This window comes from Oncorhynchus masou, chromosome 3, assembly GCF_036934945.1.
Source record: "Oncorhynchus masou masou isolate Uvic2021 chromosome 3, UVic_Omas_1.1, whole genome shotgun sequence".
NCBI lineage: Eukaryota > Metazoa > Chordata > Actinopteri > Salmoniformes > Salmonidae > Oncorhynchus > Oncorhynchus masou.
Genome location: NC_088214.1, coordinates 40,842,761 through 40,906,952, shown reverse-complemented (window position 1 = coordinate 40,906,952; position 64,192 = coordinate 40,842,761). Strand labels below are relative to the sequence as shown.

General features: G+C 45.6%; 3 protein-coding genes across 3 annotated transcripts; 1 reads left to right on the top strand and 2 right to left on the bottom strand.

Moving 5' to 3' along the window:
• Positions 1 to 5,799: 5,799 nt before the first annotated feature.
• LOC135508238 (apolipoprotein D-like) lies at positions 5,800 to 12,925 on the bottom strand. Its single transcript, XM_064928290.1, has 4 exons — positions 12,806 to 12,925; positions 12,166 to 12,292; positions 6,213 to 6,296; positions 5,800 to 6,050 (listed from the first exon to the last, which is right to left on the bottom strand). The coding sequence occupies exons 1-4, from the start codon at positions 12,923 to 12,925 to the stop codon at positions 5,800 to 5,802; spliced, it is 582 nt and encodes a 193-aa protein (XP_064784362.1).
• Positions 12,926 to 27,064: 14,139 nt separating this feature from the next.
• Positions 27,065 to 34,704, bottom strand: LOC135507284 (apolipoprotein D-like). The gene is made up of 4 exons (XM_064926870.1): positions 34,666 to 34,704; positions 33,433 to 33,554; positions 27,478 to 27,566; positions 27,065 to 27,315 (listed from the first exon to the last, which is right to left on the bottom strand). The coding sequence occupies exons 1-4, from the start codon at positions 34,702 to 34,704 to the stop codon at positions 27,065 to 27,067; spliced, it is 501 nt and encodes a 166-aa protein (XP_064782942.1).
• A 16,221-nt stretch (positions 34,705 to 50,925) lies between these two features.
• On the top strand, positions 50,926 to 56,010 carry LOC135508228 (uncharacterized). Its single transcript, XM_064928278.1, has 5 exons — positions 50,926 to 51,048; positions 52,037 to 52,122; positions 53,419 to 53,463; positions 53,755 to 53,879; positions 54,202 to 56,010. The coding sequence occupies exons 2-5, from the start codon at positions 52,056 to 52,058 to the stop codon at positions 55,459 to 55,461; spliced, it is 1,497 nt and encodes a 498-aa protein (XP_064784350.1). The 5' UTR covers positions 50,926 to 51,048; positions 52,037 to 52,055; the 3' UTR covers positions 55,462 to 56,010.
• Positions 56,011 to 64,192: the final 8,182 nt, after the last annotated feature.

Genomic DNA, 64,192 nt, shown 5'->3' with positions numbered 1-64,192 from the left:
ACCGTGCTGCTGGAGTCTCCTGTCTGTTCAGCGCAGCCAGCGCTTTCTCCCTCTCCTGCGCTGTCGGAGTCTCCCGTCTGTTCAGCGGTTCTAGAGCCTTCCTCCTCTACAGCGCTGCCGGAGCCTCCTGTTTGTATAGAGCAGCCTGAGCTGCCAGTCTACATTAAGCAGCCAGAGCTGTCAGTTTGTATAGAGCAGCCTGAGCTGCCAGTCTACATTAAGCAGCCAGAGCTGTCAGTTTGTATAGAGCAGCCTGAGCTGTCAGTCTACATTAAGCAGCCAGAGCTGTCAGTTTGTATAGAGCAGCCTGAGCTGTCAGTCTACATTGAGCAGCCAGAGCTGTCAGTTTGCATTGAGCAGCCTGAGATGCTAGTCTGCATGGAGTTGCCAGTCTGCATGGAGCTGCCAATCTGCAGGAAGCCGCCAGAGCTGTCAATCTGCATGGAGCAGCCTGAGCCGTCAATCAGCATGAAGCAGCCAGATCTGCCAGTCGACCAGACTCTTCCAGATCTGCCAGTCGACCAGACTCTTCCAGATCTGCCAGTCGACCAGACTCTTCCAGATCTGCCAGTCAGCCAGACTCTTCCAGATCTGCCAGTCAGCCAGACTCTTCCAGATCTGCCAGTCAGCCAGACTCTTCCAGATCTGCCAGTCGACCAGACTCTTCCAGATCTGCCAGTCGACCAGACTCTTCCAGATCTGCCAGTCAGCCAGACTCTTCCAGATCTGCCAGTCATCCAGACTCATCCAGATCTGCCAGTCATCCAGACTCTTCCAGATCTGCCAGTCATCCAGACTCTTCCAGATCTGCCAGTCATCCAGACTCTTCCAGATCTGCCAGTCATCCAGACTCTTCCAGATCTGCCAGTCATCCAGACTCTTCCAGATCTGCCAGTCATCCAGACTCTTCCAGAGCTGTCAGTCATCCAGACTCTTCCAGAGCTGCCAGTCATCCAGACTCTTCCAGATCTGCTAGTCAGCCAGGATCCGCCAGTAAACCAGGATCTGCTAGTCAGCCAGGATCCGCCAGTCGGCCAGGATCTGCCAGTCGGCCAGGATCTGCCAGATCTGCCTGTCAGCCAGGATCCGCCAGTCAGCCAGGATCTGCCAGATCTGCTAGTCGGCCAGGATCCGCCAGTCGGCCAGGATCCGCCAGTCGGCCAGGATCCGCCAGTCAGCCAGGATCCGCCAGTCAGCCAGGATCCGCCAGTCAGCCAGGATCCGCCAGTCAGCCTGGATCTGCCGGATTCTACTTCCTGGCTGGGCTTTTTCTCAGTGCTGGGCTGCCTCTCAGTGCTGGGCTGCCTCTCAGTGCTGAGCTGCCCCTCAGTGCTGAGCTGCCCCTCAGTGCTGAGCTGCCCCTCAGTGCTGAGCTGCCCCTCAGTGCTGAGCTGCCTCTCAGTCCTGAGCTGCCCCTCTGTCCCGAGCTGTCCCTCAGTCCCGAGCTGCCTCAGTCCTGAGCTGCCCCTCAGTCACGAGCTGCTCTTCTATTATTAGGGTTCTGGGTGAGGACTATTCGGCCATGGTCGGCGGTTAGGGTGGATTATCTATGGACGCGAAGGGAGGAACATTGACATTTTTGAAGTGGGGTCCACGTCCGGAGCCGGAACCGCCACCATGGATAGATGCCCACCCGGACCCTCCCTATGGTTTTGAGGTGCGTTCGGGAGTCCGCACCTTAGGGGGGGGGGTTCTGTCACGCCTTGGTCTTAGTATTGTGTGTTTTAGTTTATTAGTTAGTCAGACCAGGGTGTGACATGGGGTTATGTATTGTGTTTTCGTTTTGGGGTTTGTAGTGTTTGGGATTCTAGTTGATTAGGGGTGTGTGTGGTGTTAATTAGGTTGGCTGCCTGAGGCGGTTCTCAATCAGAGTCAGGTGCTTCTCGTTGTCTCTGATTGGGAACCGTATTTAGGTAGCCTGTTTTTCGCTTTGCATTTCGTGGGTGATTGTTCCTGTCTCTGTGCTAGTTTCACCAGTCAGGCTGTATTAGGTTTCGTTCTGTTTTGTTGTTTTGTATTTAATAGTTATTCGTGTTAGTTCGTTCGTTTTTGTCTTTCACTTAATAAACATGAGTAACTTACACCCTGCATTTCGGTCCGACTCTCCTTCAACTAAACAAGAACGCCGTTACACTACAGCTCGGCATTGAACACCATAGTACCCTCCAAGCTCGTCATCAAGCTCGAGACCCTGGGTCTCGACCCCGCCCGGTGCAACTGGGTAATGGACTTCCTGACGGGCCGCCCCCAGGTGGTGAGGGTAGGTAACAACATCTCAACCCCTCTGATCATCAACACTGGGGCCCCACAATTGTGCGTTCTGAGCCCTCTCCTGTACTCCCTGTTCACCCACGACTGCGTGGCCACACACGCCTCCAACTCAATCATCAAGTTTGCGGACGACACAACAGTGGTAGGCTTGAGTACCAACAACGACGAGACGGCCTACAGGGAGGAGGTGAGGGCCCTCGGAGTGTGGTGTCAGGACAATAACCTCACACTCAACGTCAACAAAACTGAGGATATGATTGTGAACTTCAGGAAACAGCAGAGGGAACACCCCCCTATCCACATCAATGGAACAGTAGTGGACAGGGTAGTAAGTTTTAAGGTCCTCGGCATACACATCACAGACAAACTGAATTGGTCCACCCACACAGACAGCATCGTGAAGAAGGCGCAGCAGCGCCTCTTCAACCTCAGGAGGCTGAAGAAATTCGTCTTGTCACCAAAAGCACTCACAAACTTCTACAGATGCACAATCGAGAGCATCCTGGCGGGCTGTATCACCGCCTGGTACGGCAACTGCTCCGCCCACAACCGTAAGGCTCTCCAGAGGGTAGTGAGGTCTGCACAACGCATCACCGGGGCAAACTACCTGCCCTCCAGGACACCTACACCACCCGATGTTACAGGAAGGCCATAAAGATCATCAAGGACAACAACCACCCGAGCCACTGCCTGTTCACCCCGCTATCATCCAGAAGGTTGAGGTCAGTACAGGTGCATCAAAGCTGGGGCCGAGAGACTGAAAAACAGCTTCTTTCTCAAGGCCATCAGACTGTTAAACAGCCACCACTAACATTGAGTGGCTGCTGCCAACACACTGACTCAACTCCAGCCACTTTAATAATGGGAATTGATGGGAAATTATGTAAAATGTATCACTAGCCACTTTAAACAATGCTACCTAATATAATATTTACATACCCTACATTATTCATCTCCTATGTATACGTATATACTGTACTCTATATCATCTACCGCATCTTTATGTAATACATGTATCACTAGCCACTTTAACTATGCCACTTTGTTTACATACTCATCTCATATGTATATACAGTACTCAATACCATCTACTGTATCTTGCCTATGCTGCTCTGTACCATCACTCATTCATATATCTTTATGTACATATTCTTTATCCCCTTATACACACAAGTGTAAGACAGTAGTTTTGGAATTGTTAGTTAGATTACTTGTTGGTTATTACTGCATTGTCGGAACTAGAAGCACAAGCATTTCGCTACACTCGCATTAACATCCGCTAACCATGTGTATGTGACAAATAAAATTTGATTTGAAATCAGACCATAATTCCATCCTCCTCATTTCTGCTTACAAGCAAAAATTAAAGCAGGAAGCACCAGTGACTCGGGTCAATAAAAAAGTGGTCAGATGAAGCAGATGCTAAGCTACAGGACTGTTTTTCTAGCACAGATTGGAACATGATCCGGGATTCTTCCGATGGCATTGAGGAGTACACCACATCAGTCACTGGCTTCATCAATAAGTGCGTAGATGACGTCGTCCCTAAAGTGACTGTACGTACAGGCCCAGGCTCAGAGTCTCCATGCAGGCCCCTGCTCCATGTCGCCCATTCAACAGGAATTTGTTGTCCCCAGGGCAATAACAGTCTGTTGAGTCATTGGGATCAGGGCTTGCTATGAAAATAATGTTCTTTCTTGCTCAATCAAAAACTAGGCCTAGGTCCTATTACTGCAACATTTAAATCTGAAATGCAGCCATACACATCAACAATCATTGTTTTTTTATAGCTTAATAACAAAATATAGATATTGAGCTCCACTAGACTACAACATACAAGTGTCTAGTGTATCGTAAGGTTACGAATGAACTGTACAAATTAGTTCAATCGTGGTCTAGCGGTTAGGGCATTCAGCGTGCACATACAGTGCTTTCAGAAAGTAAGCATAACCCTTAACTTATTGCCCATTTTTGTTGTGTTACAGTCTGAATTGAAAATGGATTACATTTTTTTTCTCTCACCCATATACACACAATACCACATAATGATAAAGTGAAAACATCTTTGGAGAAATTTTTGCTAATTTATTGAAAATGAAATGCAGAAATGTCTGATTTACATCATTATTTACACCCCGAGTCAATATATGTTAGAATCATCTTTGGCAGCAATTACAGCTGGGAGTCTTTCTGGGTGAGTTTCTAAGAGCTTTCTACAACATTTGCTCATTCAGATTATTTTTCAATTTTTCAAGCTCTGTCAAGTCAAACAGCCATAGATTTTCAAGCCAATTTAAGTCAAAACTGTGACTTGGGCCACTCTGGAACATTCAATCTGGTTTTGGTAAGCAACAGTGTATATTTGGCCTTGTGTTTCAGGTTATTTTCCTGCTGAAGGGTGTATTTTGTCTCCCAGTGTCTTTTGGAAAGCAGACCAGGTTTTCCGCTAGTATTTTGCCTGTGCTTAGCTCTATTCCATTTCTTTTTTTCTAAAAACAAGCATACCCATAACATGAAGCAGCCATATTTTCAAGGCAATTTATATTTTAGGACATAACGTGAATTTCTTTGACAATTCTTTTGCAGTTTTACTTTCGTGCCTCGTTGGAAACAGGATGCAAGTTTCGGATTATTTATATTCTCTACAGGCTTCATTACTTTCACTCTGTCATTTAGATTTGTATTGTGGAGAAAGTACTATGTTGTTGGTCCATCTTCAGATTTCTCATATCACAGCCATTCAATTCTGTAACTGTTTGAAAGTCACTATTGGCCTCATGGTGAAGTCCCTAAACGGTTTCCTTCCTCTCTATCAACAGAGTTAGGAAGGGCGCCTGTATCGATGTATTGTATTGATACACCATCAACGTGTAATTAATAACTTCACCATGCTCAGAGGTATATTCCGTGTCTGCTTTTTACATGTTTTATATTATTGTACACAGAATGAGACCATGCATCTTATTACATGATTTGTTAAGCACCCATCTACCAATAGGTGCACTTCTTTGCGAGGCATTGTAAAACTCCCTGGTCTTTTGGGTTGAATCTGTGTTTGAAATTCACTGCTCGACTGAGGGACCTTACAGATAATTATATGTGTGGGGTACAGAGATGAGGTGGTCATTCAAAAATAATGTCAAACAATATTATTGTACACAGAATGAGTCCATGCATTTTATTACGTGATTGGTTAAGCACATTTTTACTCCTGAAATGATTTAGGCTTGCCATAACAAAGGGATTGAATACTTATAATCAATTTCAGCTTTTAATTTTGTATTAATTTGTAAACATGTTTGTATGTGAAAACTACTTCCAAGGAGCATACATTCAGTTGTTCCAAACTCACTTCACTCGCACTAAAGAGGGAGGCTCGCTCGGCTGGTGCTAGCACCTGCGTAGATCAAATCCATAGCTGAAACGCAGATGAAGGTGCTTACATGTCCTAACAATTTGGTACTCTATGTGCATGCCATGTGATGAATGTAAAACATATGCATTTTCTAAACTGAATCAGGTAGTCTCTTAGGCCCACAGAAGCATGTCAACGCACAGCTCTTGGCTCTGGTCGGTGATGGTCATCACGTCGATGTTGATGCCGTTGGAGGTGAACACGTTGTAGAGCTCCCCAAGTTTCTCCTTAGAGAGGGTTGGCTCTCTGCTCAGGATCCAGGCAAAGTCCACGTGGAAGGCACCCAGGTATTCAGTGCAGCTGTAGACCACAGAGTGGCCCTCGTAGTCAGTGGATAACACCCAGTAGGGGCCAGGGGAAGAGTCTGCAGGAGAGGAAAACATATATTCAAAAACATACAGTATACATAGACATATACGCCTCAGACCAGACATGGGTCAAAGACAGACAACATAAAATGTCAAATGGACTTATATAGGTCAACCTCACAAGAATGTTGAGACAAATATATTAGAGGTATGTTTACCCTCGAAGAAGGTGACTTCCAGCTTGGCGGGCTCAGAGGGGTCCTTGACCTTAGCATAGCCAGTAATAGCATTGACAGTGTTGTTAGACCTGAGAGAAAAAGGGAGAGAGTGTCAGGATTTGGCCAGGGTTGTTCCGGGTTTTGGTCACTAGATGCCCCCATTGTGCTTTTTGACCTTATGTTTTTTCCCTTGTTCCCCATTATTATTTGCACCTGTGCCTCGTTTCCCCTGATTGTATTTAAACCCTTAGTTTCCCTCAGTTCTGTGCTCTGTGTTTGTATGTTAGCATCCAGCCCTAGTGTTCTGTGTATTCTTGTCGATTCCGGTGGATGCTCTTGTGGAATTCTGTTTTTGTTTTTGAGTATCTCTTGAGGCTTTTTTGTGCTATTCCTACCACCTTTTGGATTTGCCATTTTTGTATTGAAGGACTTCTCCTTTTTACTTTATTAAATACACCGTCTTAAGTATTGCTGTGTCTGCCTCATCTTCTGTGTTCTGCTGACTATTCGTGGCTCAGTTGGTTAAGTGACTGTTTCTCACCCCGGAGACCCAGGTTCGTAACCGGGTCCTGACTGAAACACAGAGCCAAAAATGAACCCAGAGGCAGCCAGTTCCCAGGACCTTTTTGCCATGCTGTCCCACCACCAGGAGACTGTCCAACGCCACGAAGCCGCCCTGGTTCAGCAAGAGGCCTTAAAGGCTAGACATTCTCATCTTCTGTCGGAGATGCTGACTTCCATTAAGCAAATATCTGATCGTCTTACCCCGGCAACAGTTCCCGTCCCAGTACCTCAGATTCACGTACCCATGGCAGTTAACCCCCTGGCTGAACCTCGTCTTCCACCTCCCCAACGGTTCTCAGGTGATCCAAGTGCTTGTAAAGGGTTTCTCACCCAATGTTCTCTCTCCTTTGAGCTACAACCCTCGTCGTTTCCCACCGACCGGTCTAAGATTGCTTATATCATCACCCTGCTGTCGGAAAAAGCCCTGGCCTGGGCTACTGCTGTGTGGGATGCCCATAGTTCCTGCTGTGCCAGCTACTCTGCCTTTGCTGAGGAATTCAAACGAGTGTTTCAAGGCCCAAGCAGTGGTTCTGACTCAGCCAAACAGCTCCTGACTCTCCACCAAGGTTGGCGCAGCGTGACGGACTATGCCATCCAGTTCCGCACGGTGGCAGCAGCAAGTGGCTGGAACAACGAGGCGCTCACGGTGTGCTTTCTGAAAGGCCTTTCCGACACTATCCAAGATGAACTGGCCACTCGGGAACCACCGGACAATCTCGAGTCCCTGATCAAGTTGGCCTCACGCATTGACCAGCGTCTGAGAGAGAGAGAACTCAACCGTAGACCTCTAGCCCCTATCAGTCCCAGCTCCGAGTCCCCACCTTTATCCTCGCTGGCTCCATCGGAACCCATGCAGATTGGACGCATCTCCCAGGCTGAGAGAGACCGCCGGATGAGGGAGCGACGCTGTCTATATTGCGGCAAACCGGGCCATTTCCGTTCCACGTGTCCCGGGCTCCAGGGAAACGCTCTGTCCCGTACAGACCGGGGGAACTGTAACGGGAAACATAACCTCCTCCCATCCGTCCAACTCCCGTCTGCTCATTCCAGTCACCCTCTCCTGGGACAACCACAAGCTTCACCTTCAAGCCTTGGTAGACTCTGGAGCCGCAGGTAACTTCATGGATGGTGTCTGGGCGAAGGAGAATGGTGTTCCCTCTGAACCTCTAAGTGAACCCATGAGGGTCACTACATTGGATGGAAGCCCTTTGGGATCTGGACTTGTCACTCATGTCACTACCTCCTTGCGACTTTCAGTTTCACAACACCAGGAATTGATGAACTTTCATTTGATCTCCTGTTCCGAGTTCCCTCTCGTCCTTGGATACCCCTGGCTTCACAGCCATAACCCTCACATCGACTGGTCTATGGGCACTATCAAGCAGTGGGGTCCTACGTGCCAAGCTACTTGTATTTTCCAGAATTCCCCGAGTTCTACTCCCGAGTCTTTAGAATCCATCGACCTGACCCGAGTTCCCGAGTGTTACCATGACCTCAAACTGGTGTTTAGCAAACAGAGGGCCACCATGCTACCACCCCATAGACCTTACGATTGCCCCATCGACCTGTTTCCGGGCACTTGCCCCACCAGGGGTCGGATCTTTTCCCTATCTCCACCCGAACGAGCTGCTATGGATACCTACATCAAGGACGCTCTGGAAGCAGGCCTCATGCGTCCATCCACCTCCCCGGCGGGAGCAGGGTTTTTCTTTGTGGCCAAGAAAGACGGTGGATTATGTCCTTGCATCGACTACCGGGGACTCAATGCCATAACCGTCCGTAACCGTTACCCGCTACCCCTTATGGCCACAGCCTTTGAGCTGCTCCAGGAAGCAGTTGTTTTCACTAAGCTTGACCATCTTGTGCGGATCAGACCTGGTGACGAGTGGAAGACCGCTTTCAACACGCCTACTGGTCACTATGAATACTTGGTGATGCCCTTCGGCCTGACCAACGCCCCAGCGGTGTTCCAAGCGCTCATAAACGATGTGCTTAGGGATATGCTTAACATATTTGTGTTCGTTTACTTGGATGACATCCTCATCTTTTCGAGCTCCCTTCAAGAACACACTAAGCATGTCAGACAAGTACTCAAACGCCTCCTAGACAGCCATCTGTACATTAAGCCGGAAAAATGTGAATTCCATTCATCCCGAGAACAATTCCTGGGATTTGTAGTGGAACCCGGTCGAGTCCAAATGGACCCCAGGAAGGTAGGGGCGGTAGCGGATTGGCCCACCCCCAAATCCGTTAAGGAAGTTCAGCGTTTCCTGGGCTTCACAAACTTTTACCGCAAGTTCATCAAGAACTTCAGCTTGGTGGCAGCCCCTCTCTCAGCTTTAACCAAGGGTGGCAATGCAAGGTTTTTGTGGGGAAGAGAAGCTGAGACGGCCTTCCAAGGACTCAAGCAGCGCGTTCTCTCTGCTCCCATCCTGATACTACCGACTACGGATGAACCATTTGTGGTGGAGGTAGACGCATCAGAGGTTGGTGTTGGAGATGTCCTGTCTCAGAGGGGTGAAGACAAGAAGCTTCATCCGTGCGCTTTCTTCTCACACCGGCTTACCCCGACTGAGAGGAACTACGATGTGGGGATCGTGAACTCCTAGCGGTTAAGATGGCATTGAAGGAATGGAGACACTGGCTCGAGGGGCTTCTCACCCGTTTCAAGTGCTTACGGACCACAAAAATCTGGAGTATATCCAGCAGGCGAAGCGGTTGAACTCTAGACAAGCTAGATGGTCTCTTTTCTTCAATCGATTCCAGTTTATCCTCACCTATCGGCCCGGGTCGAAGAATCTCAAACCGGATGCCCTGTCCCGAGTCTACGCTCCTGCCATTCGAGATGACACGGACATGCCTGTCCTTCCTGCTGCTAAGATTGTGGCTCCGATCTCGTGGCAAGTTGAGGATACCGTGAGACGTGCTCAAGCTAGCGAACCGGACCCGGAAGGAGGTCCTGCCAATCGGTTGTTTGTCCCCAAGGCAGTGAGGACTCAGGTCCTTCTGTGGGGGCACTCCTCTCGCCTCACCTGTCATCCGGGCGTAGGTCGCACCTTGGAGTTCATCCAGCGTAAGTTCTGGTGGCCTACCATAAGAGAAGACGTTGCCACTTTCATCAATGCCTGTCCCGTGTGCTGCCAGGGCAAATCTTCTCACCTCCGCCCTCAAGGACTCCTTCACCCTTTACCTGTTCCCCACAGACCCTGGTCCCATATCTCATTGGACTTTATTACTGGACTTCCTCCATCCCATGGCAATACTACTATCCTAGTCATAATCGACAGGTTTTCAAAGGCGGCCAGGTTCGTCCCTCTGACTAAGTTACCTTCTGCCAAGGAAACGGCTGAGTTGGTAATTAATCATGTGTTCCGAGTCTTCGGCATTCCTCAAGATATGGTTTCTGACAGAGGTCCCCAGTTCGCCTCAAGGTTTTGGAAGGCCTTCTGCCAACTCATGGGGGCTTCTGCCAGTCTATCTTCAGGGTACCATCCCGAGTCCAACGGCCAAACAGAGAGGATGAATCAAGAGCTGGAAACCACCCTCCGATGTATGACTCGTGACAACCCGTCCACATGGTCATCCTTTATTGTTTGGGCCGAATACGTGCACAACACCTTGCGCTCCTCCTCCACTGGTATGTCCCCGCACGAGTGTCAGTTTGGCTATGCTCCTCCATTGTTCCCGGACCAGGAGGCAGAAGTCAGAGTGCCTTCAGCCTTGAAGTTCGTCAGACGCTGTCGGCTTATGTGGAGGAAGACCCGTCTCAATCTTATGCGTTCCTCACAGAGGTACCAACAACAAGCCAACAGACGTCGCCGTCCCGGGCCTACCCTGCGCCCCGGCCAGAGAGTCTGGCTCTCCACAAGAGACTTACCTCTACGGGTGGAGTCTCGCAAGCTGTCCCAAAAATACATCGGTCCCTTCAAGGTTGCCAGGAGAGTTAACCCAGTTTCTTATCGCCTACACTTACCCAGATCCCTTAAGATTAATTTCACATTTCATTGTTAAAACCTGTTGTTTTTTCTCCCCTTGTCCCGGCAGACAGACCTCCCCCTCCGCCTCGTGTCATTGGAGGCCAGCCGGCTTATACCGTCCATCGGATACTGGATTCCCGCCGGGTGCAGCGGTCCTGGCAGTATCTGGTGGACTGGGAAGGCTACGGTCCCGAGGAGCGCTCCTGGGTTCCTGCCAAAGACATCCTGGACCCTGACCTCATTCGTCAGTTCAGGGCCCTCCACCCTGAGAGAGCTGGTAGGAACGTCAGGAGCCGTTCCTAGGGGGGGGATTCTGTCAGGATTTGGCCAGGGTTGTTCCGGGTTTTGGTCACTAGATGCCCCCATTGTGCTTTTTGACCTTATGTTTTTTCCCTTGTTCCCCATTATTATTTGCACCTGTGCCTCGTTTTCCCCTGATTGTATTTAAACCCTTAGTTTCCCTCAGTTCTGTGCTCTGTGTTTGTATGTTAGCACCCAGCCCTAGTGTTCTGTGTATTCTTGTCGATTCCGGTGGATGCTCTTGTGGAATTCTGTTTTTGTTTTTGAGTATCTCTTGAGGCTTTTTTGTGCTATTCCTACCACCTTTTGGATTTGCCATTTTTGTATTGAAGGACTTCTCCTTTTTACTTTATTAAATACACCGTCTTAAGTACTGCTGTGTCTGCCTCATCTTCTGGGTTCTGCTGACTATTCGTGGCTCAGTTGGTTAAGTGACTGTTTCTCACTCCGGAGACCCAGGTTCGTAACCGGGTCCTGACAGAGAGAGGTTAAACACATGGCGTTTTGTGAGGCCTACTTACTCATGGGCCCCTATTCAATCAATAGTAGATAAAGGAAAGCAGCACTTGCACGTTCACTCTGAATGTTCATGCTGTATCGGAGGTGATAACCTTGTTTACCGAGTCACCCCCACGCAAGCTGTGAACATTTTCATTGGATATTGACATCCCACCTTTTTTAAGTTACCATTCTGAGTAAACCCACAGTGCGGTTTCTCTTTAACTGTAGTTGATTGAAAAGGAGCCTTGGACGTGGGTTATTAAAGGACAGTCTGCTTTCATGTAAAATTAGTTACATTTTGCTAAACTATTCCTTTAAAGTTAGAGTCAGCGATTCATGAAGTAAACAGCAATGTCGGATCGATTTCCACAACAACTAACAGCATTGAAGCGCAATGATAAACTTCTCTTGCTGTTTCAGATTCAGAAACTGTCACATTGTAGCTATTGAAGCTAACCTGTGCACAGGCGCAGATACTCTGAGATTCTCTGGGTGCATCGTCTTACGTTGTGCTCATCTGGATCTATGGTGCTGCTCGTGGCAACGTCATATCTCTGATTCTCAGTTTAATGTACAAACATTTTATTTTGTTGAACAATCTCTTAAATGTACATTCAGCAGCTCCCTGTTGAGCACACCAACTACTCCGGGGCTCTTCAAGGAGTAGGTGGCAGTGCTGCACTCGCCCTTCTGGAAGATGGCAGGGAACTTCTGGATCTCATACCACTTGCCCAGATACTGTACGAAAGACAAAGATAAAAGTTTACATGACAATTTTATGACATGGAATGGCTGAGTGCTCTGGGGTTAGGTCCCCCCCCCCCCCAGGAATAGATCTAAGTTAGGGTTAGTATAAGGGTTAAGGTTAGGGTTGGAGCTAGGGTTATTAAGATAGATAGTTGAAATGTTACTGATAGACTGTCGATAGACTAGAGCATCTACAGATGAACTATCCAAATTACTACACATGCATAGAAGCAACTTCAGGGAAACTTTGTTTGGATAGTCCATCTGTAGATGATCTACAGACATTTAGTAACAGTTCAACTATCTACTAACCCTAGCTCTAACCCTAATCTTAACCCTTATTCTAATACGAATCCTAACTGTAACCTTAGTAAGCAGTTGCTTATCAACAGATTTGTTGATAGTATAACCATCTGTAGAGCATCTACAGATGGAAAATCCAGACTATCCAAGTAAAGTGTGTCCGCAACTTAATATACGGTAATAAGTGTTTGGTATAGTCACCCTGGCGGTGTCAAAGTTTGCCTGGACGGGGGGTTGGGGGCATTTTCCAGGGCGGAAGGTCTGGGCGTTCGCTGCCAGAACGGACAGCAGAGTCAGAGACAAAACCTGTAGAGCCTGCATCTTGGGGTCTGTAGAGCAAAAGAAAGAAGAGTAGAGACAATGTCAGCAACTCCACTGGAGGACAATGAAAATTGACTTCAAATATTCTGTACTTCATTCAAAATCAAAACATTTTGAATCAAATCACATTTTATTGGTCACGTACACATACTTGGCAGATGTAATCACGGGTGTAGCGTAATGCTTATGTTCCAAGCTCCAAAGGTGCAGTAATACCTAACAATACAAAACAATACACACAAAAATTAAAATAAAGGAATTAGGAAATATATGAAAAGGTAGGAAACAGAAACACATACTGTACAAGAAATTCTCATAGACTCTGACCAAGCAATGTAAATTTTATGTCAGAATGGTGTTACAAATAACAACTTGCACATCATCATTCATAAGGCAAAGTGAATTCGCAGAGCTTAGAGCATCATAGAGAGAAAGAGTGGAATGAATGGGTACAAGTCCCACTTACCTTGTTCAGATGCTCAACCTGGTTACAATAATGTTCAGTGGGTTACAGACACCTATTTAAATGTATTGGAGTGGGGGTGGCATGGTGGTGGGGTGCGTGAGAGTTTGGCACCTGTTCAAATGGCTGTTATAGAAACAAACTCCTTGCTGACTCTGCTAATGACTGACATGTTTGTGCTTTTGGTTGTTACACGAGTGGAATAATATGCCATTCAGAAGATGCTTTAATCCAAACCGATTTACAGTAGTGAGTGGATGCATTTTCTTGTGTGTGACCCACAATGGGAATCAAACCCAAAATGCTGCCATTGAAAGTGCAATGCTCTAGCAAAGTATTAAGTAATAACACTAATAATAGTACAATGTTGTTAATAGTGTGATTACGGTGTTTCTACACAAGTATAAGAGTATCTTAACTTCCTACTACTTTCTTAGATATTGTACCATTGCACGACATTGCCAGCATTCCAGCTAAGACTTGAGTAAATGGGCAGTAAAATGTCTAATTTGAGCACCTCATCCATTTGAACACGATTATTGTATTTTTTTTTTTACTGGGGTTACAAATGAACTTAGTATATTGTGGTTCATTTTGTCAACTGTGAGGACCATTTTAGGGGAAATAGAAGCACAAGCTCTCCCACGCCCTCCATTTGGCAAATAAGGGCATAGTCAAGGACCATATCACCTCCACCCTACCTGACACCCTAGACCCACTCTAATTTACTTACCGCCCAAATAGATCCACAGACGATGCAATCTCAACCAAACTGCACACTGCCCAAACCCATCTGGACAAGAGGAATACCTATGTGAGAATGCTGTTCATCGACTACATGTCACGCCTTGGTCTTAGTATTGTGTGTTTTAGTTTATTAGTTAGTCAGACCAGGGTGTGACATGGGGTTATTATGTATTGTGTTTTCGTTTTGGGGTTTGTAGTGTTTGGGATTCTAGTTGATTAGGGGTGTGTGTGGTGTTAATTAGGTTGGCTGCCTGAGGCGGTTCTCAATCAGAGTCAGGTGCTTCTCGTTGTCTCTGATTGGGAACCGTATTTAGGTAGCCTGTTTTTCGCTTTGCATTTCGTGGGTGATTGTTCCTGTCTCTGTGCTAGTTTTCACCGGACAGTTGCGGTCACTTTTGGATTTTCGTTTTTTCTTGTATCGGAAGAGAAAAGAACGAGCGCCATTCTCCTTGCGGAGATGGTGCTAAATACATCATCACGGTCGATCCCTGGGATTGGGCTGGCTAACACGATTCGTTTTGCTTGGAAGGAAAAGGAGTTGGAGCCGTTAGGACGAGAATCTTTTGGAAGAATTATATTGATGGGGATTCTAAAGCTGACGGTGAAGGACGTGTTTTGTTTCCAAGGCAACTCGTTGGAGGAGCATACGACGTCGCGCTATATTCTGAAGAAAAGCATGATGATATCCTTAGAAGGGCAAGAGCAGTGGGAGGAGAGAGGCCGATGTGCCACTACGAAATATCAAGTCTGGCGAAGAATAACTTTAGGGTTGTGACTGTTAACATGTATAACCCTTACGTTAAGGATGAAGAGGTGAGGGCTTTTCTGGGGAGATACATGGATAACGTTTCCTCAGCTAGGCACCTCAAAGACTCCCTTGGGTTTTGGAATGGGAGGAGAGGTTTCCAGGCCCTCCTCAGGGAGGACCCAAAGGGACATGGTGGATACCTTCATCCTCCTGCTATGTTCTCCCTTGGGGCTGACAGGGGGACTTTGTTTTATGCACGTCAGCCCCCATTTTGCAGGCGCTGTATGGCCTATGGACACATTTTTGCCTCGTGCAGCATGAGAAAATGCAGATTTTGTGGATCTGAGGATCACGAGGCGAGGGATTGTGACAAGCCTAAGACATGCCATGGGTGTGGCTCGTCAGCACACCTGTGGCGCGAGTGCCCGGCCCGTCAGAGGTCATATGCGTCTGCGGCTGGGGGGGGCAGGAGCTGGGGATGGGGGAAGAAGAGGAGGGGAAGGAAACATGCCTCATGATAAGACTACAAGTCCAGAGGGGAAGGCTACAAGGAAGGAGGAGGAGCAAGAAGCGGTGGATGGAAGAGAGAAGGAAACGGAAGGCACGGGAGTAGGAGAACCAGGAAAAGCGGTGGAAGAAGGTAACCGAGTGGAGGAGAATGAGAGAGAAGAAAGTGAGGGAGGAATGTTAGAGAAGAAGACGGTGGAAGAGCAAGTGGACTGGGGGAAAGTGACATGGTGGAAGAGATGAGGGGTATGGTGGAGGAGCTGGCGGGGGAGGGGGTGGTATCTCTCCACTGCCGCCATCACCAAAGAAGAGAATGAAGAGGAGGGTGCGATTGGCCGACAGTGAGGGGGTGGGGATGGCCAAGAGAGTAATGGGGGTGGGAGAAACCTCTGGGTTGCTGCTGGTTTCCCAAGACTCTCAACTTCATTTGGGTGGTGACACACCTAACAAGACTCAGGACTGGGTACAGGAGGAGGTGGGGGTTTTTGTTTGGGGACTCAGCCTCCCCAATTTTCTTCCAAACCAGCTGCAACACTGGGGAGGGGGAGGATTGTGGGGGTAGACCCAGGGTGCAGGGCACCCCGAAGCCAAACACTATTCCTGCATCCTGGGATGGTGTGATGGAGGAAGAGGGGGGGATGTCGGGATTACAGATGGTGTTCTCACCGGTAGATATGGAGCAGGGGAGCATCGGGTGAGTCTCCTGTTTTTGTTTTTTTTTTCTGTCTGGGTTTAGTATTTGAGTATATTACATGTTGTATTTTATTTTCTTCATGGAGTCTAATTTTACTTTTGTTAGTTTAAATGTAAGGGGTTTAAGAGATGTTGTTAAGAGGAGGGCGGTTTTTAGTTATTTGGAGGGTGTGGGTTTTGATTTTTGTTTTTTACAGGAGGTTCACCTGAGGGATGGAGGGGATGTTAGTAGATTTAAGAGGGAGTGGGACAAGGGAGAGTCGGTTTGGGGTGTAGGGGGGGTGCACTCATCTGGGGTAGGGATTTTGTGTGGACACAGGGAGGTAAAAGTAGAAGATTCCTTTGTTGTAATGCAGGGGAGAGTTATAGGGGTGGATGTCACGATAAGGGAGTGTAAATTTAGATTAGTGGTGGTGTATGGGCCACAGGGGGTGGCAGACAGGAAGGAGATGGTGGACTGTCTGACGCCCCTGTGTGTTACAAATAGGAAATTAGTGATAGGGGGGATTTTAATACAGATTTAGGAAGAGGGGGGATAACAGTGCAGGCGCCATTGCTAGGCTAATGGCTTGCCATGGTCTGGTAGATGGTGGTATGCACACTACTCCGAAAATGGACGGTCCTACATGGCGTAACTCCAGGGGGGTTGAGCGGAGGCTCGATTATATTTTTGTACCCAGGTCTTTGGGAAAGTTGTCTGGGCGGCTGTTGCCTGTTTTCTTTTCGGATCACGACGGGGTGCTCCTGCAGGTGGGGTCGTCGGTCTGCCTCTTTGGTAAGGGGTACTGGAAGCTAGATCGGGACGTGCTGGAGGAGCAGGCTTTTGTTGACGGGTTTTATGTTTTCTTTAGGAGGCTTGAGGGTCTCCGGTCCATGTGCGAGGGGGTGTTAGAGTGGTGGGAATTAGTTAAGGTGAGGATTAGGGCTTTTATAATAGGGTATTGCAAGAGGAAAAAAAGGGAGGAGAGGAGGGAGGTGGATCGTATCCAAAGGTTAATTGATCTCGAATACGAGGCAGGCAACCTCGGCGGGTCGTTTGACTGGGAGAGATCCTCAACCCTAAAGGCGCAGCTCAGGGAGTTGCAGGAGCGGAAGGCTCGAGTTTTCCTGGAGCGTGCGCATAGCGGTTTTCTAGAACATAATGAGACTTGTTCTGCTATGTTCTTTAAGTCGGTTAGGGCAAGACAGAGTAGGAAGGTAATGCTTGGTGTTAGGGAAGAAAATGGTAGTATAGTTAGAGAACCAGAGGATATGGTCAGGGTGACAACTGATCATTTCCAAGGTTTATTTAAGGAAAGGGAAATAGATGTAGAGCAGGGAAATGTGTTTTTAGAACACTTGTCCAGGCGGTTGCCGGAGGACATTAGAGAAGTGATGGAGGCCCAGATTTCACTAGAAGAGGTTGAGAGCGCTCTTAGGAGGATGGGAAAAGGGAAGGTGCCTGGGATGGATGGGCTGCCGGCTGAGTTTTATCTCAAGTTTTGGGGTATACTTGGACCAGTGGTCCTCAAAGTCTTGAAGGCCATCCTTGAGACGGGGGTCCCGGGGGGATCAATGGCTGTTGGTGTGCTGTCACTTTTATATAAGAAGGGGGAAGTAACTGACCTTGGCAACTGGCGGCCGTTGACCATGCTGTGTGTAGATTACAAGCTACTTGCAAAGGTTTTAGCAGACCGGTTGCGCACAGCCCTTCCCTACGTCGTTCATGAGGATCAGACGTGCGGGGTAGAGGGCCGCTCTATTAGATGGAACCTACAGTTAATCAGGGACTCCATCGCTTGGGTTGAAGATAGAGGACTGCCTTTTATGGTAGCAGCGCTAGATCAGGCGAAAGCCTTTGATCGCGTGAATAGATCCTTTTTATTCAGAGTGTTAGGTCGATTAGGATTTGGGGAGAAGTTTATAGGATGGATTCGTACATTATATGTCGGAGCGGGGTGCCGAGTTAGTGTAAATAGTCACTTGGGTGACGTTTTTGACCTCTCGTCTGGGGTCAGGCAGGGGTGCCCACTCTCGGCTCTCCTCTTCGTTCTGTACATGGAGCCTCTGGGGGCTGCCATTAGGGCAGACACAGGGGTGGAAGGTCTGCTGATCCCTGGAAGTGGTGGACTGCGTGTTAAGATGACGCAGTACGCCGACGACACTTCCTTGTTGTTGTGCAAGGACTCGTGCCTGACAAGGTCCCTTGCCATCTTTGGGGATTTCACTCGAGCGTCGGGAGCAGTTCTGAATCATGCAAAGTCTTCCGTCAAGTTTTTCGGAAGATGGCGCGGTAGAACGGATGTGCCTGGGGGTTATCTCTCTGTAAGGGGGCCCTGAGGATTCTCGGGGTCCATTTTGAGACCTCCGGCTCTGCGACGCTAAACTGGAACATGTGTATTGCAGTGGTACAGAGGAAGCTAGCAATGTGGAAAGCTAGGTTTTTGTCTTTTATGGGCAAGGTCCTGGTCCTAAAGGTGGATGTGTTGCCGTCGCTTTTGTATTTGGCATACATCTACCCATTGCCGGTTTGTCTGAGAAGGCCTCTAGTGAAGCTTGTGTTTCAGTTTATGTGGAGTGGCAGGTATGAGTGGGTCGCCAGGGCACGTATGATCTGTCCCATCGGGGAGGGAGGTAGGGGGTACCACATTTCCCCCTCAAGCTGGACACAATTTTGTTTCTTTCTTGTTAACGGAGCTTGCTCAGCCAGTGATACACCCGTCCGGTTACTTCCTGCGGGTGTTTTTCTCGTATCAGGCGAGAAGCATAATGGTGTGGTCTAACACGGGTCCTCGGGCGGAACAGCTGCCGTGGCACTTTGGTCATGCGGCCAAGTGGCTGCGTGCGCACCCTGAGGTTGAAGTTGCCCGAGTAGGTTTAGATCATAGGCACCTGTACGAGGAGGCCAGAAAGGCAGAGAGTCGGGCGCCTGTAGTAGGTATCTCGGAAGCGGTCTGGGAGGGAGTGCAGGTGCGGGGTCTGGACAACAGGCTCAAGGACCTGAATTGGTTGAGCCTTCATAAGCGTTTGCCGGTACGTTCCATCTTGTACCGGTTTAGTTTAGTGCAATCCCCCACCTGTCCAAGATCCTCTTGTGGCAGGGAGGAGACTGTGCGTCATGTCTTTTGGGACTGTGCCTTTGCCGGAGTAGTATGGGCTAGGGCACGGGTGTTGTTAGGTTTGGTAAAGGGGGATTTTGTATTGACGTGGGCCAGGTTAGAGAGGGGTGTAGGGAGAGTGAGAGGGACGGATAGGGACAGGTTTCTGCTCTGGCTTCTCATGAGTCTCTTTAAACGGGGGCTGTGGGAAGCCAGGCAGAACATGGTGAAGACAGGGAGAGATTGGGGGGTGGAAGGGATAGTGAGGAGAGTGGAAGGAGATTTGAGGGGGAGGATGAAGAGGGAGGAGAGGAAGTGGGGGCAGCATGCTGCTCGGGAGAGGTGGAAGGGGGGTTTAGGGCTGGGTGTCATTTAGATTTGTAAGAGGTTAGATTAGGGACGGGGAGATAGGGAAAGGTGTTTTGTAGGGTGACGGGGAGGGAAGATGCTCCCCTGAGGTTTTGTTTGGGGTTTATGTTTAGTTTCATTTAATTAGTTTAATTAAAAATATCTTTTTGTGTATGTATGTAAATTATGATTTGTAAAGAATGAATGGTACTGATGATAATAAATTATTTTTTATAAAAACCAGTCAGGCTGTATTAGGTTTCGTTCTGTTTTGTTGTTTTTGTATTTAATAGTTATTCGTGTTAGTTCGTTCGTTTTTGTCTTTCACTTAATAAACATGAGTAACTTACACGCTGCATTTCGGTCCGACTCTCCTTCAACTAAACAAGAACGCCGTTACAGAATCACCCACCAAACTCGGACCGAGCAGCGTGTCAACAGGCAGGAGCAGCGCAAAGAAGAGCCGCGCAAAGAGGAGCCTCGTTATAAGGATTTCTGGACATGGGAGGAAATCCTGGACGGAAGAGGACCCTGGGCTAAACCAGAAGAGTGTAGCCGCCCTAAAGCGCAACAGGCGAAGAGTAAACAGGAGCAGCGTGTCAACAGGCAGGAGCAGCGCGTCAACAGGCAGGAGCAGCGCAAACGGGAGCTACACGAGAAACAACAGAAGCAGCTTCAGTGGGAGAGGCTACACCATTTGGAGAATTGGACATGGGAGGAGGAACTGGACGGAAAAGGACCCTGGGCTCAGCCTGGTGATTATCGCCTCCCCAAGGAAGAATTAGAAGCGGCTAAAGCGGAGAGGCGCAAATATGAGGAGGCAGCACGGCGATGTGGATGGAAGCCCGAAAAGCAGCCCCAAATTTCTTTGGGGGGGCTATCAGGGGGAGTGGCTGAGTCAGGATACAGACCTGAGTCAACTCTCCCTGTTTATTGTGAAGAGCCAAGGAGGAGGTCGGAACCAGTGTTGGAGGTGAGCGAAGCAGAGACTGTGAAGGAGTTAATGGGAAAATTGGAGGAGAGTCTAATGAGGGAGTTGCTAGTTTGGTGCTTTAGATATAATATTCGGCCGACGGAGCGTGTCAGGGATTTGATGGCACCTGGGTCAGCACTCCATACTAGTCCTGAGGTGCGTGTTAGTCGGCTGGTGGAAAGTGTGCCAGCCTCACGCACTAAGCCTCCTGAGTACCAGCCTAGCCTTGCACGTCCTGTGCCAGTCCTGCATTCAGGCTCTCCAGTACTCTTTCACGGTCCAGTCCATCCTGTGCCACCTTCACACACCAGTCCTCCGGTAGTAGCTCCTCACACCAGGCTTCCTGTGCCTGTCCTTTATCCAGAACCACCTCCACACCCCAGCCCTCCAGTAGCAGCTCCCCGCACTAGGCTTCCTGTGCGTGTCCTCGGCCCAATACCACCAGTGCCAGCCCCACGCATCAGGCCTTCAGTGCGCCTCGCCTGTTCAGCACAGCCAGCGCTTTCTCTCTCTCCTGCGCTGTCGGAGTCTCCCGTCTGTTCAGCGGTTCTAGAGCCTTCCTCCTCTACAGCGCTGCTGGAGTCTCCTGTCTGTTCAGCGCAGCCAGCGCTTTCTCCCTCTCCTGCGCTGTCGGAGTCTCCCGTCTGTTCAGCGGTTCTAGAGCCCTCCTCCTCTACAGCGCTGCTGGAGTCTCCTGTCTGTTCAGCGCAGCCAGCGCTTTCTCCCTCTCCTGCGCTGTCGGAGTCTCCCGTCTGTTCAGCGGTTCTAGAGCCCTCCTCCTCTACCGTGCTGCTGGAGTCTCCTGTCTGTTCAGCGCAGCCAGCGCTTTCTCCCTCTCCTGCGCTGTCGGAGTCTCCCGTCTGTTCAGCGGTTCTAGAGCCTTCCTCCTCTACAGCGCTGCCGGAGCCTCCTGTTTGTATAGAGCAGCCTGAGCTGCCAGTCTACATTAAGCAGCCAGAGCTGTCAGTTTGTATAGAGCAGCCTGAGCTGCCAGTCTACATTAAGCAGCCAGAGCTGTCAGTTTGTATAGAGCAGCCTGAGCTGTCAGTCTACATTAAGCAGCCAGAGCTGTCAGTTTGTATAGAGCAGCCTGAGCTGTCAGTCTACATTGAGCAGCCAGAGCTGTCAGTTTGCATTGAGCAGCCTGAGATGCTAGTCTGCATGGAGTTGCCAGTCTGCATGGAGCTGCCAATCTGCAGGAAGCCGCCAGAGCTGTCAATCTGCATGGAGCAGCCTGAGCCGTCAATCAGCATGAAGCAGCCAGATCTGCCAGTCGACCAGACTCTTCCAGATCTGCCAGTCGACCAGACTCTTCCAGATCTGCCAGTCGACCAGACTCTTCCAGATCTGCCAGTCAGCCAGACTCTTCCAGATCTGCCAGTCAGCCAGACTCTTCCAGATCTGCCAGTCAGCCAGACTCTTCCAGATCTGCCAGTCGACCAGACTCTTCCAGATCTGCCAGTCGACCAGACTCTTCCAGATCTGCCAGTCAGCCAGACTCTTCCAGATCTGCCAGTCATCCAGACTCATCCAGATCTGCCAGTCATCCAGACTCTTCCAGATCTGCCAGTCATCCAGACTCTTCCAGATCTGCCAGTCATCCAGACTCTTCCAGATCTGCCAGTCATCCAGACTCTTCCAGATCTGCCAGTCATCCAGACTCTTCCAGATCTGCCAGTCATCCAGACTCTTCCAGAGCTGTCAGTCATCCAGACTCTTCCAGAGCTGCCAGTCATCCAGACTCTTCCAGATCTGCTAGTCAGCCAGGATCCGCCAGTAAACCAGGATCTGCTAGTCAGCCAGGATCCGCCAGTCGGCCAGGATCTGCCAGTCGGCCAGGATCTGCCAGATCTGCCTGTCAGCCAGGATCCGCCAGTCAGCCAGGATCTGCCAGATCTGCTAGTCGGCCAGGATCCGCCAGTCGGCCAGGATCCGCCAGTCGGCCAGGATCCGCCAGTCAGCCAGGATCCGCCAGTCAGCCAGGATCCGCCAGTCAGCCAGGATCCGCCAGTCAGCCTGGATCTGCCGGATTCTACTTCCTGGCTGGGCTTTTTCTCAGTGCTGGGCTGCCTCTCAGTGCTGGGCTGCCTCTCAGTGCTGAGCTGCCCCTCAGTGCTGAGCTGCCCCTCAGTGCTGAGCTGCCCCTCAGTGCTGAGCTGCCCCTCAGTGCTGAGCTGCCTCTCAGTCCTGAGCTGCCCCTCTGTCCCGAGCTGTCCCTCAGTCCCGAGCTGCCTCAGTCCTGAGCTGCCCCTCAGTCACGAGCTGCTCTTCTATTATTAGGGTTCTGGGTGAGGACTATTCGGCCATGGTCGGCGGTTAGGGTGGATTATCTATGGACGCGAAGGGGAGGAACATTGACATTTTTGAAGTGGGGTCCACATCCGGAGCCGGAACCGCCACCATGGATAGATGCCCACCCGGACCCTCCCTATGGTTTTGAGGTGCGTTCGGGAGTCCGCACCTTAGGGGGGGGGGGGTTCTGTCACGCCTTGGTCTTAGTATTGTGTGTTTTAGTTTATTAGTTAGTCAGACCAGGGTGTGACATGGGGTTATGTATTGTGTTTTCGTTTTGGGGTTTGTAGTGTTTGGGATTCTAGTTGATTAGGGGTGTGTGTGGTGTTAATTAGGTTGGCTGCCTGAGGCGGTTCTCAATCAGAGTCAGGTGCTTCTCGTTGTCTCTGATTGGGAACCGTATTTAGGTAGCCTGTTTTTCGCTTTGCATTTCGTGGGTGATTGTTCCTGTCTCTGTGCTAGTTTCACCAGTCAGGCTGTATTAGGTTTCGTTCTGTTTTGTTGTTTTGTATTTAATAGTTATTCGTGTTAGTTCGTTCGTTTTTGTCTTTCACTTAATAAACATGAGTAACTTACACCCTGCATTTCGGTCCGACTCTCCTTCAACTAAACAAGAACGCCGTTACACTACAGCTCGGCATTGAACACCATAGTACCCTCCAAGCTCGTCATCAAGCTCGAGACCCTGGGTCTCGACCCCGCCCGGTGCAACTGGGTAATGGACTTCCTGACGGGCCGCCCCCAGGTGGTGAGGGTAGGTAACAACATCTCAACCCCTCTGATCATCAACACTGGGGCCCCACAATTGTGCGTTCTGAGCCCTCTCCTGTACTCCCTGTTCACCCACGACTGCGTGGCCACACACGCCTCCAACTCAATCATCAAGTTTGCGGACGACACAACAGTGGTAGGCTTGAGTACCAACAACGACGAGACGGCCTACAGGGAGGAGGTGAGGGCCCTCGGAGTGTGGTGTCAGGACAATAACCTCACACTCAACGTCAACAAAACTGAGGATATGATTGTGAACTTCAGGAAACAGCAGAGGGAACACCCCCCTATCCACATCAATGGAACAGTAGTGGACAGGGTAGTAAGTTTTAAGGTCCTCGGCATACACATCACAGACAAACTGAATTGGTCCACCCACACAGACAGCATCGTGAAGAAGGCGCAGCAGCGCCTCTTCAACCTCAGGAGGCTGAAGAAATTCGTCTTGTCACCAAAAGCACTCACAAACTTCTACAGATGCACAATCGAGAGCATCCTGGCGGGCTGTATCACCGCCTGGTACGGCAACTGCTCCGCCCACAACCGTAAGGCTCTCCAGAGGGTAGTGAGGTCTGCACAACGCATCACCGGGGGCAAACTACCTGCCCTCCAGGACACCTACACCACCCGATGTTACAGGAAGGCCATAAAGATCATCAAGGACAACAACCACCCGAGCCACTGCCTGTTCACCCCGCTATCATCCAGAAGGTTGAGGTCAGTACAGGTGCATCAAAGCTGGGGCCGAGAGACTGAAAAACAGCTTCTTTCTCAAGGCCATCAGACTGTTAAACAGCCACCACTAACATTGAGTGGCTGCTGCCAACACACTGACTCAACTCCAGCCACTTTAATAATGGGAATTGATGGGAAATTATGTAAAATGTATCACTAGCCACTTTAAACAATGCTACCTAATATAATATTTACATACCCTACATTATTCATCTCCTATGTATACGTATATACTGTACTCTATATCATCTACCGCATCTTTATGTAATACATGTATCACTAGCCACTTTAACTATGCCACTTTGTTTACATACTCATCTCATATGTATATACAGTACTCAATACCATCTACTGTATCTTGCCTATGCTGCTCTGTACCATCACTCATTCATATATCTTTATGTACATATTCTTTATCCCCTTATACACACAAGTGTAAGACAGTAGTTTTGGAATTGTTAGTTAGATTACTTGTTGGTTATTACTGCATTGTCGGAACTAGAAGCACAAGCATTTCGCTACACTCGCATTAACATCCGCTAACCATGTGTATGTGACAAATAAAATTTGATTTGAAATCAGACCATAATTCCATCCTCCTCATTTCTGCTTACAAGCAAAAATTAAAGCAGGAAGCACCAGTGACTCGGGTCAATAAAAAAGTGGTCAGATGAAGCAGATGCTAAGCTACAGGACTGTTTTTCTAGCACAGATTGGAACATGATCCGGGATTCTTCCGATGGCATTGAGGAGTACACCACATCAGTCACTGGCTTCATCAATAAGTGCGTAGATGACGTCGTCCCTAAAGTGACTGTACGTACAGGCCCAGGCTCAGAGTCTCCATGCAGGCCCCTGCTCCATGTCGCCCATTCAACAGGAATTTGTTGTCCCCAGGGCAATAACAGTCTGTTGAGTCATTGGGATCAGGGCTTGCTATGAAAATAATGTTCTTTCTTGCTCAATCAAAAACTAGGCCTAGGTCCTATTACTGCAACATTTAAATCTGAAATGCAGCCATACACATCAACAATCATTGTTTTTTTATAGCTTAATAACAAAATATAGATATTGAGCTCCACTAGACTACAACAAGTGTCTAGTGTATCGTAAGGTTACGAATGAACTGTACAAATTAGTTCAATCGTGGTCTAGCGGTTAGGGCATTCAGCGTGCACATACAGTGCTTTCAGAAAGTAAGCATAACCCTTAACTTATTGCCCATTTTTGTTGTGTTACAGTCTGAATTGAAAATGGATTACATTTTTTTTCTCTCACCCATATACACACAATACCACATAATGATAAAGTGAAAACATCTTTGGAGAAATTTTTGCTAATTTATTGAAAATGAAATGCAGAAATGTCTGATTTACATCATTATTTACACCCCCGAGTCAATATATGTTAGAATCATCTTTGGCAGCAATTACAGCTGGGAGTCTTTCTGGGTGAGTTTCTAAGAGCTTTCTACAACATTTGCTCATTCAGATTATTTTTCAATTTTTCAAGCTCTGTCAAGTCAAACAGCCATAGATTTTCAAGCCAATTTAAGTCAAAACTGTGACTTGGGCCACTCTGGAACATTCAATCTGGTTTTGGTAAGCAACAGTGTATATTTGGCCTTGTGTTTCAGGTTATTTTCCTGCTGAAGGGTGTATTTTGTCTCCCAGTGTCTTTTGGAAAGCAGACCAGGTTTTCCGCTAGTATTTTGCCTGTGCTTAGCTCTATTCCATTTCTTTTTTTCTAAAAACAAGCATACCCATAACATGAAGCAGCCATATTTTCAAGGCAATTTATATTTTAGGACATAACGTGAATTTCTTTGACAATTCTTTTGCAGTTTTACTTTCGTGCCTCGTTGGAAACAGGATGCAAGTTTCGGATTATTTATATTCTCTACAGGCTTCATTACTTTCACTCTGTCATTTAGATTTGTATTGTGGAGAAAGTACTATGTTGTTGGTCCATCTTCAGATTTCTCATATCACAGCCATTCAATTCTGTAACTGTTTGAAAGTCACTATTGGCCTCATGGTGAAGTCCCTAAACGGTTTCCTTCCTCTCTATCAACAGAGTTAGGAAGGGCGCCTGTATCGATGTATTGTATTGATACACCATCAACGTGTAATTAATAACTTCACCATGCTCAGAGGTATATTCCGTGTCTGCTTTTTACATGTTTTATATTATTGTACACAGAATGAGACCATGCATCTTATTACATGATTTGTTAAGCACCCATCTACCAATAGGTGCACTTCTTTGCGAGGCATTGTAAAACTCCCTGGTCTTTTGGGTTGAATCTGTGTTTGAAATTCACTGCTCGACTGAGGGACCTTACAGATAATTATATGTGTGGGGTACAGAGATGAGGTGGTCATTCAAAAATAATGTCAAACAATATTATTGTACACAGAATGAGTCCATGCATTTTATTACGTGATTGGTTAAGCACATTTTTACTCCTGAAATGATTTAGGCTTGCCATAACAAAGGGATTGAATACTTATAATCAATTTCAGCTTTTAATTTTGTATTAATTTGTAAACATGTTTGTATGTGAAAACTACTTCCAAGGAGCATACATTCAGTTGTTCCAAACTCACTTCACTCGCACTAAAGAGGGAGGCTCGCTCGGCTGGTGCTAGCACCTGCGTAGATCAAATCCATAGCTGAAACGCAGATGAAGGTGCTTACATGTCCTAACAATTTGGTACTCTATGTGCATGCCATGTGATGAATGTAAAACATATGCATTTTCTAAACTGAATCAGGTAGTCTCTTAGGCCCACAGAAGCATGTCAACGCACAGCTCTTGGCTCTGGTCGGTGATGGTCATCACGTCGATGTTGATGCCGTTGGAGGTGAACACGTTGTAGAGCTCCCCAAGTTTCTCCTTAGAGAGGGTTGGCTCTCTGCTCAGGATCCAGGCAAAGTCCACGTGGAAGGCACCCAGGTATTCAGTGCAGCTGTAGACCACAGAGTGGCCCTCGTAGTCAGTGGATAACACCCAGTAGGGGCCAGGGGAAGAGTCTGCAGGAGAGGAAAACATATATTCAAAAACATACAGTATACATAGACATATACGCCTCAGACCAGACATGGGTCAAAGACAGACAACATAAAATGTCAAATGGACTTATATAGGTCAACCTCACAAGAATGTTGAGACAAATATATTAGAGGTATGTTTACCCTCGAAGAAGGTGACTTCCAGCTTGGCGGGCTCAGAGGGGTCCTTGACCTTAGCATAGCCAGTAATAGCATTGACAGTGTTGTTAGACCTGAGAGAAAAAGGGAGAGAGTGTCAGGATTTGGCCAGGGTTGTTCCGGGTTTTGGTCACTAGATGCCCCCATTGTGCTTTTTGACCTTATGTTTTTTCCCTTGTTCCCCATTATTATTTGCACCTGTGCCTCGTTTCCCCTGATTGTATTTAAACCCTTAGTTTCCCTCAGTTCTGTGCTCTGTGTTTGTATGTTAGCATCCAGCCCTAGTGTTCTGTGTATTCTTGTCGATTCCGGTGGATGCTCTTGTGGAATTCTGTTTTTGTTTTTGAGTATCTCTTGAGGCTTTTTTGTGCTATTCCTACCACCTTTTGGATTTGCCATTTTTGTATTGAAGGACTTCTCCTTTTTACTTTATTAAATACACCGTCTTAAGTATTGCTGTGTCTGCCTCATCTTCTGTGTTCTGCTGACTATTCGTGGCTCAGTTGGTTAAGTGACTGTTTCTCACCCCGGAGACCCAGGTTCGTAACCGGGTCCTGACTGAAACACAGAGCCAAAAATGAACCCAGAGGCAGCCAGTTCCCAGGACCTTTTTGCCATGCTGTCCCACCACCAGGAGACTGTCCAACGCCACGAAGCCGCCCTGGTTCAGCAAGAGGCCTTAAAGGCTAGACATTCTCATCTTCTGTCGGAGATGCTGACTTCCATTAAGCAAATATCTGATCGTCTTACCCCGGCAACAGTTCCCGTCCCAGTACCTCAGATTCACGTACCCATGGCAGTTAACCCCCTGGCTGAACCTCGTCTTCCACCTCCCCAACGGTTCTCAGGTGATCCAAGTGCTTGTAAAGGGTTTCTCACCCAATGTTCTCTCTCCTTTGAGCTACAACCCTCGTCGTTTCCCACCGACCGGTCTAAGATTGCTTATATCATCACCCTGCTGTCGGAAAAAGCCCTGGCCTGGGCTACTGCTGTGTGGGATGCCCATAGTTCCTGCTGTGCCAGCTACTCTGCCTTTGCTGAGGAATTCAAACGAGTGTTTCAAGGCCCAAGCAGTGGTTCTGACTCAGCCAAACAGCTCCTGACTCTCCACCAAGGTTGGCGCAGCGTGACGGACTATGCCATCCAGTTCCGCACGGTGGCAGCAGCAAGTGGCTGGAACAACGAGGCGCTCACGGTGTGCTTTCTGAAAGGCCTTTCCGACACTATCCAAGATGAACTGGCCACTCGGGAACCACCGGACAATCTCGAGTCCCTGATCAAGTTGGCCTCACGCATTGACCAGCGTCTGAGAGAGAGAGAACTCAACCGTAGACCTCTAGCCCCTATCAGTCCCAGCTCCGAGTCCCCACCTTTATCCTCGCTGGCTCCATCGGAACCCATGCAGATTGGACGCATCTCCCAGGCTGAGAGAGACCGCCGGATGAGGGAGCGACGCTGTCTATATTGCGGCAAACCGGGCCATTTCCGTTCCACGTGTCCCGGGCTCCAGGGAAACGCTCTGTCCCGTACAGACCGGGGGAACTGTAACGGGAAACATAACCTCCTCCCATCCGTCCAACTCCCGTCTGCTCATTCCAGTCACCCTCTCCTGGGACAACCACAAGCTTCACCTTCAAGCCTTGGTAGACTCTGGAGCCGCAGGTAACTTCATGGATGGTGTCTGGGCGAAGGAGAATGGTGTTCCCTCTGAACCTCTAAGTGAACCCATGAGGGTCACTACATTGGATGGAAGCCCTTTGGGATCTGGACTTGTCACTCATGTCACTACCTCCTTGCGACTTTCAGTTTCACAACACCAGGAATTGATGAACTTTCATTTGATCTCCTGTTCCGAGTTCCCTCTCGTCCTTGGATACCCCTGGCTTCACAGCCATAACCCTCACATCGACTGGTCTATGGGCACTATCAAGCAGTGGGGTCCTACGTGCCAAGCTACTTGTATTTTCCAGAATTCCCGAGTTCTACTCCCGAGTCTTTAGAATCCATCGACCTGACCCGAGTTCCCGAGTGTTACCATGACCTCAAACTGGTGTTTAGCAAACAGAGGGCCACCATGCTACCACCCCATAGACCTTACGATTGCCCCATCGACCTGTTTCCGGGCACTTGCCCCACCAGGGGTCGGATCTTTTCCCTATCTCCACCCGAACGAGCTGCTATGGATACCTACATCAAGGACGCTCTGGAAGCAGGCCTCATGCGTCCATCCACCTCCCCGGCGGGAGCAGGGTTTTTCTTTGTGGCCAAGAAAGACGGTGGATTATGTCCTTGCATCGACTACCGGGGACTCAATGCCATAACCGTCCGTAACCGTTACCCGCTACCCCTTATGGCCACAGCCTTTGAGCTGCTCCAGGAAGCAGTTGTTTTCACTAAGCTTGACCATCTTGTGCGGATCAGACCTGGTGACGAGTGGAAGACCGCTTTCAACACGCCTACTGGTCACTATGAATACTTGGTGATGCCCTTCGGCCTGACCAACGCCCCAGCGGTGTTCCAAGCGCTCATAAACGATGTGCTTAGGGATATGCTTAACATATTTGTGTTCGTTTACTTGGATGACATCCTCATCTTTTCGAGCTCCCTTCAAGAACACACTAAGCATGTCAGACAAGTACTCAAACGCCTCCTAGACAGCCATCTGTACATTAAGCCGGAAAAATGTGAATTCCATTCATCCCGAGAACAATTCCTGGGATTTGTAGTGGAACCCGGTCGAGTCCAAATGGACCCCAGGAAGGTAGGGGCGGTAGCGGATTGGCCCACCCCCAAATCCGTTAAGGAAGTTCAGCGTTTCCTGGGCTTCACAAACTTTTACCGCAAGTTCATCAAGAACTTCAGCTTGGTGGCAGCCCCTCTCTCAGCTTTAACCAAGGGTGGCAATGCAAGGTTTTTGTGGGGAAGAGAAGCTGAGACGGCCTTCCAAGGACTCAAGCAGCGCGTTCTCTCTGCTCCCATCCTGATACTACCGACTACGGATGAACCATTTGTGGTGGAGGTAGACGCATCAGAGGTTGGTGTTGGAGATGTCCTGTCTCAGAGGGGTGAAGACAAGAAGCTTCATCCGTGCGCTTTCTTCTCACACCGGCTTACCCCGACTGAGAGGAACTACGATGTGGGGGATCGTGAACTCCTAGCGGTTAAGATGGCATTGAAGGAATGGAGACACTGGCTCGAGGGGGCTTCTCACCCGTTTCAAGTGCTTACGGACCACAAAAATCTGGAGTATATCCAGCAGGCGAAGCGGTTGAACTCTAGACAAGCTAGATGGTCTCTTTTCTTCAATCGATTCCAGTTTATCCTCACCTATCGGCCCGGGTCGAAGAATCTCAAACCGGATGCCCTGTCCCGAGTCTACGCTCCTGCCATTCGAGATGACACGGACATGCCTGTCCTTCCTGCTGCTAAGATTGTGGCTCCGATCTCGTGGCAAGTTGAGGATACCGTGAGACGTGCTCAAGCTAGCGAACCGGACCCGGAAGGAGGTCCTGCCAATCGGTTGTTTGTCCCCAAGGCAGTGAGGACTCAGGTCCTTCTGTGGGGGCACTCCTCTCGCCTCACCTGTCATCCGGGCGTAGGTCGCACCTTGGAGTTCATCCAGCGTAAGTTCTGGTGGCCTACCATAAGAGAAGACGTTGCCACTTTCATCAATGCCTGTCCCGTGTGCTGCCAGGGCAAATCTTCTCACCTCCGCCCTCAAGGACTCCTTCACCCTTTACCTGTTCCCCACAGACCCTGGTCCCATATCTCATTGGACTTTATTACTGGACTTCCTCCATCCCATGGCAATACTACTATCCTAGTCATAATCGACAGGTTTTCAAAGGCGGCCAGGTTCGTCCCTCTGACTAAGTTACCTTCTGCCAAGGAAACGGCTGAGTTGGTAATTAATCATGTGTTCCGAGTCTTCGGCATTCCTCAAGATATGGTTTCTGACAGAGGTCCCCAGTTCGCCTCAAGGTTTTGGAAGGCCTTCTGCCAACTCATGGGGGCTTCTGCCAGTCTATCTTCAGGGTACCATCCCGAGTCCAACGGCCAAACAGAGAGGATGAATCAAGAGCTGGAAACCACCCTCCGATGTATGACTCGTGACAACCCGTCCACATGGTCATCCTTTATTGTTTGGGCCGAATACGTGCACAACACCTTGCGCTCCTCCTCCACTGGTATGTCCCCGCACGAGTGTCAGTTTGGCTATGCTCCTCCATTGTTCCCGGACCAGGAGGCAGAAGTCAGAGTGCCTTCAGCCTTGAAGTTCGTCAGACGCTGTCGGCTTATGTGGAGGAAGACCCGTCTCAATCTTATGCGTTCCTCACAGAGGTACCAACAACAAGCCAACAGACGTCGCCGTCCCGGGCCTACCCTGCGCCCCGGCCAGAGAGTCTGGCTCTCCACAAGAGACTTACCTCTACGGGTGGAGTCTCGCAAGCTGTCCCAAAAATACATCGGTCCCTTCAAGGTTGCCAGGAGAGTTAACCCAGTTTCTTATCGCCTACACTTACCCAGATCCCTTAAGATTAATTTCACATTTCATTGTTAAAACCTGTTGTTTTTTCTCCCCTTGTCCCGGCAGACAGACCTCCCCCTCCGCCTCGTGTCATTGGAGGCCAGCCGGCTTATACCGTCCATCGGATACTGGATTCCCGCCGGGTGCAGCGGTCCTGGCAGTATCTGGTGGACTGGGAAGGCTACGGTCCCGAGGAGCGCTCCTGGGTTCCTGCCAAAGACATCCTGGACCCTGACCTCATTCGTCAGTTCAGGGCCCTCCACCCTGAGAGAGCTGGTAGGAACGTCAGGAGCCGTTCCTAGGGGGGATTCTGTCAGGATTTGGCCAGGGTTGTTCCGGGTTTTGGTCACTAGATGCCCCCATTGTGCTTTTTGACCTTATGTTTTTTCCCTTGTTCCCCATTATTATTTGCACCTGTGCCTCGTTTCCCCTGATTGTATTTAAACCCTTAGTTTCCCTCAGTTCTGTGCTCTGTGTTTGTATGTTAGCACCCAGCCCTAGTGTTCTGTGTATTCTTGTCGATTCCGGTGGATGCTCTTGTGGAATTCTGTTTTTGTTTTTGAGTATCTCTTGAGGCTTTTTTGTGCTATTCCTACCACCTTTTGGATTTGCCATTTTTGTATTGAAGGACTTCTCCTTTTTACTTTATTAAATACACCGTCTTAAGTACTGCTGTGTCTGCCTCATCTTCTGGGTTCTGCTGACTATTCGTGGCTCAGTTGGTTAAGTGACTGTTTCTCACTCCGGAGACCCAGGTTCGTAACCGGGTCCTGACAGAGAGAGGTTAAACACATGGCGTTTTGTGAGGCCTACTTACTCATGGGCCCCTATTCAATCAATAGTAGATAAAGGAAAGCAGCACTTGCACGTTCACTCTGAATGTTCATGCTGTATCGGAGGTGATAACCTTGTTTACCGAGTCACCCCACGCAAGCTGTGAACATTTTCATTGGATATTGACATCCCACCTTTTTTAAGTTACCATTCTGAGTAAACCCACAGTGCGGTTTCTCTTTAACTGTAGTTGATTGAAAAGGAGCCTTGGACGTGGGTTATTAAAGGACAGTCTGCTTTCATGTAAAATTAGTTACATTTTGCTAAACTATTCCTTTAAAGTTAGAGTCAGCGATTCATGAAGTAAACAGCAATGTCGGATCGATTTCCACAACAACTAACAGCATTGAAGCGCAATGATAAACTTCTCTTGCTGTTTCAGATTCAGAAACTGTCACATTGTAGCTATTGAAGCTAACCTGTGCACAGGCGCAGATACTCTGAGATTCTCTGGGTGCATCGTCTTACGTTGTGCTCATCTGGATCTATGGTGCTGCTCGTGGCAACGTCATATCTCTGATTCTCAGTTTAATGTACAAACATTTTATTTTGTTGAACAATCTCTTAAATGTACATTCAGCAGCTCCCTGTTGAGCACACCAACTACTCCGGGGCTCTTCAAGGAGTAGGTGGCAGTGCTGCACTCGCCCTTCTGGAAGATGGCAGGGAACTTCTGGATCTCATACCCCTTGCCCAGATACTGTACGAAAGACAAAGATAAAAGTTTACATGACAATTTTTTGACATGGAATGGCTGAGTGCTCTGGGGTTAGGTCCCCCCCCCCCCAGGAATAGATCTAAGTTAGGGTTAGGGACACCTATTTAAATGTATTGTAGTGGGGGTGGCATGGTGGTGGGGTGCATGAGAGCGTGGCACATGTTCAAATGGCTGTTATAGAAACAAACTCCTTGCTGACTCTGCTAATGACTGACATGTTTGTGCTTTTGGTTGTTACACGAGTGGAATAATATGCCATTCAGAAGATGCTTTAATCCAAACCGATTTACAGTAGTGAGTGCATGCATTTTCTTGTGTGTGACCCACAATGGGAATCAAACCCAAAATGTTGCCATTGAAAGCGCAATGCTCTAGCAAAGTATTAAGTAATAACAGTAATAATAGTACAATGTTGTTAATAGTGTGATTACGGTGTTTCTACACAAGTATAAGAGTATCTTAACTTCCTACTACTTTCTTAGATATTGTACCATTGCACGACATTGCCAGCATTCAAGCTAAGACTTGAGTAAATGGGCAGTAAAATGTCTAATTTGAGCACCTCATCCATTTGAACACGATTATTGTATTTTTTTTTACTGGGGTTACAAATCAACTTAGTATATTGTGGTTCATTTTGTCAACTGTGAGGACCATTTTAGGGGAAATAGAAGCACAAGCTCTCCCTCGCCCTCCATATGGCAAATAAGGGCGTAGTCAAGGATCATATCACCTCCACCCTACCTGACACCCTAGACCCACTCCAATTTGCTTACCGCCCAAATAGGTCCACAGACGATGCAATCTCAACCACACTGCACACTGCCCAAACCCATCTGGACAAGAGGAATACCTATGTGAGAATGCTGTTCATCGACTACAGCTCGGCATTGAACACCATAGTACCCTCCAAGCTCGTCATCAAGCTCGAGACCCTGGGTCTCGACCCCGCCCTGTGCAACTGGGTACTGGACTTCCTGACGGGCCGCCCCCAGGTGGTGAGGGTAGGCAACAACATCTCCACCCCGCTGATCCTCAACACTGGGGCCCCACAATTGTGCGTTCTGCGCCCTCTCCTGTACTCCCTGTTCACCCACGACTGCGTGGCCACACACGCCTCCAACTCAATCATCAAGTTTGCGGACGACACAACAGTGGTAGGCTTGATTACCAACAACGACGAGGCGGCCTACAGGGAGGAGGTGAGGGCCCTCGGAGTGTGGTGTCAGGACAATAACCTCACACTCAACGTCAACAAAACTAAGGAGATGATTGTGGACTTCAGGAAACAGCAGAGGGAACACCCCCCTATCCACATCGATGGAACAGTAGTGGAGAGGGTAGTAAGTTTTAAGGTCCTCGGCATACACATCACAGACAAACTGAATTGGTCCACCCACACAGACAGCATCGTGAAGAAGGCGCAGCAGCGCCTCTTCAACCTCAGGAGGCTGAAGAAATTCGGCTTGTCACCAAAAGCACTCACAAACTTCTACAGATGCACAATCGAGAGCATCCTGGCGGGCTGTATCACCGCCTGGTACGGCAACTGCTCCGCCCACAACCGTAAGGCTCTCCAGAGGGTAGTGAGGTCTGCACAACGCATCACCGGGGGCAAACTACCTGCCCTCCAGGACACCTACACCACCCGATGTTACAGGAAGGCCATAAAGATCATCAAGGACAACAACCACCCGAGCCACTGCCTGTTCACCCCGCTATCATCCAGAAGGCGAGGTCAGTACAGGTGCATCAAAGCTGGGGCCGAGAGACTGAAAAACAGCTTCTTTCTCAAGGCCATCAGACTGTTAAACAGCCACCACTAACATTGAGTGGCTGCTGCCAACACACTGACTCAACTCCAGCCACTTTAATAATGGGAATTGATGGGAAATTATGTCAAATATATCACTAGCCACTTTAAACAATGCTACTTAATATAATGTTTACATACCCTACATTATTCATCTCATATGTATACGTATATACTGTACTCTATATCATCTACCGCATCTTTATGTAATACATGTATCACTAGCCACTTTAACTATGCCACTTTGTTTACATACTCATCTCATATGTATATACTGTACTCAATACCATCTACTGTATCTTGCCTATGCTGCTCTGTACCATCACTCATTCATATATCTTTATGTACATATTTTTTATCCCCTTACACTTGTGTGTATAAGACAGTAGTTTTGGAAATTGTTAGTTAGATTACTTGTTGGTTATTACTGCATTGTCGGAACTAGAAGCACAAGCATTTCGCTACACTCGCATTAACATCCGCTAACCATGTGTATGTGACAAATAAAATTTGATTTGATTTGAAATCTGACCATAATTCCATCCTCCTCATTCCTGCTTACAAGCAAAAATTAAAGCAGGAAGCACCAGTGACTCGGGTCAATAAAAAAGTGGTCAGATGAAGCAGATGCTAAGCTACAGGACTGTTTTTCTAGCACAGACTGGAACATGATCTGGGATTCTTCCGATGGCATTGAGGAGTACACCACATCAATCACTGGCTTCATCAATAAGTGCGTAGATGACGTCGTCCCTAAAGTGACTGTACGTACATTCCCCAACCAGAAGCTTTGGATTACATGCAACATCCGCACTGAGCTAAAGGGTAGAGCTGTCGGTTTTAAGGAGCAGGACTCTAACCTGGACGCTTATTAGAAATCCCGCTATACCCTCTGACGAACCATCAAACAGTAAAGCGTCAATACAGGACTAAGATGGAATCGTATTACACCAGCTCCGGCGCTCGTTGGGGGGCTTGCAAACTATTACAGACGACAAAGGGAAGCACAGCCGAGAGCTGCCCAGTGACACGAGCCTACCAGAAGAGCTAGATTACTTCTATGCTTTCTTCGAGGGAAATAACACTGAAACATGCATGAGAGCATCGGCAGTTCTGGACAGGTGTGTGATCACGCTCTCTGAAGCCAATGTGAGTAAGACCTTTAAACAGGTCAACATTCACAAGGCCGTGTTTTGGATGATGCTGTGCCTAATAGAAACTAATGGAAAATATTGTGTATGGTGTCATTATATGTATTATGTCATTTTGGAGTCACCTTTATTGTAAATAAGAATATAATATGTTTCTGAACTCTTCTACATTAATGTGGATGCCATGCTACCATGATTACAGAAAATCTTGAATTAAGGGTATTATCTTTGTGCATCTGTTTTCCTAAAACTGAGGGTGCACAATGCCCCCTTTAGCCCACTTCTGGCACTGGCCCGTCCATAATGCTGGTTGATCTGTAGTTAGACTATTAGCTGACTAAAATTAGACGACATTAGCAGTGAAATACTGTTAATATGATGGTGTGTTAGTGTGGGTTTTCAGTGAATTCATGTAAATCGCAAAGCTCATCTGCATTTGCTGCGGTGCAGGAAAATTCTCTGCAAAAAAAAGGAGTGATCAAATTAAGATCCAACATCTCTACCTGACAATTACTGCATTTCTATACAATTTAAACACTCAAAAATGCTATTTGGAAAACAGCAGAAGCAAGCAAAGATTACCCCTTATCACATTGTTGCTGAAGCTTCATTCACCTCAGTCGATCTACCAGCACATATAGCCTAGTAGCTATATAATTAACCTCTACACACTATATTTAGATTTTATGTCTAGAGTTTAACAGTCACATGTACATGGTTACAGATGTAATTACAGGATAAAATGAAATTCTTGAGCTCCGAGCCCGAACCCAGCCTGGTTCCTCCGGAAGTCCACAATCAGCCAATTTGTTTTGCTGATGTTGAGGGGGAGTTTGTTTGGTACCATGCAGTCAGAGTGCCTACCTCCTTCCTATAGGCTGTCTCATCGATGTTGGTAATCATGGCCTACTACTCTGTCGTGTCGTCAGCGAACTTCATGATGGAGTTGGAACTGTGTGAGGACATGCAGTCGTGGGTATACAGGGAGTACAGGTGGGGACTGAGGAGTCACCCTTGTTAAGAATCAGTGTGGGGTGAGGTAATGTTGCCTACCTTCACCACCTGGGGGCGGCCGTCAGGAAGTCACGGACCCAGTTGCATAGGAGGAGTTCAGTCCCAGTGCCATGAGCTTTGTGGTGAATTTGGAATTGAAAGCAGAGCTGTAGTCAATAAACAGCATTCTCACATATGCATTTTTGCATTGCACTGCACACTGCCCTCGTGCACTCCAGGTGGGGGAGGGCAGTGTGTAGTGCAATGGTGATTGTGTATTCCGTGTCTCTGTTAGGGCGTTAGAGCATTTGAAAGGGTCTAGTGACTTACATGCCATGGTAATATAATATCTGAGTGAGACTGACAAACAAAATCAATAGGGGCCCTCTGGAGGTCAGGGTCCCTGGGCATTTGCCCTGCGTGCCCAGCTGGTAATTCGGCCATGATGATTACTACATGTTTAGATATCTGGCTAGACTATTTTAACAATGTAATTTATTTTTACTGAGATGGGCTTATTGAGTGACTGTCAGTGAGTGGCATAACAAGAGGAAAACTGCTGATGCACAACCAAGTTTCGAAATTGCACCTTGTGCATTCTACTTTTCTCATTTCCAACATTAAGTTGACACCAGATTGTTTAATTTCTGTATTTATTTTATTTATATTATTACTGAGGTCCAGACCTTGGTGTCCTCATATGTAGCTACGGCCCTGGTAGTATGTGACATTTGCTGTGATATTTTCATGATAATAATAATTTATTTAACTTCATTACAGAAAGAAACTTAAAGTGCACAAAAGCAAAACAAACTAAAGGTAAAGATGGAGATTTAAAGAATTTTGAGTGTGTATGTTTATTTACCCAATGTTCTAGTTCATGGGAAGATGGTTTGAAATCAGCAAACTGCCAGCCCAGTTTGAGAAGTGGAGATGAATCGAGACCAACTTCTCAATGAAGGCTGATCAGACTATTCGAGTGGTCAGCTCTGAAATATTGTGAGTTTCTTAAATATACCACTTGCTTACATACACTTTTATCCATCAGACAAGTGATTGTGTCACAGACAACCTGAACAATGTGGTTTGCACATTCATACTAGTCGGCCTACGAATGCAATTCATTTCAATTGACATGCAGTTAATTTCAGTTGATCCTCTGACGTTAATCTGATCCTTTTTATCTTTGACATGTGACAGAAAGGAAGAGCTAAGGATTATTGAGGGGAGTCACCGAGGACTTGAAGAACCCAGCCAAGTTGAGCATCAGCTACTCTTACGGTGAGGTCCTACACCACCGCATTTTCACAATGCCTTTCACAATGAAATTAAAACCTCATCAAAATATGTTATCATATGTTGTGCATAGAGCACACTTCTGGCAAAACAGAATTCAGCTTTCCACCAGGTTTTCTTCCAAAATGGCATACGGAAGGAACAAGTCTCTGCTAAATTTGTCCTACCCAGTCTGAAAACAGTGACGAACAAAACACGTAACACCAACGGGCATGTGTGGGAGGGTTCTTGAAATGTAACATCCAATAACTGTTTTGGTAATACAAAGTTCTCCAGACCTCCAAGGGAGGCATGACAACAATGTGATCTTGGAGGTATGGCTACCTGAGACTAGGTCATTAAATAATGTTTTCATAGGAATGTTCCAGTGAAATGTGAGGACTGTGTCCAAGAGACCAGAACTTCCCAGAACATGGTTACCTTGTTCTCAGAATATTCAACATTAGCATTCTAGACACGTTTCATGGGAACGTTGCAACAACATTCATGTGTCCAGTTTCTGAGGGTTAGGAGAATATTCTATCAACGTCCCAACAGAATTGGAGTACAGAGCCAAAACAACAACAAAAATTGTCACCGTACCAATACTTTTGGAGCTCACTGTATCGCAGTGCTTCTCAATTATTTTCTGTTACACCCGCCCTAGGAAGAAGTAAACATTTTGAGCCCCCCAACTCTCTGCCGCGACTGTAAATAGTATCATTTGTCTATAAAATTGTTATAAGTACACCTCTGCATAACATTGTATCCTTATTAACATTAAAGAAAACAAAAAAAGAAAATAGAAAGAAATATAGATCAACTTACAACAAAGAATAACTTTATTAACATTGTTTTTTAGTCTGTAACAGAAAATACTTAAAGTGCATAAATTTGCCTGAAATTTAAAAAAAAAAAAATCCTTATTTAAACTGTAATTTTTTTGACCATTTGATACTGAAAAATAAAATGAATTATAATCAATAAATAATAATACAATTCAAATTGATCAGCAACATTAATTCATGAGCACAATATATGAAACACTTTGACCTATAAAACAAAAATGAATAAAACAATGAATAAAACAAGTACTGCTGGTCTGTTCTGACAGATAATGAATTGCTCCCACTTCGTGTCCTACATCTAAATCAGTCCTAGATCTGAGGAGAATAATTAAAACCAGCAGTGGAACCGGCTTCGAGGTCCACGTTTTAGTGGTGTTGTTTGATACCCCGGAGCTCCTGAGCATGCGTCGAAATCGATAAGCAGTTTACTTCGAAACAGTGTGCGGATGCCTGTATCACTTTATCGGAAGCATGTGATCAATGACGTTTGAAGCTTCGTTTCTTCAAACAACCACCTGATTGGTTTGGTATTGGTTTCGGTAGAAGACAAAAGGGCTACTCTGTGCACGCTGCGCAGTGTGTGGGACGCCATCTACAATAATTTGGCTGCTCTAAATTATTTTGACCAGCAGGTGCCACTAGTCTACACCGTGTTGATCAAAGCCTCATAATGAACCTATTTTCGACATAATTGGCTGGAAAGCCTCAATGCTTCAGGTAATTCCTGTCAGATTAGAATTTTACTGATCTATATATCCTACTACCAGAGAAAGTGATGCTGCTGCATCCTTGTTTTTTTAACTTTTTTGTTCAACTGTCTGCTTATTGGTCAAGTATTGGATCAGGGCCATAGTCGCCTTTCACCTGATTGGGCTTCCGAAGAAAATTTGCATGATTCATAAAGGTACACTACATAGGCTTCATCCCAGGGAGCCAAACTGTTTGCAATGATGTCTTTTGTGTGTGACGTCACGGACAAGTTGTGTACTGACTATAAAAGTATGCTTTCCATATGTATTTTTAGTGATCAGAAAAAGGTATTTAATTGACCAGTTAAGAACCAATATATGACATCTGAGAAAGGTATGTATGTATATACTGTATTATAGTTAAGACCTATCATCTTTTAACTATTGCTGTACATGTAATATTCTTCAAATACTACATATTCTATTTTTAAATGTATTTAACTAGGGAATTCATTTAATAACAAATCCTTATTTTCAGTGACAGCCTAGGAACAGTGGGTTAACTGGCTTGTTCAGGGGCAGAATGACAGTTTGGTAACTTGTCAGGTTGGGGATTTGATCTTGCAACCTTTTGGTTAATTGTCCAATGCTCTAACCACTAGGCTATGCTGCTGCCCCATTCTATCCATATACTGTCCATATTGTTTACACATCCCATCACACATATACCCCGGACCCCGACATTGCTTGTCCTAATATTTCTTAATTCCATTATTTTACTTTTTGGATTTGTGTGTATTGTTAGATATTAATGCACTGTTGGAGATAGGAACACAAGCATTTCACTAAACCTGCAGTAACATTGCTAAATATGTGTAAACGACAAATAACGATTTGAGTGACGTGTCACATTTTCTGACCTATCTAGACAAATAATTGATTTCCTCTCACTCTGAGCTATGGAGAAGGCATATTTAAAAGGGACAGTCTAGCAATTTCAATTTTAGAATTGAAGCACGACTACTTTCTCTTGACACAGAGGGACGAAATCACTTTGTGCTGGAAAGTAAAGTTGTAACGAGTCTGCAGTAGGGATGGGCGGCAAAGTACCCTCAAAACTGTGTGCAGTCGCCAGAAATATCAGCTCACAGAGAGAAAGAAGCATGAGATTGAATTTCACTCAACTTTCTAGAGCGGTGGTCACCAACCGGTTGATTGGGATCGATCCCCAACGCATTTCTAGTCGATTGTATTGATTCGAGATACCTGCCAAAAGGTTGGTCGTACGTATCATTAGGGTGGTAAGACAATTAATATGTAAATTGTTATGATTGTAAGAAAAGCCATGTGTGAAACATGAAACGTAAACGTGAAATTTAATCCGTGAACATACAAACAACATGTTATTATTACAGACCAGGATTTTAGGCTTGAACAAATCTGGTGTCGCAATTCTGATGTGCAATGATACCTTTTTGGAGTTTTGGCAGTTTTATCTCACCAACAAACAAAAAGTACACCAAATGGCCTGTTAGGAGTGCTACACGAAAAAGTATAACACAGTATAAAAAAACGTAAATCAGGGAAAACAACAATGGATCTGCAACAATGGATCTATTACTGGTGTGATGATATAGCCTATCTCAACCTTTGAAGTATAATATTTTTAAAAATGGCCCGAACAACAGTGAATTGGCAGGGCAATTCAGGCAAAGACAATATGCGTTAATAATGTCTTGGGTCTATAGCTTACTACACAAACCTCATTGCTACAGTACTGTTTTTAATTGGTTCATGTTGCTTAGGCTTATATTTTTTTAAATCACTTTAACCAAATCTGAGTGGTAGATCTCGGGTTGCATTTTGACTGAAAGGGATCTTCAAAAGGTTAGTGACCAACGTTCTAGAGTTTTCCCTGTTAAAACTATCAACGTTTCCCTTTACTGTGGCAATTGTGATCAAATCAACACAATATTTGCAAGAGATTTTGTTGTAGGCAGAACAAATTGGAGTAGGATTCTATTGCGCTGACATGCACTACTCAGCTAGTCTACACAAACCTGTGCTCCTATATGCAAATAGACCATTGCCATATGGATCTGTGTTTACAGCATGAGACAGGCTTGAATAAGCTAAGTGGCCAATAAGCAGAGGGTAGCATCATTTGTCTGTTTCTCTGTAATAATGGTTTGGGAATTAATAATGCCTTATGTTTTGTAAAGCGGTTTCTTGCATCAAACAACCCTTTTCAGTCAACTTCTTGTCTGAAGGACAAGTGGATAAACAGGTTCATGTCGAGTCAGGTATGTTTTTTCTCTCCAAAAGTCTCACGGAATGTCGGCCTACATTGAACACCACACATTGGCTGCTACTGTAGGCTGAATGATAGAACAGCTATTTCCATGTTAAAATGTTATGGGATGCATTTTCTCCATTGTTTTTGATGGTATGCCACTCTGCTAGGCCTACATTATGATCAAATAGCCACAGTATCCTACATGGCCACTGTTAAAACTGTAACTTAAAGCAGGCACTTACAGTGTTCACAGTAAACGCATGCTGGAAGTTGCACACAATTTTCACAAGGTTCTAGTTTGCTTTCAGCAGACCTGAAATTTGCTCAGTCCCGAATGTTTTTTGAGAGAACATTGCTAGGCGGTATACCGTATTTGACTATATACCAGTATTGATGCATGGACTGGTTTGAGTTTTTACTTTACCTTGCAGGGTTTAGATGGTGGGTCTGGCAATAAGCACAGTCGTCCCGTCAGGCCCCCATCTTGGCAGTGTAGAAAAATGTTACCATTTAAGCCAATTTGCAATTCTACAACTTTCTCCATGCAGCTAATAGTTTGCTTTTGAGTAAAATATTAATTCTGTTATTATGTTTGAGTAAAAGAACAGAGCATAAGCCATGGCAAAATGCACAGAATTGCAGGATATCAGCTTAAAAACCACAAAGTTCTCTCAGCGACATGGCAGAAAATTTAGAATAGCAGGAAATTTGCTTTAAAATTAACATTTTGTTAGCTGAGAGAACTTTGTGGTTTTTAAGCTGATATCCTGCAATTCTATGCATTTTGCCATGGCTTATGCTCTGTTCTTTTACGCAAACATAATAACAAAATGAATACTGCTAAATTGGTTGTTTTTGGAATTTTCTATTCTCCCTGACCGTCTAGCTTTTATTTTGATGATTGAGAACTAACAATGATTATATTATTAAAAAAATATATAGGTCCATTATATATTTTCTACATACTTTATATCTGGTTTAAGTTTACACTGAAAGAGTTTTTCCATCTCGAAAATGTATTATAAAACACTGGACATTGGCGACCCGAAAAAAATGCGTAGGCGGACGAGTAACAGCCCAGTGCACTACTTTGTGAAAGCATATTTTCATGCTCAAAAACACACAAATGTTGCTGAGTTAAAGTAGTTTTGCATGGAAGTGTGCGCCAAAATTCCTCCACAGCCATGTGAGAGACTGATCAACAACTACAGGAAGCGTTTGCTTGCAGTCATTGCAACTGAAAGTGGCATAACCAGTTATTGAGTTAAAGGAAAGGTTCACCCATTTTTTATCTGGTATTGTTTTTGTGCACCACTAAGTGATGATCTATCGATTCCCTGGGTCATTTCATGTTTTCATGTGTATCTGAGTTATTGGCGTTCAAGCAGGCAGAAATCCGGCCGGTATAATGTAGCACTGTGATAAAGTCGCTCTCACTACACTGGAAGATAATACAATTATGACTTTTAGATCACGAAAACATTATCATACATGTCAGATTTCAATACTGTCCGATGTCATAACTCAGGAGGATGTCTTCTCTCAAATGAGCCATTGATAATATCTTTGTGATAGTCCTACCTTGAGAAATATGTCATTTAATGAAGGGTCTAGCACGTTTTTATTTGTCTGCCTCTTTAGTCCAGGAAAGTGTTGCCAACTCCTCAGTAAGGAAAGTAGCTATTGGCCGTCCTAAAAGTCGCTCGAAGTCGCTAAATGACGTCATCACCTAATTTGCATACTTGGCCATGTGCATGTAATTGTGATGGACGCTGTAGGGGAGAGGAATAACGTCGTGGGAGAGACAAAACGTGAGTAAAAAACACCCTAAATATGTTTAGAACTACAAATGAGCAAGCTGCAGAGAGTGGCATCACAGACAGCGAATAAGAACCAGATGTTTGAGGCCATACTCCTCCTTCAGCACTTTATGGACCCCATTGTTAATCCCCGTCATAACAGAGGCATTGTCAGTCCCCATCCCCAGGAGTTTCTCTTTGGTAAGACAACACTTCGAGGAAAGCCACAACAGCACCGGCTATACATTTGGCATCTCCTCCCTCCAACTCAACAAGCCCCAGAAATGTTGATACAATTGTCAGCTTGGTGTCACTAAAGTACCTTATCACAACCCCCGGGTACTTAGAAACACTTACATCTGTGGACTCATCGAGGAGGAGGCTGAAACGCTGGTCACCCACATCTGCGACCAACTTTTTCAGAAGGTAGGGTGCTAGCACGTGGGCTTGTGTTTGCGCAATTATGCGACCTGTGTTAATTTTCTATATCTGCTACAAGAAGTTAGTTATTATTAGTGAATGTGCATTATGCATGGTTCTAGTTAAATTTGTAACAAAAATGGCATTTTCATAGACAGACTTGAAAGCCATATCAGTGATTATTGCAAAAAAAGAAGGTTAAACTGTTTTGATAAAATAATGTAATTATTCTTGGTTCTTATGGTTGCAGAAGGCTTCAGAACAGCCTCAGTTTGTTGGGGCATGGACTCCATAAGGATACTTGCCCATGTTGACTCCAATGCCTCCCAGAGTTGTTTCAAGTTGGCTGAATGTCCTTGGGGTGGTGGACCATTCTTGATAGGGCTCCCGAGTGGCGCAGCGGTCTACGACACTGCATCTCAGTGCAAGAGGTGTCATTACAGTCCCTGGTTTGAATCCAGGCTGTGTCACATCTGGCTGTTATTGGGAGTCCCATAGGGCAGTGCATAATTGGCCCAGTGTTGTCTGGGGTTTGGCCAAGGTAGGCCGTCATTGTAAATATGAATTTGTTCTTAACTGACTTGCCTAGTTAAATAAAGGTTAAATAAAAATGCACAAGGGAAACTGTTGATCATGAAAAACCCAGCAGTGTTGCAGTTCTTGACATGCTCAAACCGGTGTACCTGTCACCAACTACCACCCCACTCAAAGGCACTTAAATCTTTTGTCTTTCCCATTCACCCTCTGAATGGCATCCAAACCATGTCGGATAATGTTTGTATGGATTGAGCCTATGCATGTTTGTACAGAGCTATACGATCAACCTCTGACCTCACAAACCGTACACAGACGCACAGGAAGGGCACACAAACATCCCAGAATGTCCTTCACTTTTTACCAGGGTGCATTTCTCTGACCCACTCCTCTCTGAGAAAATGCCTGTTAGAACGGATCATTTGTGTCAATTCAATATAAACTGGATTCTTCTAAATGTATTTTTTTTCTTCCACAGATTTTGAAGACCTTTTTGATGGCGATGATATCCAGTGAGGAAGATTATGGATGTATTTATTTTCGTAGAATTTGTGAATAAGTTGATTGAATGAACAAGTGGATGAACAAATATACTGTACTGGACATGTAAATCTTTTTTTTCCTTCATTTTTCGGGACTATCTGGCAAACTAGCTATTTCAGCTCTAATGACATATAATTTCCATTCAGCCAAATAGAGGTGCTAGTTCTAGTTTTTTTTTCCGTTGCTACTGCTGGCACCAGATGTTGCAAGATTCGTAAAAAATTCCAGGCATTCTACTATATGTTGGAATGTTCAAATAATGAGTTGCTGTCATGCTCATGTAGCTTCAATGGACTTCCATGCTGGATTGTAAATGACTGTCTGTCTCAGAACACCTGTTCGTCGGGCATTCAGAGCTTAATTATATACGAGATGATCCCCGAGACTTGGATGCAGTCGCCCCCTAAAACATACTGCAGTTGATGAATGGGGCTTAGCAAAGAATCACTTAAATTATTTGTAATGACACAAATAAGTCTGTTAATAATAGCTTATACTGTATATGGGCACAGTGGGGCTTGATGGTATAGTAGATTTAGGATGGATATCCTGTGTGATTTGGTCTCCGGAGTTTACATAAATGTTAAGAAGAAAAATGTGTATATACACTATATATAAAAGAGTATGTGGACACCCCTTCAAATTAGTGGATTCGACTACGTCAGTCACACCTATTGCTGACAGGTGTATAAAATCAAGCACACAGCCATGCAATCTCCATAGACAAACATTGGCAGTAGAATGGCCTTACTGAAGAGCTCAGTGACTTTCAACATGGCACTGTCATAGGATGCCACCTTTCCAACAAGTCAGTTCGTCCAATTTCTTCTCTGCTAGAGCTGCTCCGGTCAACTGTAAGTGTTGCTATTGTGAAGTGGAAACATCTAGGAGCAACAACGGCTCAGCCGCTGTGGTTGGCCACACAAGCTCACAGAACGGGACAGCCAAGTGCTGAAGTGCGTCAAAATAGTTTGTCGGTTACAACACTCACTACCGAGTTTCAAACTGCCTCTGGAAGCAACGTCAGTACAATAACTGTTTGTCGGGACCTGAAATGGATTTGCATGGCCGAGCAGCCACACACAAAGTTTCAGCATAACAATGCCCCCTTGCACAAAGCGAGGTCCATACAGAAATGGTTTGTCGAGATTGGTGAGGAAGAACTTGACTGGCCTACACAGAGCCCTGACCTCAAAACCCAACAAACACCTTTGGGATGAATTGGAACGCTGACTGCGAGCCAGGCCTAATCACGCGACATCAGTGCCCAACCTCACTAATGCTCTTGTGGCTGAATGGAAGCAAGTTCCCGCAGCAATGTTCCGTTGTCTAGTGGAAAGCCTTCCCAGAAGAGTGGAGGCTGTTATAGCACCAACTCAATATTAATGCCCATGATTTTGGAATGAGATGTTCGACGAGCAGATGTTCACATACTTTTGGTCATGTAGAGTGTATATATACTGTTGGCAGGTCCATTATTATTGGCAACCTTGATAGAGATGAACAAAAAAAGATGATACTGAACTATAAAAATGGGGAAAGTATAATATTTTATACAAATACATTAGAGGAAAAAGATTTTGTTCAACAAGTAATAAAAATACATCTAAACAACAGGGGTCAAAATAATTGGCACCCCTGTTTTCAATATATTTGACTCACTTAGCACAGTAGTGAGTGCATACATTTTTGTACTGGTCCCAGTTGGTAATTGAACCCACAATCCTGGTGCTGTAAGTGACAAGATCTACCAACTGAGCCACATACCGCACGAAGATAACAGCACTGAGCATAATTGAAAATCATTTTATGAGATTGGAGTACATTATGGGGATGGATCTTGGCCCATTCCTCCATACAGAATCTTTCCAGATCCTTCTTTGTGGATTTTGATGTATGCTTGGGTTTATTGTCTTGATGGAAGATCCACTTCCGGCCAAGTTTCCACCTCCTGGCAGAAGGCAACCAGGTTCTTGGTTAAAATGTCCTGATACTGGGTCAAGTTTATGATGCCGTTGACCTTAACAAGGGCCCCAGAACCAGTGGAAGCAAAATATCCCATGAGCTTCAAAGATCCACCACCATAGTTTAGAATAGGTATAGGGTTCTTTTCTGCATATGACCCCTAATCTTTTTGAGAGAAAAAAAGTATTACTTGTTAAACAAAATCTAGATAAACATTTTTTTGTATTAGTATAAAATAATATAGTTTTTTTTAGCATGCCTTACAGCTCAGTGTTTGTATTTATTGTATATTATTTTTTGCTAATCTTTTTCAAGGGTGCCAATCCTTTTTGACCTGACTGTATGTATGTATGTATGTACTATATATATATATATATATACAGTACGAGTCAAAAGTTTGGACACACCTACTCAATTCAAGATTTTTTTCTTAAAAATCAAACATTTTCTACATTGTAGAATAATAGTGAAGACATCAAACCTATAAAATAACACATATGGAATCATGTAGTTAACAAGAAAAGTGTTTATTTTATTATTATTATTTATTATATTTTATATTTGAGATTCTTCAAAGTAGCCACCCTTTGCCTTGATGACAGCTTTGCACACACTTGGCATTATCTCAACCAGCTTCATGAGGTAATCACCTGGAATGCATTTCAATTAACAGGTGTGTAATTTGGGGAATTTGTTTCCTTCTTAATGCGTTTCAGCCAATCAGTTGTATTGTGACAAGGTAGGGGTGACATACAGAAGATAGCCCTATATGGTAAAAGACCAAGTCCATATTATGGCATGAACAGCCCAATAAGCAAAGAGAAACGACAGTCCATCATTACTTTAAGACAAGAAGGTCAGTCAATGTGGAAAATGTCAAGAACTTCAAAAGTTTATTCAAGTGCAGTCGCAACAACCATCAAGTGCTATGATGAAACTGGCTCTCATGAGGACTGCCACAGGAAAGGAAGACCCAGAGTTACCTCTGCTGCAGAGAACAAGTTTATTAGAGTTACCAGCCTCAGAAATTGCAGACCAGATAAATTCTTCACAGTGTTTAAGTAACAGAAACATCTCAACATCAACTGTTTAGAGACTGCATGAATCAGGCATTCATGGTCAAATTGCTGCAAAGAAACCATTGCTAAAGGACACCGGCTTGGGCCAGGAAACACGAGCAATGGACATAAGACTGTTGGAAATCTGTGCTTGGTCTGATGAGTCCAAATGTGAGATTTTTGGTTCCAACCTTTGTATCTTTGTGAGACGCAGAGTAGGTGAACGGATGATCTCTGCATGTGTGGTTCCCACCGTGAAGCATGGAGGAAGAGGTGCTTTGCTGGTGACACTGTCAGTGATTTATTTAGAATCCAAGGCACACTTAACCAGCATGGCTACCACAGCATTCTGCAACGATACGCCATCCCATCTCTGGTTTGCACTTTGTCCCACTATCATTTGTTTTTCAACAGGACAATGACCCAACACACCTCCAGGCTGTGTAAGGGCTATTTGACCAATAAGGTGTGATGGAATGCTCCTACTGTACTGTGATTTATTGCATAGGACACATTTAGATGTTCCAGATCCAGGAATGGAATCTTTCCTGACCTTAGAATGAACCGTTTTCCTGTCCACAAATATACTTTTTTTTAATCAAGTGTGGATGACGATGGGTCTGTTCAGGAGGGTGCAGAACACAGAACATTATAGAACATTCAATGTATTGGGTAGAACAGATGATTGTCTGCCATGTAAGCCTAGATAATCATGACGCCTCTATTCATTACATTTCTAGCTGCACATTTCAGAATGTTTCACCTCATTGATTAGACCCCAATGTATGTATTACTCTCCTGTTGGTGGTATGTAGTTCAACATACCAACATGCAAGAGAACACAGATGAAAAACTGCTTACTGTACATGAAAGTGGAGGTAGGGCCTCATCATTTTTACAGCAAGGGTCTGTTTTTTTATGATTTGTTTTTCTCCACAAGTGGTATGAAACCGCTTTATGGGCTTTGCACACACATCACTTGCCATGAATTTTCCAAGAATATGAAGTGTTGACATATTTATATTATGGTACTATTAACTTATAGTTATTTTCAAGGCAACGGGTTCATTGACCTATGCGAAATGCATCCTTAAGGGGAATATTGAGCATGTAATGTTTTCCCTTAGCTGATTATCCATATTCTATATACTATGCAAATGTAGAATAGCCCTTTTTACGCACTCTGTGTAGAAAAACATTTGCTTATGAATGGTTTATGGAGCGTCTACGAAGGCCTGCTGTAGGGTCATTATAGGCTTCATAAAGCCTTTCAAGTTGATTCCAATGAGACCAGCGGAACTGACCTGGTTCTACGTGGCCTTTTTCCAGGCACCAGTCAGAGCTGAGTTGGCAGTGTGCTAATAAAGGCCTCTACTTCATTAGTGTTTCCAGGAAATACAGTGTAAGAGGAAAGATTGGTGCAGTGGGATATATAGGACTGGCTAATAACTAGGGCTGTCTTTACAAACCTGCTGGAGACACAGAACATAGAGATATATACTAGTAGAAAGTATGCTAGATGTAAGGCTGAGTGAGGGACCTTTTCGTTTGTTTTATTCCAGACTCAACACAGAGATAAGTTGACTGGTTTTAGGGTTTACTGAGAGAATCATGCTGCCCGAATCAGCTCCAAGATCCATAATAATGGCCATTCTATCCAAAGACATTGTTGGTTGATTGCTAGTGGGAGCAATCCAGATGCCCCACATCTTAACCCTAAATTCCAAATCGGTGTCAATAAATAAGCTATACATCAAAACTTACACCTCGTTTATCCGTAAAAAAAAAAAAATCCAGGGGTCTTGCTGTTCAGTGCGGTTGATTACAGGCCCCCTATTGGTCAGACAGCCAGCGGTGAAAGAGCCAATCCTGGAGTGCGTAACAGCATGCTCGAGCCGTATGACATGCCTTTTGTTTTTAATGATCAAGAAGCTCTTTAAAATGTTACCCTGCGCTCCTCTCCCATACAGAGGAGCAGTGAGGTAGGGTGTACACACAGCTCGGTTAGCGACACCCACTAAACCAATCAACCCAGAGAGCCACTGGCTCCTTGAGGCCGTCCCAGGAGGGCAGAACTTCAGTTGAACAACAGGTAAGTCATGGATTACAACGCTTGATGATGTGATGATTGCAACACAATGATGTTCTTATAAATGTGTAATGTATGCTAATGTATACTTTATTTAAAAAAAAACGTTATTCTAAATGGTTTACATCACAATGGTTAAAAGCTAGGCTTATTTTGTACCAAGTTATTTGTGTGATATGTTAGTGTCAGTCAGTAACAACATGCAAAGTTTACTTTTGAGAATCTTCAATGATTCAGTTGTTGGTTTCGGAGGGAAGCTGAAGATGTATTTTCATGATAACAGATAAATAAGTAAAGTTATATTCTGTCAAGTCAATCCTTCCATCAGTGGTAAAGCCAATAGCTGGAATACATACATAGAACATGTACATGTACTGATATCCTAAGTTTCAAATCCGTTGAAGACTTTAAAAATAAGAGAAACTATGGTCTAGTCTGACCTCGCTGAGAAGTTACTGGCCATTGGTGCTCTATGATTAGTGCAATGCTCCAAGTTCACCTGTCGTCAACGTTCAACCTCTATAGAACAACCAAATTAAAATGATAGTTCTAATTATTGACCCTTGACAGGACCACTACTTGGGCCTGAATAAACAAGTTTATGAATTTGCATGACCGTACACAAGCAGACATTTGGTGCGGTAGGGGAGGCGTTCGGTACTTGCAAATCATTGTTAAATGGTGCAGGACGTGCTGAAAGGAGAACACCATTGTTACATTTGATAACTTTTGAAATAAGCCATTATAAATGCTTGTAAATAGTTGTACAAATGTTTAATATAAATTGCATACATGGCGTTCTAAATGAATTGTAACGCTTAAATGCTTATACATGTTTATAAATGTTCACAAATGAGGAAATATTCATTTATTATTATTATTATCATGAAAATGTGTATAAAGCTTCACCCATTTTTAGCATGGTCAGGAATAACTTCCACCCTCCCAATTGTTCCTTATAAAGACGGACTATTCCCAACTTTTCCCTCAGGAAACAGATAAAGCAGAATATGGCGCGGACAGGAAGGCTAATGTTTTCCCTCATATCCACCGGAATTATTGTAGTGTTATTGCCAGGTGAGTGAGACTTCTGCACTCTTGCACTTTCTGTTTGTATTTGATTTTATTAGGATCCGGATTAGCCAACGCCCATGGCAACAGCTAGTCTTACTGGGGGTCCGACATAATGAAAAATATGACATTTTACACACATTTAATAAACATGAACGTGCGGGTGTGCGAGGGTGTGCATCTATCAGCTACACGTACGTGTCAGTAAATACACACAACAAGTAGGTCAACTTGGGGGAGAGGCGTTGTACTATGAGGTATTGCTTTATACATGGGAGATGGGAGTTCCACGCAGTCATGGCTCTGTACATTATTGTACTGTTGTACTGAAAGACATGCTTGACTGATTGTCTGACCGAAAGAAAAAATAGATCACTTTATATCAGTCACTTTACTGTTGACCAAAGGCAATGTACAAGTAGATTGTAATTCATACCACACATGGATGTTAGTACACAATAATTTATTTTCAATGTCACTAAAATGACGGACTGTTCCTACACACTAGATACAACCAATGCATGTACTGTAGATGACAACTTGCCAGCCATAGGGGCATAACATACAACTTCTTATGTATATCAGAACTTTTTCACAACCCCACCATAAAAATACATACAGTACACCTCTGATGCCTCGGAGCGGCACTTTAGCATCATTAGTAAAGGTGAGGCCCGGCAGACGTCTCACCACACCTGAACTAGCTGACGGGGCGTTTTTCCCCTTCTGCCAGTAAACATCTGAAAGGAAACCCCTGGTGCTTTTAATGTATGGAGACACATGTTCCACTCCTAAACATCTTAGTTTACAGTTGAGGTTTAATTGGGTGGGATGGAGTGAGGGGGGCTTTTGGGCATGCTGCCCAATGCTCTTTGTAGTTTTACCGTTTCCACTGACTTCCAGTGGAACCCTGTGCAGTAGCACACAAACTCAGGCCCTTCAATCCTGTTCAAAGTGACTGGAGTGTGGGTGTGTGTGTGTGTGGGTGTGTGTGTGTGTGTGGTGTGTGTGTGTGTGTGGGGGGGGGGGTGGTATGTATTTATGTTGGAAGGGTGTGTCTAGGTGTGTGTACGTGTGAATATGTATGTATGTTGTGATGTGTCTGTGCGCTTGCATGCATTAGCGTGTGTGCCTGTCGCCGTGTGTTTTTAGGTTAATCGGAAAAATGCGGCCTGGGCTGTGCCTCTAAGGGTCGTCTCCTGCCGTGCACTCCCAGGGGTCGAGCAGAGCCAGCATTTTACCTCATCTGCGGGACACAACATCTGGTTCCTGTCGACTCATGTCCCTACTGTTGTTTTACAGAGTTTCTGGGGGCCGGCCCGGTGAGGCAGAATGTGAAGAAGGAGGGTGAGTGAGGGGGACTGGTTTGTAGGGGACAACAAGGGGAACATGGATATTAGCATGCATACTACTGGACAGTATGTCATATCAAAATATTTTCAGACATTACCAGCAAACTCACTTACTGTGATATTTATATGCATGTACACACATCCTTACAGTACATAGACAAATACTAAATAATGTACTCACACATACTTGTGTACTGGTGTACTGGTGTTTCTTTACTCTAATATGGCACTTTTTGAGTCCACATTCTCTTCTTAATATGTGCTGTCTTTCTCTCTTTTGTTCCAGCATCTGCAGTATCCAGTGATGTCCGCATCAAGAGGAGTCTTACCGTTCCCATTCCTGTCCTCAAGCGTCTTCCTGACTTCTGGGGATGGTACAAGTTCTTCATGGATACTGGTAACCAGGAAGGAGTGAGTGGCAAACATTCCACAATCATTTTTGTTTTTAGTGAATGTACTTTTGGTTTGACACTTACCTTTTATATTCATCCTGCACATACACTTCACTTCGTTCACTTGTAGATAAAGCGGCACTTTGTACGGCACCTGCCTCCCGTACCGTCTTCATTGGCCTGTATTAACAGTCTTGATTGAGCTTTTCTTGCACAATGTAATAGTCAAAAAAGTGAACTTCAACCATCTGGCATTCCAGGCAGGCTCAATCAAACATACCATTTGAACCAAGGTCTGGATCTGATGGGAATCTTGTCTTTCCCCTGTCTTCACCTTATAGATAGAGCACCTGGACAAGATGTACCTGACCTACCTGCAGAACAAGCACCGTTCCGAGGAGGGTCCCACCTTCACCCATTACCTCACCCACCTCAGTGCTATCTACAAGACTTGCGCCGACTCCGACGACCCAGAGTGCATCGCCGAGTCCACCAGCAAGCCCAAGGCCAAGGTGGTGATGCCCGTGCCTGTCAAGACCGCCACAGTCAAAGTATGTAACCCTTATATCGACCCCTACTGCCCCTTCCCCATGATCCCTAAGATTGCCGCCCCAGCCACAGTCAAGGCCGCCACAGTGCCTGTCCTGACACCCCTCCCGCCGCACCCTCAGAAGACCCCCACAGGGTTCTACTACTATGCCCCAGTCCTGGAGCCCTTCCTCACCGCAGAGCAGAAGATGGAGCTGCTGCGCATCTGCAACCCCGACGACACCGAGTGTCTGCAGTACCACTTGCGTGCCGCCTATGGCTATAGGCCCGCTCCTGGACCCGCCCCGTCCTACGCCGCCCTGGCCTGCGATCCCACCGAGGACCCCTACTGCCGGCCAAAGCTGGTGAAAAAAGACCCCTCCAGCTTTTACCACATGTACCCCACCTGCGACCCGGCCACCGATCCCCTGTGCATGGCTAGAATGGCGGCCCCATCTCCCGCTGCCAAGGAAGCCCCCAAGGAGCAGCAATGCAACCCCCTCTTCGACAAGGGCTGCAACCCCCTCACTGCCACCAAGTTTGCCGGCCTCGCCAAGCCCGTCCTGGAGAACACACCCAAAGACAAGCCGGCGCCCGGCCCTCTGGCGTGTGACCCGCGCTATGACCCATTCTGCCTGCTAGGTGCCACCGCTGCCCCCCGTAAGGCTCCCCCCATGCTACCCCAGTACCGGATCCACTCCCGCCTGGGCGTCCTTGGGAAGACCAAGGAGGGCCATGACTGCTACGTGCACTACGATAAGGGCTGCACGCCCTTGGAGGCCAGTGATGAACCCAACGCCCCCGTCGCACCCCAATGCCACCCCTATGACTTTACCTGCAATGGAATGTCTGCCCCTTCTCCCCTCACCGCTGAGGCCGACAAGCCCAAGAGTGGCGTGATCCTGCCCGATCCTGACTGTGACCCCGAGTACGACTACAGCTGCCGCCTGCGTCGTGCTGAGGATGCCTCCGCCGCAGCGGAACCAGCGGCCAAGGAGCCCAAGGATGAGCCCGTACAGTTTGAAGACTTCCTCAGAAGTTACATGGCCATGGATCAGTACAGGAAGAAGTAAACACAAACACAAAGCTCAACTAGATGCTATATCTAAATAGCTAGAACCGGAGGAAAGTGATACAAGTTCATATGTTATACATACACACACTCGGTCCTCCCAAGGTGCTAACACATCTCTAATGGTCAAATACTGCTAAAGCAGGATGACTAGGGTCTTATCATCAGAAAAATCCATACCTGCAATAGTGAATCAGATTCGCTCAGTTTCAGTGCCTGAAGGTGTATTATTTTACCGTCTGTGATATATGTGGGGAACCCAACATGAGTCCCTCTAAGTTTTATGGTCCCATAGAAGACTATGTGAAAGGTGTGCATTAAATATTATGCTTGTCTCTAGAAAATGTATGTGTTTGTAAAATAGGGGAAGCTAGCATACTTGAAGACTGTCTTAGGCAAATCTGTGCCTATGTATGTTTTCTATGGTTGTACATTGTCTATTTCTAGTGTATTGTGAACATAGTGTCTCTTGAGTGTATTTAATGTTGTTTTCATAGCTTTTCTAAAACCTATTAACCTCAAACCCTTCCTCTGGTTAGATTTTTTTTAAAGTTCCAAATAAAAAGTTTTAAAACAAGCTCCCATTTTTCTATGGAAACAGTTAATACCCCCAGTACACAATGATATATCACAGTGGTATCTGAGAGCGTGTGACAACCCACATGAAAACAGAAAAGGTCATTGCTGGCTGAAATGTCGTACTAGCAAACATGTTCAGCATTTTAGCGATAAGAACAATCACTGTTGGTCATCCCCTGAATTCAACAGTGGTGTTAGAAGTGGGATCCAGCGGTGTGGTAAGGTCATGGTTGGCGTGCCCAGGTAGTTAGAATACGTTTCAATATCATGACAAGGCTTCTTTCTATGTGATGACTGAAACAGAGCCATATAAAGATTCAGATCTTTATCAACGCAACATGCAACAATTTAAAATATTTTACTGAGCTAAAGTTCATATTAGGAAATCAGTCAATTGAAATAAATAAATTAGGCCCTAATCTATGGATTTGACATGACTGGGAATACAGATCTGTTGGTCACAGATACCTTTTAAGTAAACGGTAGGGGCGTGGATCAGAAAACCGGACACCTCCTTCGCATAGAGCTGATCAGACTGTTGATTGTGGCCTGTGGAATGGTGTCCCAATCGTCCACAATGGCTGTTCAATGTTGCTGGATATTGGCGGGACCTGGAATTCGACGTCGATCTAGAGCTTCCCAAACATGCTCAATGGGTGACGTCTGGTGAGTATGCAGGCCTTAGAAGAACTGGGACATGGTCAGCTTCCAGAAATTGTGTACAGATTCCTTGCAACATGGGGCCGTGCATTATCATAGTGAAACATGAGGTAATGGCAGCGGATGAATGGCACGACAGGATCTTGTCACGGTATCTCTGCATTCAAATTGCCATCGATACAAGGCAATAGTGTTAGTTGTCCGTAGCTTATGCCTGCCCATACCATAACGCCACTGCCACCAAATTTGAGTTAAATACACACGTTGTGCTTATGGAACATGTCTGGGATCTTTTATTTCATCTTATGAAACATGGAACCAATGCTTTACATGTTGCGTTTATATTTTTGTTCAGTGTAGAACACATAACATTTATTTACACTCAGACATGAACTCTGCACATATGGGTTTTCTTATTCCTTGCACTGGAAGGACTGACATATTACAAACCTATGCTCCTGACTGAGAAGCATAGAAGGAAATGCTACAACTGTATGCGTTTTACAGGTATCAATTTGCTTTACCCGCAGCTGTCGGCAATGGGAGGCTTCCCCAGGTTTTTCAACTGTCACCAGATGTAGCAAACATTTTCTGGCCTCAAGGTGTACGCTGCTGCTGACATTTTAAAACCAGGACGCAGTGGAAGACTGTAATAACTACCTGAATCTAAATTGTGCTCCTGGAAGTCTGTGGAAATATGCCCTAAATTGCAGGTGTGGTCTTGTAAATGTTTTGTTTCTGGTGTGTTTCTGCTGGTTGAAGGGAGTTAGCAAGGAACATCTCCGCCAGGGGATGCTATACTGAGGCTACCTTCGATTTCCTGCCAACTAAGTGTCTATTTTCTCAGAAGGTTTGAAAACCACAGCTCATTAGTGAAAGTATAATATCTGTCACACCCTGATTTGTTTCACCTGCTGTATTGTCCAATTGGAATTCATATTATCAAATCAAATCAAATTTTATTTGTCACATACACATGGTTAGCAGATGTTAATGCAAGTGTAGCGAAATGCTTGTGCTTCTAGCTTGTGCTTCTAGTTCCGACAATGCAGTATTATACTAGTGGTATACTATTATATGAATATACTAAAGTTACAGTGCCTTGCGAAAGTATTCGGCCCCCTTGAACTTTGCGACCTTTTGCCACATTTCAGGCTTCAAACATAAATATATAAAACTGTATTTTTTTGTGAAGAATCAACAACAAGTGGGACACAATCATGACATGGAACGACATTTATTGGATATTTCAAACTTTTTTAACAAATCAAAAACTGAAAAATTGGGCATGCAAAATTATTCAGCCCCTTTACTTTCGGTGCAGCAAACTCTCTCCAGAAGTTCAGTGAGGATCTCTGAATGATCCAATGTTGACCTAAATGACTAATGATGATAAATACAATCCACCTGTGTGTAATCAAGTCTCCGTATAAATGCACCTGCACTGTGATAGTCTCAGAGGTCCGTTAAAAGTGCTGAGAGCATTATGAAGAACAAGGAACACACCAGGCAGGTCCGAGATACTGTTGTGAAGAAGATTAAAGCCGGATTTGGATACAAAAAGATTTCCCAAGCTTTAAACATCCCAAGGAGCACTGTGCAAGCAATAATATTGAAATGGAAGGAGTATCAGACCACTGCAAATCTACCAAGACCTGGCCGTCCCTCTAAACTTTCAGCTCATACAAGGAGAAGACTGATCAGAGATGCAGCCAAGAGGCCCATGATCACTCTGGATGAACTGCAGAGATCTACAGCTGAGGTGGGAGACTCTGTCCATAGGACAACAATCAGTCGTATATTGCACAAATCTGGCCTTTATGGAAGAGTGGCAAGAAGAAAGCCATTTCTTAAAGATATCCATAAAAAGTGTCGTTTAAAGTTTGCCACAAGCCACCTGGGAGACACACCAAACATGTGGAAGAAGGTGCTCTGGTCAGATGAAACCAAAATTGAACTTTTTGGCAACAATGCAAAACCTTATGTTTGGCGTAAAAGCAACACAGCTCATCACAATGAACACACCATCCCCACTGTCAAACATGGTGGTGGCAGCATCATGGTTTGGGCCTGCTTTTCTTCAGCAGGGACAGGGAAGATGGTTAAAATTGATGGGAAGATGGATGGAGCCAAATACAGGACCATTCTGGAAGAAAACATGATGGAGTCTGCAAAAGACCTGAGACTGGGACGGAGATTTGTCTTCCAACAAGACAATGATCCAAAACATACAGCAAAATCTACAATGGAATGGTTCAAAAATAAACATATCCAGGTGTTAGAATGGCCAAATCAAAGTCCAGACCTGAATCCAATCGAGAATCTGTGGAAAGAACTGAAAACTGCTGTTCACAAATGCTCTCCATCCAACCTCACTAAGCTCGAGCTGTTTTGCAAGGAGGAATGGGAAAAAATGTCAGTCTCTTGATGTGCAAAACTGATAGAGACATACCCCAAGCGACTTACAGCTGTAATCGCAGCAAAAGGTGGCGCTACAAAGTATTTACTTAAGGGGGCTGAATAATTTTGCACGCCCAATTTTTCAGTTTTTGATTTGTTAAAAAAGTTTGAAATATCCAATAAATATTTTTCCACTTCATGATTGTGTCCCACTTGTTGTTGATTCTTCACAAAAAAATACAGTTTTATATCTTTATGTTTGAAGCCTGAAATGTGGCAAAAGGTCGCAAAGTTCAAGGGGGCCGAATACTTTCGCAAGGCACTATATAAAATTAATATTATACTAACATTATGCTATTATATTAGCGTTATACTTTTTGTTTCATGTTATACTCATATATTAATTTAGAATAATTACTCATCCAGGTTGAGGATAGTGCATCTGCAGTGGACAGATGTTGATTGAGCCAGAGCCAGGTTGCCACTGCCACCCCAATTTTTAATCATTTTAAAAGGCCGAAGTCAGGGGACCGAGATATGTTTTTTAGTTGCACCTCCAACAAAAGTGAAACGTCTGTGGTGCAGAAGGTTTTCTTTTGTAAAGATGGGACCAACAGGAAGTAGCTGTCATACAGTGAAGAGAACCATGCTTTATTCTGCTTCGTTTGTGTGGCATTTGCAAGGCCCACAGAGAACAGCCCTTTCATGAACGGAATGGCAGACTGGAAGCATATCCATCAGAGAGTGGAAGAGCATGAGAAGAGCATTATGTATAGAGGTCATGTTGAGGCCTGCTTTCTAAGGTCCTCCAAAGGTAACATTGAGAGCCTGCTCATCGGCAGTCAGATGTCTGCTCATAGAGAGCAAGTGTGCAGAAGGCAAGTGCTAGAGCGCATTATAGATGTTGTTAAAATCATAGGCAAGAGGGGTCTGAGCCACAGAGGCATGCAGTCTGAAGCAGCTTATACGCTAGAAGACAGCAGCATTGACCATGGCAACTTTTTAGAGATGATCATTCTGCTGGGAAAGTATGACATGTGTATAAAAGAGCATCTCTCTGCCTGCATGAGTCTGGGTCAAGAGGGTGCAGAGGCTCTCTAATCGCTCTATTATCAAAGACTGCCATGGATAACGTAATTACCACCATCATACACAGAATGCAGGCCACCATAGCAAATAAAATCCAGGAAGCTGGTATGTTTTCAGTTCAGGTTGACGGGACATTACAACACAAGATCAATGCTCTGTCATAGTCAGATATGTGACAAACGTCATTCACGAGAGGCTTGTGGCTGTGGTGAAATGCGAGGCATCCACTGGACAATACTTTGTCCAGGTACAGAGTGAAGTACTGGAAAACATGAAGCTTGACATCAGCAAGTGCCTTGGCAATTCCACTGATGGAGCCTCCAGTATGCAAGGCCAGTATAAAGGCATCTCTGCCCTGCTCGCTGCAAAGTCCACCAATCAAGTGCATGTGTTGTGCTATGCACATATTTTGAACCTTGCGTTGGGAGACACAACAGTGTCTTGGCAGTGTGGGTCACTTTTTTTCTCCCATTAACAACATAGCTGTGTTCTTCCGGGAATCCTACCAGAGGATGAACATTGGAGAGAAGGAGAGCGAGGACCCAAGACACAGACGTCTGGCTCCAACTGGAGCTTTTGGAAATCCAGATGAGGGTCTGTATGTTGATGTCCTTCTCACTCTTTCAACCATACGAGATCAGAAAAACATCAACACCACTGCACGGGTCAAGGCACAAGGATACATTGAGGGGGTTGCTGAAGTATGAAACAACACTTACAGCTCAGGTATTCCTCCAGATATTTCAGGTCACCTCGTCACAGTCTCAAGATATCTTCAAACAAGTGGAATGGACATTCTGTCTGCACATCATATGGTTGTGTCCACAGAGGAGCAGCTGAAAGGAATGGCAAGAGATATTGAAAAAGTCAAGTCTGCTGCAGACATTTGTTCAGTGGAGCTCGAGACCACTCTGCCTACGAAAAGGTCTCGAAAGAAGAAAAACCAAGCCTGGAGAGATGGCACAAGATGAGACTTTTACTGGGGCAGAGAGTGCACACCGGATTGGTGTTAATCAAATTAATCCAATTCTGGATACAGTTATAGATGGCATCCATCGGCGATTTCTGAGTAATGGCACTTTGTATGCCGACATGGCTCTTCTGGACCCTAAACACTTTAGTCAGCTAACATCCAGTGCCAGTGGCCTTCCACAGACAGCACTTCAACAACTAAGCAAATGTTTCATCAAATTTGACAGCAGAGCAACGGTGGACAATTTACAGAGTGAGCGCATGAGACTTGGCAGAACAGGGGACAAGGTTAAAAACAATCGGGATTTGAAGAATACACAACCAGGACTACGGAGGATCATGTACCTGAAGGAAATGAAAACGAGGTGGAGATGGTGAACAAGAGCTTTTCATCTTGCAAGGACTGTCCAGTATGTTGCAACAGTATTCTTAGTCAGTACAACCTATTTATTGACTGACGCGTACCACATCCCGGGCCTTGTTTACAAGTTCCTACTTACCTTGTCAGTAACCCAGGTAGCTTCCGAGCGGAGCTTCTCTACTCTGAAATTCCTCAAGTGTAGGCTCTATCTCAACAACACCTGGAGGCTTTTATGCTCATGGCTACTGAGCGAGATGTTTTAATGGCCCTGGACAGTGACCTGGTTATAGATGGCATTGCTGAGAGAAGTGAGCTGCTGCAGAAATTGCTAATTTAAGGAGGTAGGAAATATTTGTATTTTTATTTTATTCCATGACTTGCCTGCTGCTCACCAATCTTTTCACCAACACATTTCTTCCTGTATTATTCATTTTTCTCCTCAGATGGTTCCAGAGATTCTTGTCACCTTGCTGACACATTGTGCCAATATGTGTACCTTCTAGCCAGCCTCCTCCTAAGAGCAAACACGTTGCCCTTGTTTTATTTGACATATATTTTACTAAATTTATTGTTATAAATATTGTTCAGTAACCTTTTTACATAAAGTGTGGCGTGGGCAGTGGTCTATCGTTGGGGGGGGGGGTCTGAGTCAAAAAGTCCAGGGCCATTCCCATTCCATCCCTGTCTGACACCGCCTGATATAGAGGTTCTGGATGGCAGGGAGCTCAGCCCCAGTGATGTACTGGGCGCACTAGTTGTGGAGAATTTTCCCAAAAGTTTTTGGGGTAATTATCATCCATCAGGAAAAGGTCATTTCCAGCAGCCAGCACACATAACTGTGTGCTCTAAACAACTATTGGCTATAGTTCTTCTGTCTGTAAAGAAACAGGCGGGGAATAGTTTGAGCCTGCTGCAATGATTAGATTATAACAAGCCACTCTCATTTCCCCATCTTCCAGTCGCAAGTCTCCCCTTCTCCAAACATTATGTATGAATTAGAACCTGTAGCTAGTCATTTGTTGTTAAATCTAGTTATTTCCTGTCGACTTTACTGATGCCACGGTTGTTTTTGTCTGTCTACGTGGCATTGTTTAGTAGGCCTCCTTTGTCCGTCCGTATAATTACTCCACGGCTGACGACATTTGTCTTTATGTCGTAATCCAAGCCAATGTTTGCCTGCTATTACGATTTATTCTCGCCCAGGCAAGTTTACAGAGCGACAGATCATCATCAATTAAAATGACAAATGTAGATAGTTTATTTTGATTGTACAAATGTTGTGGCATCAGTATCAGGAGAGAAACGTTTTGCACCTCTCAAAATGGAAACAATATATGGGGCAAGCGAATTAGCCTGCTTTCATCTAAATCTGCCTGGAATAAATGCAGACAGTAGTAGTCAGCCATGCATTAGGCTATTTATTAGCCTATTCCGTTGATATTTTAATAGGACTAAGTAAGTAACTCATGTGCATGTTCATCTGTCGGGGTCGTTTACCTTTGAACAATGTGTGTGAATGAGTGAAGGAAAATAACGGTACGCTCTGAGTGATAGCACAGTAATGCATACTTGAAGTATAGGCTTTACCTACATTTAAAGTGCACTTCCGGGTTTTCCGAGTAAATCCGATTACGAGTATGATGAGATCGGCACACCCCTAGTCCGCACCATCCTCTGTGGCGATTTGCGGTCGAGTGCGGTGCGTTTGCCGTACCAAATGGTGATGCTGCCAGTGAAGATGCTCTCGATGGTGCAGCAGTAGGACTTTTTGAGGATCCTCTTCACGACTTTCAGGTGTGGGGAACGTGTTAAGTCCTTAGTGATGCGGACGCCAAGGAACTTGAAGCTTTCAACCCGCTCAACTACAGCCCCGTTGATGTGGATGGGGGCATGCTCTCCCCCTTTTTCCTCTATTCCACAGTAAGCTCCTTGGTCTTACTGATGTTGAGGAAGAGGCTGTTGTCCTGGCACCACACTGCCAAATCTTTGACCTCCTCCTTGTAGGCTGTCACATTGCCTTTCATGATTAGACCTAACACCGTCATGTCGTCAGCAAACTTGTGTTGCTGTTGGAGTCATGTGTAGCCATGCAGCCGTGGGTGAACAGGGAGTACACGAGGGGACAATGCCACCAATGGGACTTATAAAACTGTAATATCTTACGTTTCACCGAGTCGTAGCTGAATTACGACACGGATAATATACAGTTGGCGAGGGGTGGGGGTGTGTGTCTATCTGTCAATAACAGCTGGTGCGCGATGTTTAATATTAAAGAGGTCTCGAGGTATTACTTGCCTGAAGTAGGGCTTGCAAACTATTACGGACTACAAAGGGAAACCCAGACACGAGCTGCCCAGTGACACGAGCCTACCAGATGAGCTAAATATCTGTTATACTCGTTAGAGGCAAGCAACACTGACACATGCATGAGAGCACCAGCTGTTCCGGATGACTGTGTGATCACGCTCTCCGTAGCCAGTGTGAGCAAGACCTTTAAACAGGTATACATTCACAAGGCCGTGGGGCCAGACGGATTACCAGGACGTGTACTCAGAGCATGCACGGACCAACTGGAAAATGTCTTCACTGACATTTTCAACCTCTCCCTGACCAAGTCTGTAATACCTACATGTTTCAAGCAGACCACCATTGTACCTGTGCCCAAGGAAGC

Bases quoted from the DNA above. Each gene is read 5' to 3' on its own strand.
- LOC135508228 (XM_064928278.1), top strand. From the start codon at position 52,056: ATGGCGCGGACAGGAAGGCTAATGTTTTCCCTCATATCCACCGGAATT. The intron at 52,123-53,418 runs GTGAGTGAGACT...GTTGTTTTACAG, and splicing joins TATTGTAGTGTTATTGCCAG to AGTTTCTGGGGGCCGGCCCG. The intron at 53,880-54,201 runs GTGAGTGGCAAA...TTCACCTTATAG, and splicing joins ATACTGGTAACCAGGAAGGA to ATAGAGCACCTGGACAAGAT.
- LOC135508238 (XM_064928290.1), bottom strand. From the start codon at position 12,925: ATGCAGGCTCTACAGGTTTTGTCTCTGACTCTGCTGTCCGTTCTGGCA. The intron at 12,293-12,805 runs GTGACTATACCA...TCTTTCGTACAG, and splicing joins CAAACTTTGACACCGCCAGG to TATCTGGGCAAGTGGTATGA. The intron at 6,051-6,212 runs GTAAACATACCT...CCTCTCCTGCAG, and splicing joins GGAAGTCACCTTCTTCGAGG to ACTCTTCCCCTGGCCCCTAC.
- LOC135507284 (XM_064926870.1), bottom strand. From the start codon at position 34,704: ATGATTGAGTTGGAGGCGTGTGTGGCCACGCAGTCGTGG. The intron at 33,555-34,665 runs GTGAACAGGGAG...TCTTTCGTACAG, and splicing joins GTGTGGCCACGCAGTCGTGG to TATCTGGGCAAGGGGTATGA. The intron at 27,316-27,477 runs GTAAACATACCT...CCTCTCCTGCAG, and splicing joins GGAAGTCACCTTCTTCGAGG to ACTCTTCCCCTGGCCCCTAC.